Source organism: Zerene cesonia, chromosome 13 (assembly GCF_012273895.1).
Source record: "Zerene cesonia ecotype Mississippi chromosome 13, Zerene_cesonia_1.1, whole genome shotgun sequence".
Taxonomy (NCBI): Eukaryota; Metazoa; Arthropoda; class Insecta; order Lepidoptera; family Pieridae; genus Zerene; species Zerene cesonia.
In genome coordinates this window covers 6,544,769-6,609,998 of record NC_052114.1, presented here as the reverse complement: position 1 = coordinate 6,609,998, position 65,230 = coordinate 6,544,769, and the positions used below count along the sequence as shown (strand labels likewise).

General features: G+C 32.7%; 3 protein-coding genes across 10 annotated transcripts in view; all 3 read right to left on the bottom strand.

The window, feature by feature from the left end:
• The window catches only part of LOC119831057 (calcium/calmodulin-dependent protein kinase type II alpha chain), a 12,821-nt gene extending 9,096 nt beyond the window's left edge, over positions 1 to 3,725 (bottom strand). The window contains exon 1 of the mRNA XM_038354289.1: positions 3,574 to 3,725. The gene's annotated coding sequence lies outside the window, so the exon portion shown is untranslated. The remainder of the gene's footprint in view (positions 1 to 3,573) is intronic.
• A 28,033-nt stretch (positions 3,726 to 31,758) lies between these two features.
• LOC119831060 lies at positions 31,759 to 58,677 on the bottom strand. Of its 2 annotated transcripts, XM_038354296.1 has the most exons (6): positions 58,282 to 58,677; positions 54,254 to 54,355; positions 35,966 to 36,104; positions 35,058 to 35,200; positions 34,236 to 34,352; positions 31,759 to 33,217 (listed from the first exon to the last, which is right to left on the bottom strand). In XM_038354296.1, the coding sequence occupies exons 2-6, from the start codon at positions 54,348 to 54,350 to the stop codon at positions 32,772 to 32,774; spliced, it is 942 nt and encodes a 313-aa protein (XP_038210224.1). In that variant the 5' UTR covers positions 54,351 to 54,355; positions 58,282 to 58,677; the 3' UTR covers positions 31,759 to 32,771. The 2 variants fall into 2 exon arrangements, with proteins under 2 accessions (XP_038210224.1, XP_038210223.1); XM_038354295.1 differs by lacking the exons at positions 54,254 to 54,355; positions 58,282 to 58,677 and adding an exon at positions 37,009 to 37,214.
• A 3,095-nt stretch (positions 58,678 to 61,772) lies between these two features.
• LOC119831091 overlaps positions 61,773 to 65,230 on the bottom strand; it is an 86,928-nt gene continuing 83,470 nt past the window's right edge. For 3 of the 7 annotated variants that reach the window (XM_038354344.1, XM_038354342.1, XM_038354345.1), the window contains 2 exons: positions 64,331 to 64,507; positions 61,773 to 63,716 (listed from right to left, as the gene is read on the bottom strand). In XM_038354344.1, coding sequence (XP_038210272.1) covers positions 64,364 to 64,507 — 144 coding nt within the window. In that variant the 3' untranslated portion in view covers positions 61,773 to 63,716; positions 64,331 to 64,363. The remainder of the gene's footprint in view (positions 63,717 to 64,330; positions 64,508 to 65,230) is intronic. The other 4 variants (XM_038354339.1, XM_038354341.1, XM_038354343.1 and 1 more) reach the window with 3 other exon arrangements.

Genomic DNA, 65,230 nt, shown 5'->3' with positions numbered 1-65,230 from the left:
CTTCACAGAAATTCAGCTTGTTGGGACTTTATGTAACTTCACCCTCATTTTTTGGTCTAAATTGACCGGACTATATGATAACCAGGAATCTTAATGGAAGCCTCTGTTGTATTAATTTTTTACCTACCCGTAATTTACATTTATACTTATATCTATTACTTAAATTTAATTTCTTTTGCTCGTGTAACATTTTTGTTACTAAACTTATTTGTAACATAATTAAAAATACAGAAATTGTTGTTAAAAATAAATAAACTAAGGCGTTTTGTATTTTTTATGTATTTGTTAACTGTCAAAAATCCATTATTTTATAACGGTAAGGAGGATGAAAGGGGCTTTGTAAACGGTTAAATCCACGGTTATATTCACGAAAATCAAAACTGGTTGGCATCTTGCGCAAGTGTAGGGGGGACCAAACAAGGGCTCGAAGAGCGGGCCCTTCCGAAATTTGCCGGTGCACAATGCACCCTCCGTACTATCCCCACGCGAGCTCTTTTATTATTACGCGACTCCTGTTCCTGTCCCCACATTGTTCATATTTATTTTTATATAGGTACTAGGTTGACGCGTTCAAAAGTAATTCCTTTATCTTGGACGATTCTTAACGAGTTTCTCTTCAGTTTCAAGTCTATTCAGTATAAAAATATATCATCTAGTGATCGCAGTGGTGTGATTTGAGGCAGCGGCAAAGTAATGCGAAATAACGCGAAGGTATTCGATCGGGTCCATCGACGTTTCTGTCACCTTATATTTGCAGCGAAGGGAAGTATTAAGGTTTCGAACGTTGCGGTCGTCTCAAGTTGCTTTTCTCATGAGTGGACGTGCTTGTAAATTAATAACTTGAGAGTAATATGTGTGGTAGAGCGTCGGATCCACTGTGTTCTGTTTGCTGCGTCCGCTCGGCTGCGTAGTGAACGAGTATATCGATCGCGGACTGCTTCGTTATCCGTGTAATGCGTTCTGTGTTCGGTGATTATTTCAAATTGGCGGGAGATGAAACGCGGCGCCGGCCGCGATGTTATGTGAAGATCAACTTGGTAAGTTTACTTCTATAATAATGCAAAGCAACGGGCTGCAAGAATATCTTGAGTATATAATATTAACTAGTGCGTAAAATATTCAGCAATAAATTCTGAATTTTTATCTTACATTTAATTTCCGTTAGGGCTTATCCTGATCAATCTTTTTAAATACTGTATTAATGCGTTTAATGTTTCGAAAATTTCTATTGCATTCAAAATAATTGTATCCGTGAACAATGTAATGAATAAAAGAAATATAGGTTAATCAATGGTTAATTATCTTTAGAACATGTCTGAGATATGTATTCAGTGTAAAAGCCTAAATGAAACAGACAGAAATGTCTATGGTAGCCTATCTAATCTATTATATATATAAAATTCTCGTGTCACAGTTTTCGTTGCCATACTCCTCCGAAGCGGCTTGACCGATTCCTCTGAAATTTGGTAAGCATATTGGGTAGGTCTGAGAATCGGCCAACATCTATTTTTTATCCCGATATTCCTACGGGATACGGACTTACGCGGGTGAAACCGCGGGGCGCAGCTAGTTCTCTATCTAATTTCCTTGTTTGAACATAACCGTCACATATCTCGCGAAAGTTATGATACCCTCAATTTTTGCTTATAAAAGAATAACTTACATTAGAGTACTATTAGCGTTTAATCTACGTTCTTTGTTGTAATCGTTTACCAACAAGTAAAATATTTTTTTTAATTCATTGTAAAAATACCAACGTTATTGTTGCGGTTTCATTAAGAAAGCCAACACATTTTTTTGCGACTCGACCTTTGTGATGTAGTCTGTCGGCCGTTGTGTTCCTCTGTTTGCTCAAAAAGAAATTCCACTTTTTAGACGAACAAACATTTTGTGTGGGCGTTGAAAATTTTGTAACGATTGAATCAGAGCTGTTCAAAGTATGAATCGGTGAAAAGTCCAATTGTATTGTGTTTAATTTCTCTGAAAATGGGTCATTCAAAGTCGTCTCTGACGCCATTTGGATAACGGATGCTGTAGCGATGCCGGCCTGTGGCAGTGTGCGTAAATACACTTGAAGCTCAAAGCGTGCGGAAGCCACGTGATATTGGTGAGAGTTTATATTGACGTCATCACCACAAGTGACATGTTTCGAGCACCCGTAAGGGATGGGATATGTATATTGTATACCTATCCAGTATACACCCTTCTCAATTTAATTTATGTGACATACTTTTGGGCTTCATCTTTTTACATATATACTTTGAACGTACGTCTAGGCTCCATAAGAAAGCTAAAATCACACTTAAACTTAAGATTTTTTTGTTTGCTTCTTTCAAAGCCCTAATTTCAGGAACCACTGGACCGATTTTACAAATTCTTTAATCGATCCCAGAATGCTATAGGCTGTATATTCTACATATTAAGCCGGGGCGGACCGCTAGTAATATTATAAAACTAAAGAGCTTGATTCTTTTTATTTGAACATGCGTACCCAACACCTTGCCTGAACTATAATCTCTCGTGAACTCGTGAACACGGTAGATCAGATAATAGTTAAGGAAAATAGTTAGTTCGAAGTTGAAGATGATAGAAGCGGATGGTTGGCATGACTAGGCCAATATAAATGCAAATCTTGAACAACATAGTAACTGAGATTATCCCTCCCACTGAATCGAGATTGCTGTTGTGAATTTTATTTTCCTCTTAAATTGTGAATAAAAAAGTTAATAACCCTGTTTATGTTACATAACATTATATAATTACCTATTTATTAATAGGTATTCAAACGCAATATTGTGCTTCTTCCTAATAGTCTATTGTATTATGTCCATCATATTATTATTATTGTATTACACAAGTTATATGAATTCTTATCATAATTTGATTTTTACTAGTTAATAAATACCCCACTGAAGAAGCATATTCTGCAGTAATATAGTAGCAAAACAAGATAGAGCGAACATTAACATTTGAGTATGTAAGTATTGTAAGACTTATTCCGAATATTCATTCGATTACTGAGAATGTTATATTCTATTCTAACCTGTTGCAGATTTTTTGTTCATATTACCAAGAAAAAATTAAATTAACATCACTCTGTCAAAGCACCTATATGATGTCTAGTAAAATTGTAGTTTGCAAAAGTATTCGAAGCTCGTTGCACAGTCAGCAGTCGCCAACAAAATACTTTTGGATTTCTTTCGTTTAGTCAGAGTGCCAGTCGCTTAATTTCCATCCCCTTCGTCGAGCTTTCACTAAATCTCATCTATAAAATACCTTAACAGTAGGCAATGAACAACCTTAATGTATCTTATTATTCTTACTGGCGGTTTTATCTAATTTAAGGGTCAATTCTTTTTATCCGCTTTCTTATTTGCATACTTAGATTAAGCAATCAGTAGACAGCAATTTGTTAAATTATCATTCTTCCGTCTTTATGCGATTTAACTGCCGATGCTTTTCGTCTGTTTCTCTTATTTAAAGTTCTGTATAGGGCCGTCATTACGCAGGTACACATTAAAATAATTGCAAGTGCAACGTTACTTTATACACATTTTATAATTTGATACATACCAGTTGCATTTATGTAGATAGTTTATTCTAGATTTGTATGAGAATGGAGGCTGGTTGTCACCGGACACCGGCGTGTCTGGTTACACGCAATCCTTGCGCACTGCAGTTACAGCTGATTTTCATTGAAACACGTGTGTGAATGCAATATACTTGTCCTAGATTAAGTACATTCATATTATTAAAAGAAACTACCTCTGAAGGTGAACCATCCGTTAAATAATGTATCGAATCACGTAAACACAGATATTATATCGTGCTAAACTGTTAACGAGCGCCTGTATTTACTTTAATTCGTGATTAATGTCCCAACAAGGCAATTTAATGGCGCCATTCAGACATTTGCCTAATTGATGTCAATTGCAGATGAAATTGTTATCTTAATAGTATGCAGGTAATTAGATATTCATAAATCAAACTAAAACGTTGCAGTTAAGTTAACCTATATATACCAAACAGCCCGTTCATATATATATTATTAATGCACATTTCTTTACCTCGATAAATCGGCATGTGAATCTTTCCCAATTTTAATTATTCACTTACCACTTACCAGTTCAAAACACGAGCAAAACAAAAACATATAAGAATCTACAAGATTATTCAAATATATAAGATTTTAGCTCATCTTTAAAAGTATTGAGATGTAAGATGAGATTTAGGCCTCCAGTACTCTTTTATACGTATAAACTTAACATACCGCGTCATTCTTGGATCTTGAATAAGAAACACATTATTTTATTTTGTCACTTCGGAAAATATACGAAAGTAGGTTTCGTTGACATGGATTTCAAGAAGCTTATCGGAACGCCCTAACAGATTTAAGTCTGAATTATTCATCAGAAAATCCTCTGCTTATGTTAACTAGTAATGTTTTTGTTTTATGCGAAATTTAGAGAAAATTGGTATCTGTCCGTTTTCATACAATGCAGAGGGTTTTACTTTAATTAAATACTTGCTTAGGGACATTGTCTTTCATAATTTTCATTAATTTCATACTATTTTAATTTTCTGTCATATAAGTTGATAAATTCAACAAGTAAATTTCCAAAATTCTTGTTTAATTTTCACTTACTTCCGTATACTACTATATATTTAAATATATACACATGTGTGTGTATATATACATATATTATGGCATATAGGTTCTCCGACAAGGAAATTCTCTTCCATCTTTTATTGTTACTTGAGTAGATTCCAATAGATTTCTTCAGAGCGTTATTGGCGCATGGAAACGTGAGCCTATTATTACAAAATGGATGTCAGTGGCATTTATTCGATTCGTATCAGATTCTCATTCGCCTTTGCTTTCACACTTATTAAAAATGGAGTAAATAAATAGAACGAAATGTTTTCCGATCGATTTCAATCGCTAACATGTTTTTATCTCAAGGACAAAATGTGTGGAATGTATAAGTATTCGACGATATTTTCTCTAAGATCACACTTCTAAGATTTAGGAATGATGCATGATATTTTTGTTGATCGATAATTTCAACACCTATATCGATTTTAGCTATTTTTCACAGGCATGGATATTAAATTACTCATTGATGGTTCTCTTTGATGTTTCCTTCTTCTATTTTTCGCCGTTACGACAGTCTGGTGCGATCAATGTTGAACAGCCCAAAATATATCATTCATTATTATTAAACACCAATTTTCTAATTACGTCACAGTAAGCCCACATTTTGAAATATTGTGCTTCTTGATCTGCTTACAACGCAACCATGGATTTAATACTGATATATCAATAAAACGACTGTTAATTTAAATACTTATGTATGTATTTTCATAATTTTGATTATATTTAATACACAGGTGTGGAGTGACTAATAGATTAAGTAAACAATAAGCCATAATTGCACATTTATATAAGTATCGGGAGGCACGTGACTTCTGACTCTAACTCGATTTCCTGATGAGCACATGTTACGAGATTTTCCTTATAATGGTAAGAGAGCTAGTGGCCACTATGTGCATCGTGCGAGTTATGCATCCGGAAATAACACTGTGTGTGGATTTCTTAGTACTAATCTAAATATATAAAAAGGAAAATTGACTAATGACTAATAGATTGGCGTATAGTACAGACAAAACTACCAGTAGATATTTTAAATTTTTTGCTATGCTTCCTTTTAGAATGTGGTTGGAATTTGAAGTTATGTTTGCAATTTCGTGCCATGTTTATGAGTAAATAAACGAATTATGAGGGTAACTAAAACAACGTTTACATGATAAATCCGTCAATCAAAATCGTTAAAAAGTTAGTGTAGTTCACACGACCGAAGGCGAGTCAGAAAGAAAAAAAAATCTAAGATAAATGGCTCGTTTTCAAAAATATGTTTCACGCACTGATATACGTACCTATTTGGATAAATGTTGATGAAGTAACTGATTTATTATAGATATATGCGCACGGTAATGGCTATTTTATGGCGCGTTTTATAATAAAAATATTAAAAACGTAGATCCTCCTTCTCTCAGTATAAGTTGTTACATGGAATGTTTGTTGAGGTTATATATTTTCTGAGTAAACCTTTTAAATTATATTGTGTTTAATACCGCACACCATGCATTAGGGGTCATTAGCTCTTAGACCATAATTTCCAAAGTAGTGCAGGATTAATCTTGGCTCAGAAGGATTAGATGCTGCGTCATTAAATGAGGAAACCCGTATAAGTCGTACAAACCTAAATAGAAACGAATCAGGAGCCTCTGTAGATAAGTTTGATTACTTTCAACCGCGATCTGCGCTGAATGTAAAATGTACATAGAAAAAGAAGGGAGAAAATTCTATGTTACCTATATTAATTTTTATGCATATGAATAGATGTCTATACAAAAAAAAAAAACAAAACGTTATTTGTAAAAAAATAATTTCATAACTATAAACAATTAGTGTCCGTTTTAATTTTGTATTCAATCCGTGTAACCTATTTAATCACGTAGAACATTACTTTAACATAATTTTAAATTCAGACAGAGCTGTGTGTTTTTATTTCAAAGAAATTAGGGATAAAACGGTGGGTGGCTGGGTGTGATGAAATTCGCAGTAGAGGTCGTGCGTGCCTTATCTTTGTAGCGCGTTGGCTATACTTTCCACATACTTTCAGTTTGCGTGTATTTAAAATTCTCAACAATGTCGCTAAATTGCCGCAATCACAGCATGAAATTAACATAATTACATTACTTAAGTGATAATATATTCAGAGAGGTGCCTATGTGTATGTGTATGGTGTATACGGGCGGTCAAAAGGGGAAATACCGAATTTGTGGGTTTGTTAATACGTATATATTCACCAGCCGTGGTTCAGACGCCATTTTCAATTCGGATAACCAGATCTACGGGTAAAGTGATTACAATTTCTACGGGAAATATGAAACGTCAGATTGCGAGGGACGATCGAGGACTACCGAAATTGCTTCTTAACCGGTTTTGGTATTCCATCTCAATTTCGACTTTATGATGTTTCTCTTTAGAGAATACGAGTACCTGTATTATAAGAATCTTATAGGGTATTGTTTAAGTCTGTCGATATAGTCAAGTGTGTTTAACAATTATTGTTAATCTTATAATGTCATATAACAACTCACAAATAACACGAGAAATCAAAGTATTTAATTTTATATTGTAAATTCAGCTATATTTCACTTTTACGATTTATTCCCAAAATTTCAAAAGGTTAACCGTCAATAAATATGAAAATTCAATTAATAATCAATCATTTCAGCCAAGGTCTTTTTATGGATTATAAAAACGAAAAGAAATAAATTTCCTGATAGGGATGAGCGATGGAGCAGACAGTATGACGCCGTGGATGTCCCTACGGCGTGTTATTGATTAATACTAAACTAAAGTAACGGCCAAATGTAGGGCTATCATGAATTTAATTTCGCATGTGACACAGTTCTTTGAAGTTGAAGTAATAATAAAAAGGTTCCATAGCTCCCGCTCTGACTTTATTGTATTATGTTGTGAAATGAAATGGAAGAATATATAGGTATCTTTTGACGCTGCCTTTCAACAGTTACTGGAGAAAACATCCAGTAATTGTGTAGAAAGTACATGTCTGTAAGGTTTTTACAAAGGAATAGGTATATTGTTCAAGTACGACTAAAATAACCATATAGAAATTTGCTATTTCATATATTTTCATTCTTTAACTGTTTCATTTTATACTACGTATGTCAATGAATGTTTTAAAGAAAATGCGCCTCGATAAAAATATTTTGCAAAAACGATTTTGGGGACGTAGCAAAGCTACGACGTTATTGAGTGTTAATGGTCCAATAAGTAGGCAATTACAGAAAACTCTGCTATTAAAAGCGACTGTAAAAATATAATTCATTAACCATACTAGGTGTACGGTTATTTAATTATATGGACTTCCTTTTTCTCGTTAATAGAAAATACTTATTTATCGACACGCTTAATAAATTACAATTCAATGATCACCTAGTAGGTCTGGACCAATATTGACTCAAAGAATAGCAATATTTTAAATGATTTGGTGTTAAACGATTGTTTTAATAGTTGGATACAAAAATTTTAAAAATGTTTGATATAAGGAGATAATCGTGGGATGTAGGAATGTTAGTAATAACGTTTGTTAAGGAAAAGGTTATGAAACGAATTTTAACATAATAGAATAGTTTTCTTACAGTGGTTTCTTTGATCGTTACCCTTAGCACGAAAGATGTTATCTCAGTTAAAGTTTGCGACTGAAAATTATAGAACCGTTGTCGGGCGGAGGCCGAAGCGTTGTCGGCTCGGTCGATAAAAGTTATTTAATAATATGAAACACTCAGCCTCTGGCAACGGGAATCTCCATTGCGTGTTCAGACTTTCTATTAAATCTCGTGGATAATATCGCTATTACGTATCTGAATTCTGTTTGCGAATGAGATTGAGAAATAAGAGATTTTTGTTGGTGTTTATTTAGGAGGAAAAAATAATACAAAAGCCGGGAGTATTCATCAGCAATTCATATTGAATTCATGTATTAATTTACAGGCGGATCTATCACGTTTGAAATTACATTCCTTCTATTTTTAGCACATTGTACTTTGGTTTATCAAAGGAAAAGTTTTAAAACTTGCACAAGCTTCATCAAAGAATACATAATAATCTGAAACTAATCCTGAAGTTCGCCGGGAACCTGATAGATATTGAACACGATCCAATACTACTTTCCTTGGAAAGTATCTTCTACCGATAGATGTAACGGAGGACAAGCAAGATTTTTTTTTTTGTATAAAACTAAATAGTGTAATAAACTAATATTTACTACGACTTAGAAGTTTGCTTATTTTACATATTAGATTTATATGATACTAGACGATCGTTCCGGCTCCTCCCGGATATCAAGATTCCGGTTTTATCCCAGGGGTAAGCATTTAATTGCGATAAAAAGTATCCTATCACCCAAGTCAGCTCATACACTGTCTGTATACCAAATTTTATGGAAATCCGTTCAGTAGTTTCAGCATGATTGACGGACAAACATCCAAACTAACAAACTTTCACATTTATAATATTAGTGTGATGTAATATTTTGATTTTGAAATGACGAAGATTGAATGAACAGGTTTTATTTAATATTCTACTATTATTTTACATGACTTCAAATAATACCAAACTTACACACATAATTTATATGGAGGTTGGTAAATGCAGTGTTATTTATCTTCCTTGTCTAATGCTCGCAACTCAATTCAGACTGTGGTATATATACATGTCCTATTGAGTTTGGTTAGTTACGCTATTCGGTATTAAAAAAATGTTTGGTCGATGGCTGGTCGAAAATAAATAAGACGCCATTTTACGTCCTTGGGTTTTGCATCAATAATTGAAACAGACAAAGTCTCTACTAACTTACTTAACATAAAGTTTGTTTGTCTCTTTTACCTTAAATGCTAATGACAAGAAAATAAAGTCAAATTATCATCTAAAATGAGCGAGAGAAAACAAGTCTCAAATACTTACATCTCATAACTCATTTAAACGGTTAAGTTGATGTCAGAAGCTCGGAGGAACGTTGAGGTGTAAGTAAACAATGGTATAACGTTGGATATGACATAAAACATATCCCAAGTAAGTTTTCCAAAGAAATATTACGGTAATTTTAATTAAAAACGTTTGTTGGGCGCAATACTTGTATAACTACTTTTTTTTTTTTTATGTCATAGCGGGCAACTGAGCGGGTGGTTCGCCTGATGGTAAGCGATCACCACCGCCCATGAACATTTGCAAAGGTAGGGGCTCTGCGAATGCGCTGCCCGCTTTTTTGGGGTAAGGGAAAAGGAAAGGATTAACGACTGGAAAGAAGGAATGGACTGGGACAGTTGGGAAAAAGGAAACGGGCCTCCGGCTCCCCCACTCACCATACGAAACACAGTGGCATGCCACTATTTCACGCCGGTTTTCTGTGGGGTTGTGGTACTTCCCCGGTGCGAGCTGGCCCAATTCGTGCCGAAGCGTGCTCGACTCCCACAATAAACGTACCCAATTATCTTAAATTTATTATTTTTTGAACGGTTACCTGTGTCAAATGTTTAATAAATAATCTAGTTGGTTCAATTAAAATTTAGTAAAACCTCTGGATAAGTCTTTCTCAAACTTTGTCTATAGAAAAAATATTAACGACTACCGTTAGTTTTTAATATTTTTTTCTTATTCTTAAAAAGTTATAGCACATTCATTGTATAAAACGAATGTCAAAAATCTTTATTCATAAAAGCATTTTAGAACAAAACTGTTCTATAAACATATTGTAAAGATATGGGGGCCTAAGGCGCGAGCACAAAAACTATAATCAATATATTTGTATCGTCATCGAGAAAATTTGTATGGTAATTTGAAAAGCGCTCCGCCCAGCTTAAAAGGAACTGATTTTTGGCAGCAAGGACTAGTTCATAGATTATACACTTATATACTATATATACTGGGACTAGCCTGTATCTCATGACCTGTATAGTTAGATAGTTGAAATTTTCATAAATGATGTATCTTTATTGCTACTATTACAACAACTAATAAAATTCGTAAATATGTTTGTCAGATCCGGTTTTAAATCAATATTATTACTTATAAATTAATATTTTTTACTTATTATTATGTTGGTTGTATTGTGGTACGCAATAAAATAGTTTTTAAGTCGTAAAAAGGTCTATGAAAACATTCATTACATGTAGGTATGACTGAAATTTTGCTTTATAATGAATGGACAATTTGGTACATAAAACATACTATAACTAAAGTACATATATAAAGTTTAAACATTCGGCTATTACCATAGGTTATTTTTATTAATAAGACCGAAAGTAGATTACGTGTTACGCCTTTTTTCTCTCTAGCACAGATTAATAAATGATTACTCCTTCTTGGTACATATATCTACTTGTGGTACTGAGTCAGTTGATCAATATTACCTATAACAACAGTTGGATACTCATGTAAATTGCTGTTAGTTTAGCAACCGATCGTAAAACAGAAAGAAAATATTAAATTATATATTCCGCTCATAATATTGTCTCCGTCAATGGAAGCGGACAGTATTGTGTTCATTGTAAACAATTCGATGCTCCAACTTCGATGTCTTGAGAAAACTCCGTACTCCGATGTAACGAGATTCTGGGAAAATGTTTGCTCTGGAATGTTAAGTTCTTCAGTGATTTCCTGTGAGAAAACATATTTATTGTTTTTATTGTAGGCTAAAATCTTTGAAAAATTCGAGGTAAAGTCTCTCAGTACTAAATTACTATTTTGTTCTTAACATAACCTAGCTTTTGTAAGAAAAATATGAGTATATGCTTATATCACAGAGTTTGTAAATTAATTACAATCAGCAAGCAATAATGCTTGCTCATTTTAATTAATCGAAATTAATCTACCATTATGTAACAACTTCACGGACGCTTACAGAACACCTACCCTTTATCGACTTTGTTAACCGTTACGGTCTACAGTGCGCAATAGGATTAAACTATTCTTGTGCAATCAATTTTAATATGTATTCTACTACAATAAGTTCCATTTTAGTATGTATGTAGTTTCTTTATTGCTTATTCGTTGCGGCACACTGCACACAGGCTATGTGTGACCCAGTAAAATAAGTCGCTGAATATATTAAAAGAACAAAGACCAACGACGCGGAATCTAGACACAATTAATCCGTATGAATCCTCACTTTTCGTCGAATAAAGAATTCTAATTAACCTTCTTAAATTTTTAATGAAACTGTTGTCTGTTTTTTTCGGCACATAAGGGCATAATCCGAATTGAATAATCCTGAATACCTACCTGTAAATTTATTTTGTTATTAATGACAAATTCTTCTTCGTATTATTACATTTAATTTTCACCAACTTAACAAAAGAAAACTTAGAAGTGATTTAGCTTATTGACATTAACGACAGCATCCTAATTTTTTCTAAGATTTCTATGCGTGGTACATAGAATACATGTGTGTTTACTACTCTAAAAATGGGAGTTTATGACTTCAGTCTTAGTGTTGCAATGTCTTTTTATTTTATATAAATGTAATACTGTCTAAAGTCATCTCTTAATCTCTCAAACTGTCAAAAGCATTGTCCAAAAGTAAATTGAAAATAATTTAAAAAAATCTATTGTATGTTAGTAAATTAAATTGGTCGAATATTCTTGCTTGTGATACTGTTCTAACTCTTAGTAAGGTAAGATTAATCTTAAACTAGGGGTCACTAGTGTCAAATAGAATAATCTATCAATAATAATCAAAAGGGACTATAATATTAAAATAAAGCGTAGCAGAGAAGTAAGTAATAAAACCGCTTCAAATAATTAACAAGATAAACTATATTCGCTCATAAATTATTATTTTCCGTCATGAAACTGAACGTATCTTTTCACTGTGAAAATGTATTATTTTATTCGTTTGCTATTGCTCTACTAAACACTACTATAGGCAGCCTTAGCCATTGCTATAATAAATATAACGTTATTCTTTAAAATATTACAATTCTTCCTTTAAATGGAACTTTTCACTTAACGCTTCGCTGGTTTAGTGTATTTTAAACTTATATAGGAACGGTTGAGAGTTCTCTTAGAAGTTAACATTACACTCTGGAGAGCATTAAAATTATTTTAAACGGGGATTCCGCATACACGTAATGGCCTTAATATTTCTCGCTTATATTCGCTACGCGTTTGCTACGGTCTTAGCGAAACATATCTGAAGGATACAAACATTCAATGGAAATACACTTGGCTGTTTTAAATTACAATTATTGTATATTCAGATACGTGATACATAGTTACAGAAAAGTGTAATAGGTGTTTGTTTCATGCTGATTAATAATGAAAATTAAAATGAATAACAGAAATCATTAGAATTTGTTAAGTGATACTTATGTTCTTACCGTTTTATTCTGTCAATGGATATTATATGAGATATCTATAAATAATTTAACTAGTATAAGACGATGTCCCCAGCAATGATTATAGAGCGGTTAAAAGACTAAGGCATTTACACACTAAGTTCATTTTTATATGACGTTCATCCGGCACCGAGGGAAATCCGGAAATCCCAGGCACAGGAAATGCCAGGGCATGTGGCTATAATATTAAAAAGATTAAGCTGCAAAAGGATTGATGTCAAAACTAATTTTTCTTCAACATCCGAACCTTTTGTAAGGATTATTTTCCCCGGAGTATCTTCATCTTCATTTATATTGCCCACAGTGAACATTATATTCCCAAACAATATCTGAAACTATCCAAACTGGGCGTTGTCTGAATACTCGAACGTATATCATTATTATTCAGACGAAGGTTCCCTCCATATTTCATCATAGATTATTGTTTTTGCGCGCAGTCTAAAATCCATACAAATGATATTACGATTTGGCCAGATATCCACACAAACAGTTTTTTGTTTTTCCTTTGCACAAGTTACCGATTTTTCTCTTTCATATAAATCAGTCGCTAATTCCTATTTCATTTCCATGTATCAATATTCAGATATTATTCAATTTATATAATACTTTAATTAATCGTATTGTTTAGCAAAAATAACGAAACCGACCCAAAGGAAAATCTATTTAAACTGTTATAAATAATTTTTTAATGTCAGGTATAATATTCAACAACTTAAATTAAAAATCGGATGGTTTAGATAGGTAGGTATGCAATCATAACGAAAATTACTACGTCAACGTTGGCAGTAAATAATAATACATGTTGATTTCCTTCGCCTCTTGATGAAATTGGAATGTCACAGATTTCACATTCAAGGGAAAAGTTCGACGACATTTGATTACACATGAAATACTTTGCTGGAAATGGAACGAGACTTACATAAAACATCGTTTTCCGTCACTATACCAGACAGCAGACATAGTTATTGCTTTCTTAAACTAATGCTTTTTTATCGTTTTAATTCAGAATCCATTTGGTGTTATTATTGTGTTTAAACTGAAAAACTTTTGTAAGAAACAGTATAATAATATACATTCAAAACTTTACAACTAATAGTTTGTTCAATCATGTTATCAAAAATAATTGTCAATCAATATGAAATTCTCAATTTTTATCTTAAGTCCTTGGTCGTCTGTAATAATGTTGGGAAGCTTATAATTCCTTTACCCACTAGGTTGAGACGTGGTGTGCAAACGCTTACGTTACTATAATACGTAAGGATAGTGTTATGAAAGTTTGCCTTTGACAGACCGCAAACGTAGGGCTTACCCTTTCACGTATCAGTGCTCCGTAACAGCGTTGTTCAATAAACGTGTTGATGTTTATATAATCACTAGCTGCGCCCCGCGGTTTCACCCGCGTAAGTACGTATTCCGTAGGAATATCGGGATAAAAAGTTGCCTATATGTTATTCCAGTTGTCCAGCTGTCTACGTATCAAATTTCGTTGAAATCGGTTCAGTAGTTTTTGCGTGAAAGAGCAACAAACACTCACACACATCCTTACAAACTTAGGCATTTATAATATTAGTAGGATCATTGTACATACATTTAAAATTATATTACGCTTTACACTTAAACCTTTTGCCGAGTTCTTGGTACTTTATTAAGTACTTACCTAAGAAGTTATTAACAACAATAAAATGATAATTGAAATATCTAATAAATATTTATTTTTAAGGTATAATTTGTTGTAGTATGTAGTATTTTATCACGTAGATGGAACCAAATTCCAACCAAGTTTCGGGAGTGTGAAAAGAACTTTATATTTTTATTCATACAGCGAAGTTATCTTGATTGGTAGTAGCCTAGCCCTAAATATATCAAAGCTGGCGACATAAAGCGACACTGATTGAAAGCCTTTTTTATGTAGGGACTTGCAAATTTTGCGAGGTTCACACCCATACTCGGTAGTTGGAATAATTCCTAGCAATTGCGTCATTCACAGTGATATAGAAGCACTTTGAGGTTTGTTGAGGTCATAATTTACCCTAAAATATTAAGAATTATATCTGTACTTTTTTTTCGTAGATCTTATTAATACAGTTTAAGATAAAATGTATCTGTCATTGATCTAATATGTTAAGCGAGTTATATAAAAAGCGTTTTTAAAAAACATTCTTATACAAATCATGAAATATAGATATATATTATATATAGTTATTCTCTGAAACACAATTTTCAAATATGATGTTAAGATTCTCAGAATATCTAATAGAGACACGTTCTCGGAGAGCGTAATAAATATTCCCGCGTCTAGAGGTAACACAATGACTAGTTGAAATTTAAAGCTATCTTTTGATATCAGATGCTCCTCGTCGGTTTACAAGAACTGTGAGATAAATAGAAGGATTTTATTTTGCGAATTTTTGTGATATTCATGTTGTTGTTAAATAAGTGCAGTTGAACACATTTTCCTATATATTTAATTAAATTGTGGAATCAACACGGTGGTTTTTTTTAATCATTATCAGCTCATGTAATTTGTCCACTGGTCCCCTAAGTCTTCAGATTTTCAATTAATGTTATATTCTTGGGTATTGATCATAAGAATAGCTAATATAATTTAACAATTTTGGCCTTATTTCAAAGTCAAGCAACGTTCCTATCTTGTGAATAAATCTCACATAAACAAAACTGCTGAATTTATTCCATACTGAACTAAGATTGACGCTAGCCTGCTTTATGAGATAAGTTGTTAATCCTTGATAAAAGCATCAGACGTAGTAACAGTCAATATTATAAGAATTATTGAGGCTTCTGTGTCACTGTTGAGATTAAAGCGGTTATTGGTTACTATCGGTTACTGATAAAGTAAAACAGTTGTCAAGGGAAAAGATAGATGACCTTCGGGTTTTACCCGCATACTGTCCGTTCCCGTAGGACTTCCGGAATTAAAGCTATTCTATAACATTTCTCATATATTATACTATCTTTGCACCAAATTTTCCCCAAATCGGAACACAGATTGGTCGTAAAAAGAGAGAAAGAGAAGGATTACATCTGTAAATAATATCTTCTACCTTATGTGTGTGTACTTAAAGAAAATTGTCATTTTTCTTACGTAATTCATACAGAGTAAGTTTTTTAGACGAGGGACTAAAAGGGTCCCTAAACAGTTTTAACGACAGGAAAACGTCTTTAAGTTTTGGAAGTATTTTGATTTGCATTCACAGAAAGGAGAGGAAAGGACAGATCAATTTGTGAAACTGAAAACATCCGTTTGATGTCCATCGATCCCTTTTTTAAAAGTACCGACATTTCAACAGACCAATTAGAAGTTTGGTAAAAGTAAAGGTACTTTATGAAAGCTCTGTCTAGTTTCTACTTTTAACAATTACTATAGACTGGTTTTTTACCAAATAGACTGTCGTTAGATTTCTTTAAGTTTGACAAGTGAAATTGAAGGAATTATTAAATAGGATATATATTTAGGGAAAAATTTTGCTCCAATAGTTTAAGTTTGCTTATTTACTGTGAAATATCATGTATTGGATTACTGTTGGGTAACATTCGTGTCGATATCAGATATAATTGTTTGTGTTGTTGCTATCGAAGGTCCTTATAATTTGTATGTCCAATGGAGTTAGAGCTAACGATTTAATAGAATAAAGTGCTCGTAGATTATGTTCTTCGATTGTTTATCTCCTGATCTACTCAATCAATACTGTTCACGAGCCTGTTTTGTATAATATAGTTAAATTTTTAAAACTTTTTTAATAAATTTCGAAATGAAATATCGAAAATTGGTCGAAATTGGGTAATTACAGTCTGTATCTAAGTCGGAACAGTTTTAAGACATGACTTTAATAAATCGTTCAGATTAAGCATATTCATATTAATTATTTTATTGTATCAATTAATGAATTGTAAGTGTTGAGAAGGAAACGTAAAATACCAAATATACAATGGTTTGAGTAAAGAAATCGAGTAGTAAAGGAAATTATAAGGTACATAAGTAGGTACTAATTATATTTATGTGTGTCAAAAATAACAATTACAACAAAGATTTTCATGATAGAAGTTATTAATTGTTATGAAAACAGCTAAAAAAATCCGTAGTTAAGCCAATTGGTAAAAATAAACGCTTTCTTACGGAAGACTGACAAAAATATATTCACACCAATTTTCCAGAATTTTATTTGTTACTTAAAGAATTCGCCTACGCCGTAGCACCGAGTTACGGCCAATTTGAATTTCCTCGGTAATTTTATCACGGAATATTTCGGATAAAATTTATGCTTTATTTATTTGTTGAAAAGCGAAAAGTGATTGCTTGGCTTGCAAAGTAAATTTTAGGATAAAATTACTGTTTTTTACTGTTTACTTTAGAATATTATTATGATAAGGTAGGATAGAATATTATTATAAAACAAATTTTTGAGACCATGTGAACTTGTTATGTTTGTGAGTTAACCTATGATCATATTTGTATTTACTAATTAGAAACATACTGAGATCACTACCACTAACGCCTCATTATATCTGAGGAAAATAAGGTAAAATGAGTCAGTTAGCTCTACAACAAATTGAAGTGACATAAAGTTTAGTGGATGCTTCAGCGGTTATCAGCGCACAATGCTTCCTATTTACTGCAATGCTTTCATTTTTCCGCACAACATCTTGGTATCAAGTGATACCATTCACGCTCATCACCAATCCAGTTAACAATAGAACTCTTCCACCCCTAAGCGTCATTTCTATTCTCGTCGGGTCTGTCATTGACCTAGTTCTGTGGCAAGAACAACTCGGCCGGTTTTCAACAAATTAGTTTGAATAAAAATAATTAACACTCACTCCTTGTGACAGTGGCAGAGAAAGCGTTAAAAGCAAATTATATGTAACTGCCTTTTGGGTTCGATTTTCAGGGGTGGCTAAAGAAAAATGCCTTGGTCTAGCAGGCCACAGAATGCAGCTCCGTTTCTCTATAGCTTGGAACGGAATTGAGTGGCTTTAAATTTTCACAATATCGTTTTCATCCCAACATGATTTCATTTAGTTCAGACTTGAAATCTTATTTCCATGACGTTAACAACAAAGTTGGTTAGCACTCATCTTGCAAGTTTCTGAGTTTCGTATGTTTGCGTTGGTAAGCCTCGAAAGCTTGATAGCTTGAGGTGTGCAAAGTTAGCGATTTGAACTTTCAATGTGCAAGCTATAAAGCGAAGATTGTTCATGTAGTAAAGTTGATATTATAGTTTTTACTTGGATAATATTGCAGACAATACCTACTTTTTGCTACAACCAGTAAAAACATGACAATTTATTCCCATAGCTGGCCGGCGATAACCTACTTTAGTTTATAGTAGTCGTCTAGAGGCGTTTCAACTTGCGGAAATGTCTAGCTTTATTTATACCCTCATATTATTCGTTATTTATTCTGCAATATTTGGCTGGTTTATATTTCCCGTTCATTAAATACATTTCCATGTTGTATACAATTCAGACGAAATAACGTAACCCATTTGTTTTACCCATGATATTATTTTTGTAATGTGCGTGGAGTAAGGAATAATTCGTATTGGGAATGTAAATGATAGGGATAATTTTGCTGGGTTACTTTTACGGTCCTCAACCAAATAGATCAAAGCGGAACCCTCTTGAGACTCATGTGTTTGTGTATCATCATTATCTCAGTAAATATATCATGTACCCTTCATTTAAATTGTGAAATATCTTTTGACTATAATTGTTTGGAACCTTTTTTTTCAATATTTGAAATAATTTCAGGTTTACGTTGTAATTTATAGTAAAAAACAAAGAAATAATGGTAGTTTTTAAAGGTGAAAAATGATCATACGTGTATTCGCACTGATTAACACATAGTATTAATCAATTGTAAATAAAATCAATTAATCAAATACGTCATCAACAATGAATTAGTAATAATTTATCCAACAAAATGGTTCTTAATACATAATTGTCACACTAAATTGTAGTCTCCTCTACTATATGAATGTGTAAAGAGAGAGGATAATATTAATTACATAATATTATTGGCTTGTTTGTTTAATTTAATAGCGAACCTCATTAAAGAGCACAGTACCTATTATATTGTAATTTTGTACGTTTATTTTACGATATTTCATCGTTTTAGAGCAATGAATATATCACGTACCTAATTACGTTTTATTTGACATTGTTTTCTTTTCATTAATTTAAGTAATTTTGTCTCCAATTAATAATATTTAATTTCCTAATTAAATTACTCATTACGTCGTAAATGATTAAATACTACTCACATATAATGTTTTGATCATATAATACATTAGCTCATATAAATAATAAAGAAATCAATACAAGATTTTACTGAACTTGACATCATAATTAAGGATTTTTCTGGTAAGGTATGTAATCAAGGGTTCTACTGTAAAGCAAAAAAAGCTGATAGAGAAACCAATTTTCATTTCATTTTATACAATCCAAGATCAACAAATTCAAGGCACCGAACAATAAGAATTATGGTTTATATGGAATGTGGACGAAATAAAATGAAGAAAATCTATCACGAGCATTATAATTATAAGCTATTTTTGGAATATAATCGAAAATAACGACTCCATTGGCATTTGAAGTAAATTAGTAAGTGTACCATTCAGTAAATGTCGAAGGGTACGGATGTAACAATCGTTAAGGATATTTACTGAGCGAGCCATTGTTACCACTTTTGTCCCGATCTGTTTGCCCATTGATGCTCAGAGTACGTCATGAGATATTCGAGTGGAAATTTAGGACATTTTTGCTTTACGGAGCACATCTAAGTACCTTATTATGGTATGTCGTCTTGTCTCAATGTCAACTTATAATAGCATTTTTGACGGTAGAAATTTAGATTAATCATTTATTTTTAAAGATATATAAGACTCAACAATATACATATATGTCATGCGTGTTCAGCTTTGATGCGTAAAGAAATAATCACTTTGTATGAAACTTTCCTTTGGAAAGTCTTAAGGGTGTCGCTACCGTGGCAAAAAGGGTAAATTTTGAAAGAAAACTTCGAAAGTTTTTATGGATTACCACTTCCGCTTTTCACGACATGGATTTTACTCGTTATCTTTATAAAACAGTTTATATGTATCGAATAATGTTTACTAAGCATATTTGAGAAAGTTATGTTGTTTCATTTTTCGAGTGTAACTATGTATCTACACCTTCTGCAATTGTACGAGTACATGTTATAATTTTTCAACGCTTTTCTATATTCTTATAATTTTTCAACGTCTAGAGCTGACCAAGTATCAGTCAAGTGAGTGGGCTTTTACTAATTACTTTTTAAAAACAAATCTTAATTATAGGTACACCACACATGATATTTTCGACGCTTATGGGTCACCTAAAGAATAGGTACATAACATATCTAATATGTTATATGTTCCGGAACCCCCCATTTAATAAAACAACAACGTAAATAGAACAATGACTTCTCCAGCATCAACGTGCTCCTTATTAAATAGCTATTCCTGTCCTTGGAGAGGTTTTGTCGACCTATTTACGGAGGGATTCTAAGAGAGGAATGTCACTTTTATTAGTTTTCCTCCTATAGACCATTTGCGAATAAGCTTCTTATCGTTTTGTTGAATCAGTTTCTCTTAATAGTTTGTGGTACTTGGTCAAAGTCTGCGAATTAGAAACTGTAATGTGTATGTACATCGAAATGAAAAGTATTTGTAAATTATATTCAGATATAAGTTCACTATTACAGAAGTCTATTTCAAGAATAGAAGTTGTGAAACATTTTTGTAGAAAAATGGCACGTGTATTTACATAAGCCGTTGGGAAGTGAATTTTTAAGTCTTTCTCAATGGGAGGGTTCTTGAGTCAAATAGCTTTCTATTTTCAAGACGTATTCAAATAGAATGATAAATTTATGACTAAATTTAATCGTGACCTGATTTAATTGTTGTTTACATTATTCCCATTTTCCATTCCACTCAATGAAAATTGCCAAATCTTGCTTTTATTACTTAAATATTTAATTATAGCATACAATATATCGAGACCAATTCTGTAACATTATTGTCTTTTAATATTAAATTGATGCCTATTGAAAATATTGGAAAGCGACTTACTTATTTATAGATTTTGTGACAAAAAGAATCGCAAATTGAATGAGATCGACATGAAAGAGGTAAATGATATTCCATTTTCGTAGATCATGCATTTAAATTGTACAACTTAATTGGCCAATGAAATATTTAAATAACGTGTTCAATGAGAATCAACGTTTTTAATTATATATGAAAAGAAGATAAATATATAGGACCTAAACAAGGAAAGCGCTTGTTGCTCGCTAATCTCCTTTGACGGAGCGATATTAGCTGTATCAACAAGTGATATTAACTGCTATCCGTCTACACGGTATCGCGTTTTAAATGAATTGTAAAGTGAATAGAAACTCATCACTGTGCAATTTCTATTCGGATGAAGCTTTGTAACGAGATACATGAGGCGGGTGTCAGGTGACGTTAGACGTTACAATACAAATTCGCATTGATATGATTTTTATATTTATAGTTAAATAAACGGTGCGCCCTCGCTTCACCCGTAGAACGCGACGCTAAAATAATTTTCGAATTACAAACACACAAACAAACAAATTCGTCAGCTTTATATAATTAGTAGTAATAGTATAGAAATAAAATATAATAGTTTAAAAAAACTATAAAACACGCTTTAACAAAAATCATATTTTGCAAATTGAAAACTGGAATAATTTTATCAAATTAGTGTATTGTCATCGGTCCTCAATAAATCTACAAAGTTTGAACGAAATCTGGCCGTTTAAAGTGGGTCAAAATCGCGCCCAAAGAAGTCAGTTACAAACAAACAAACATACAAACAAACAAACATACAGGTGAAGCTAATAAAAAGCGTGTAAAAAACATCAATCTCTATGTAACCTTTTTTATGTTATAGTCGACAAAGAAGTTGATGGGTCGCTTGATGGTTAGCGCTACCACCGCCCATGACCATTTGAAGAGGTGCAAGGCTATTTGCAGCGGGCCTACTTCTCTAAAAATAAATGTCGACTTTGAAAGGTGTAGGATAAAAAAGGATTGACGAGGAAAATAGACGAAAGGACTGGAAAGGGTAACGAAAAGGATGCAGGCCTCCGGCTCCCCCACTCACCGAATGAAACAGTAGCTATTACTTCACACCGATCGCCTGTGGGGTGTGGTACCTTCCCCGGTGCGAGCTGGCCCAATTTATACCGAAGCGTACTCGACTCACACCCTCAAAACCCATTTAATATACTGAAGCAAACCATGAATATGTTTATATTATACATTATATATTGATGTGGAAAGATGAAGATATATCAAGGTACATATATATTCATGTAGAAATGCATTTACATTAAGAAGTACAGCGTGCAAAATTTAACCATTCTACAGCATTTAGGATTCTCAAGATCTTGCATAAATGGTATGTTTGAAGTACCCTGGGTGTACGTGAGCAGTTACTGTAAGCATTTTCTGGGTTTCCAAACTAGAATTTATACAGGTAGCCCTTGAAAAAACATGTTCATTGAAAGTTCTATCTAAATGCTCATTTCTATAGTTATAGTATATAAAATCAAACATTCAATAGTTATTGCGAATTGCACACATTAATTTTGTTTTTTATTCTTGAAAATATATTTGAATATTGCAGACAATATTGAGGGAAGTAATATAAAAAAATCAAAGGGCAATGCTCGTAGCGGTTTTTACATTAACTGAAAGTCACCTTATAATTTTTTATTTATAATTACCATAAGAGTCAATATCGCCTGTCAACTGAGACACCTACAGCCATTTTCTTTTCATCATAGCAGTATAGCAGCATTAATTATAATATCATATTACTGTGTTGTTTACGAGTGCTTGTTCTGTCCGGGCTCAAGCAGTTAAAAAATAGTTTTTGACCGCAAAGTATATGAAATAAGGAGTTGAGATCCAAGTCTTACGTAATGTACCGGGAACGGAATATCGCTCTGTATGCGTCTTGAATAAAATGTTGCTACAGGAAGTATCCCCTTACGGGCTTTGTCTCTGGTGTGGTAGCTAGTGACAGGATGCATCCAGCTAATTGTTTCAATGCTCTAGCGCGGAACATTTGTATCCTTTAAATAACAAACCCTAGAGGTCCAGCATCAGTCTCCATTTAACTACAAACTGTGAGTTGTCGTGTTCTGTTATTTGTTGTGTTGTGCTTCTACCATTAGCATATTTTATCTCGTCAAAGTGCTAAAAAATCGCGTGCTCGGAATAAATTACTGTACATTTTCCGTCCGAGAATATAAAAAGCTTTTCGTGACTAGCCGTTGCTGAAGGCAATTATGACAGTTGAGCTGATTTAAAAACTATACTCCCAAATGAAGTTGGTTAACTTTTCATAGCCAGTTAAACGTTTTAGATCTTTTTAATTTCATTTATGTTTCATAATCAAATCAAGCACACGTTTTCTATGGATTTCATTGCATGATTTAATTCAATATCATATTCACATTTATATAGCGTAGCTAATTTAACCAACTGTTAGTTTGAGTTGGAATTTCGGTGAACAACTATAAAATTAGTAGCGGTTTAATAGCAATCATTATTTGATGCATAAGTTATTATATATACATACATGTTTGAGGTTTTCAATTAGAATGTTGTCAAATACCGTCGGTTCATGTTAGTTAGGAATTGCGTTTCTCTAGGTACTAGTAAATAGTTGCATAACGAACCAATAGTCTTTTATACCAGTCAAAGGGTCTCTTGCCTAAAAGAATTACTTAAATGGATTGAGAAATATTTCGTCTGCCTTCTTTCCAACTACGAATTCCACTCCCTTTGTTAACACAATTATCGTAGATTTTATTTGTTGAAGAAAAATTCTACTGGTCTAAAGAACGATCATGGTATTTTTTATCGACTATCAGTGAATTGTGTAGTCAATTTTAAATATTAAAGAAATAATCAAATTTTAATATATTTTTTTCTTACTTGGTATTTGAGCATAGTTACATTTACCTATAGTTTTAGTTGGTTCATGCAACGCGATGCATTAAATTTGATATTATCTTGTTGTGATACATGGGAACGTTCAAAACAAGACGAGGTAATCTAATTATCTGTTATTCTCTCTAGTTATATTGATTACAAGCGGTACGGCCCGGCTTCGCCCGTGGTACATATATAGCATTCCTCAATAAATGGGCTATCTAACACTTCAAAAAATTTTCAAACCAGACCAGTTTCCTGAGATTATTGCGTTCAAACAAACAAACGAACTCTTCAATTTTATAATATTTGTATAGATTAAAATAAAAAGAATATTATGATCGTTATAGGAATAAAAAACCTCCTTCAACATGAACATAAAATTAAGTCTTAAACTTCATTCGGTTTATTGTAATTTAATACAAATAAAGACGAGAGGAAAAGCTTGTCCGCTTTTGATGTCGGATGGTTGTTAGTTGTTATCAGATATGAAAAGTTTTTTAGAAGCGCCGAGTCAGTAATTTTTAAAGGAATTTTTTGAAGCCCCTGAGAATCGTTTAAGTGGATTTAGGGAGTTGGTGAAGCAAGTCTTCATTATCTTAACTATTAAGTATATCTTTTTGGTTGTCTTGACTCTTAAACTCGGCCCAGTTTCGTTATTATCACTTTCTACAATCTTGTACGATCTTCCATTTAGAATTCCGTCCGCCAATAGAAGAACCCTTTATAGCACGATCACTTTCTTCGTTCATCCATCCGTATATCCGTCAAGATCCTTTTTACTTTCTCATCTCAACCTCATTGTCATCAAAATATTAAATTACTCTAATTTAAAAATTAGTTAGAACGGATCAACTTAACAATAATCAACCTTATTACGTTTCACCAAAAGCCCTATTTCGATTAACTAAAACACGATATAAGTTTTCAATCCGAAGCGTTTTTTGCATTTGCAATATTCCCGCTTGGTTGAATGAAATAAATTAATTGCTTGTTTTTGCTACAAATTAGAAACCTTTTCATCATATACCCAGCAATATTGTACTTTGATTGTATTTGTTACGTCACTGGAAAGCAGTTACGTATTCGTACTAATTTATTGCCGACATATTTAATTTATTTGACCCGTTTAGCGCTCTTCTATATTGACATTGCATTGGCAGTTGACACAATTCGAAATACAACAATACAATATTAGCTCCTGGAAGTACGATCACTTTGTAAGCAAATACCTATTCGCAAATTAGTAGGTGGAACGATATCCTTATATATTGATTTGATTAATCATATATTGAATACTATATAATGGGTTGCGAGGCATTATAGTTACCCAATAAGCCCTAAATTATTTTTCTGCTATAGTAGGTATAATATGTCCGTTATAATTATTAGGTTGTCGAGAGATATAAAATTCTAGCGATGATAGATTTTGAATTTCTACAACCGATCATAAGTTAATGTTGTACGTTACATAACATGAATAATATTCATAACTATAATTTATACTAACGTATTTTCTAAATAAATCTCATATACACTAAATCCCACTGATAAGTAACATTGGTCTTCAATTTAATAAGTACCTAATAGAAGGCACCTTTTCGGTCCGACAGTTATAAATATAAATGAAACTTCACGCCGAAGGGAAAAATATTTCACGTTTTTCGTTGAATACGTTTTTACCGGAAATTGTCTCCTGTTATACATTTATTTATTTTACAGATATCTTTTTAGTATTTTTTTTATTCTGTTTAACGCACGCACAGGCAACTTTATCAACCAACTAGTGTAAGATCTCATGAATTTTTAAAGTAAATGCTATAAAATATATATTTATCCAATTGTTTTCTAATCTTTTTCTTAACAAAAGTTTAACAGAAAAAGCAACTCATTTATTTAAACGCTTCGTAATCCACGTGTTAGGTGAGGAGTTTATAATACGTGCGTAGTATGTTCTGTTCTGCTATTTATTACCTCGTCCAACTTGTTGACAGAAAATCAATCCCAGACTACTTGCAACTACGTAGGTACATGCAAAAAGGTTTTATAATTATGAAGAACTTAACACTATATTTTCTCAGTAATTACTCACTTCACCCACCTTTAAACTAAAACAGGGAGACCACCTGCTCTTTTAATGACGTTGTTGGTTTTTGCATGCTATATTTTAATGAAGTTATTTGCTACATATTTTTTTAGTTGCGGCGCATTTATGTAGAATTTAGTAGCGTAAAGATTAAGCGGCACGTTCGATGTCGTGTGTCGTCAATAGGTATACGATAAATTTTTGATTACTCTCGTCGAGTTCTTAACGCCGAAGGAATTGGAGCCGAAGTAATAGGTTCCATAATAATTTGGTGTGTATTATTTAGCGAGCGGTGTGGAGGTAGAGGCGTGGGGACGAGCGAGCGATCAATAGCTGGCCAGGTAAGACTGTACGTAAATAATGAAAGCGTTCGTGCTCCGGGATGGAAGCCCGTGACGCAAATCAATTGGAGTCACGTGTCCTCGCGAGCTTTGTGCCGATCATTTTCAGTCCTCAATAGGTCACTATTACATGACATGTGTGTTTCCCTACTCCAATGTGTGTGGGATGGTATTCGTTTCATTTACTGCATCGATTTGTAGGGTGGCATTCGAAATGGAATGCAATATGAGATTCACATAATCTACCGGAGTCCCTTCTGTTGTATCGTGTACAGATGTTCTATCAACAATTTATAATTAGGCAACGTTAATAAAAATTTCGTTCAATTTAATTAAAACACAGAGAGACGATAGCTAATATTAGATATACTATACTAAAGTTCGTGACGTTATTGCTCTGTTTGTGAACCCATATTTGGGTACTAGGTGTATTGTTAAAAATAGCTATTATAATGATCATAGCTAATCAGATTTGCTTATGTCGGCTGTCCGCCTACGAATAAAAATTAGCATTACCAATATCTATATTACGTACAAATTATATTTTTTGTCAATGGCATTATCGAAGTAACCTATAGCTACTCAACATTAAATTTATTATATTATAAATTTATATTTATATTGACGGCTTACAATTTCAAGGTGAGGTAAGGTGTACATTTAATTATCAACTTACAATTATATCGACCGAAATACTTTAATAATGTTATTCTGAGCGGATCGTTAATAACAACATTGTACTTTCATGTGTTCAATTAATTATTGCCGATCAGTATTATGGCTTTGAAAAGGTTAGTCCGTCGTATTGAAAACGACTACGTAATATCAATGGATAGATATAATATATTGTAGAATCGATACGAAACACAGCAAACCGATACAAACGAAGTTATAATTATAAATAAAATTTTATCACGCTAGGCCATGCAACAGGAGGGAGACAGGAAAGTATTATGTTAGTATTAGTTACCAATAAATTGTTTTGACATTCAATCGGTATATAAAAGCTTTTAGCAGATAGCCAGAGTATTCAGGATAATACTTATTTAAATTTGTTATCTTATCCGAGTTTTTACATCTATGACACGATTGTTCAATTGAGATTAGACCGTAATACTTCATGATATTAGATACATATTCAAGAACCTGGAAAATTGTTTACTCGTAGTATTGTTATTGTATTTTCCTTTTCTATAATAATGTATGCAATTGAATTTCAGGTTGATCTAATATGCATGAGATACATTCTGGCCTATATTTTACTGATCAAATTATTTGCCGCAAAAACCCAAGTACCGAAATGCTATTGAGGGTAAAAGTTCTTTAGTATTATATAATCTTACATACATGTTAATTTTGTATTAAATATAAATGATTTGGTATCACAAACCTACTAAATTTGATATGTTCACATTAAACATAGTATACTACAAGGTACTTAATTAACGTGACTTCAAACAGTTCTGTATAATAACGCTCCAGGCTATACGACTTAAGATTAGGTTTACATTAGCATATATGTCTTATTAATATCTAGTTATATTTAATAAAACACCACCTATAGTCACATATTGTGCCTCTCCTGTAAAGGTAAAATACAGGTAATACTTAGAGTGGAGTATAAAGCAATGATTTAGAGATTGGTATTTGGCGCGCCTACTATGTAGGAAACTATTGTTTAGAATACTTGTCTATCATAAGGGTTGGTTATACTTCTAATAGCATTAAGAATTTCGCATAGTTCTTAGGTTAAGGTTAGAGAAACGTTAGCTGTAATAGAAACTTGGGGTCGGACGCAAAGGTTAACGAATGTTGCTTGTTTTTATGTGACCCATTTGTTCGTTTGACCCCTTCATGTACCTTATATAGAATTACAAACTGTTATACGTAACATAAGTTTGTATTTAGTTTACAATTTACCTTGTTAAATTTACGTCCATTTGCGGTGTAATCATACGAAATAGACAGTAGTTAAGTCTGTGTAAAATGTTTATTTCCCAGCCCTTTCTCTACAAGGTAATACATAGAGACTGTTTTTTCAAAATTCTCATATCTCATTATTGATTTTACATGTTTGTAATTAAATATCATCGAAAGGTTTTATTTTTCTCTTCATTTCCAGAAACAGCCAAGGTTTTCAATTCGTATATTGTTACATAATTGGATGATTGCATTAAAACAATATACCTATCTGATAGGTAAACCTACTTCATAAGTTTATTTAAGGTTCTACGTAATATATATACAAAGTTCTACGTAAATGAGGAAGAAGATTTAAAATTTTGATTCAGCCGAAGTGGAGTGAAGAGCTATGAAGATAGATCCATAATTTGACAACTGTATTCGAGTGTGTGGATAGAGTGCTCCATTCTCTAGCACCATTCGAATTCAGTGCTCGAATGTGGTTGTTCGGCCATCGAGGAACAAGAACGCGAATCTATCGATGTCTATCGCCGATGCCTTAATTTGTAGAATAAACGATTCTATTTATAGACGTCAATCAATGATGCAGATGTTATGTGATCCTATCGTATGAATAAAACATAAAAATAATTGATTTTGATTGTGTAAATTGTTATGTTCGTGTGCTATTATATACCGCATTTATACATTCGAATGAGAGCCGAATATTGAACACGTATTTATTTGTGTAAGTAAATACATACATGCAAGTTCGTTACGAATCTGTAAATGTGATAATATATATGATTCAACTTTTTGTGTAATTGTTATTTTTATGTATAAATTATTGCTTCGGAAATTTCTATTTGGTGAATCCATTTTGTTGAATATTTTTCTTTCTGAAAGGTGGCACCTTCAATTGTGGTGTTTAGTGATTTTAGTGGTTTGGCGTCGCTTTGAAATTTTGTCTATTTCTGACAATTTGAAGGCAATTTATTTTGTTAAATACGCAATATACGATGATACAGATGTAACTGAGAATATTGTAAAACCAATCGCATCGATCAAACATACGTATAATAAATATTTGATTTAGATTTATTGTAATTGTTTTGCAGAATCAAGATGTGCATTTAAACTGATAAAAACAATCGGCAATTCTATTTATGTATTTACACGAACTCTTGGTAAAAGTGTTGTCGTAATAATTTATTCTTTGCAAAACCGGAGAGATGGGATGAAATAATACGGTACACATCCCCCTGCATCTTCCAAACGCCCTTATGCTGCAAAATCCAATTAAGCCCCCCTTTGAACGAGGCGTAATTGCCAAATAAGCACACTTTTGGGTTATTTCGCCTTGCTTTTATGTATGTCTATATATATGGAATCAGTTCTTCAGAAACTTTTAAAATTTGTTTAAGTACTTTTTATATCCTTTAATGTTGATAAGTATATACTTTAGCCACCACACACTTTATTATAGTAAGATATAAAGCTTTCACCGGCCCCCATCTTGAACCGACATAAAATCACTAATAAGTCTATAAGTTGACATCAATATGTATATATATAGCCTATATCACTCAAAATTCATGGAGATTTAATCAATAAAATGTTTTTCCAAATAGACATTGGATTGTTTTTCTAATATTTCTTCTTTATAGCATAGCGTATATACTTCCTGTATATGGAACTTTAGAAAAGTATGTTTATTGTATAAAATCTCATTCAATTTAATATTAGCTAGGTATATCGGGTTGCAATTAGAAAGAGCATGTTAGACATAACATAGTTACGTACAAGGTTAGGGAAACCCCAAATATTAATATCGAATACAGAAGACGGCCAAAGTGAGTTCAAGTTGAAATAATATTAGCTATGAGATCATTTCATGCAAAACATGAATCACGATAAAGTATTTGAGTTGATATGTTAGGGTAGTAGGCAAGCTTATTCAGACTCGCTGAATCATTATCATACCAACAACGATATGACTTTATAATCTACATTATACAGTAAACTGGAATGATTTGATTTATGGAATGGATGAACTCAACTAATTTTGATGGTTCTTCATCTTAGAAGACTAAAGATACTTTATCATAATAGAGATCTTTATAAAGATCTTAATAAAAGAGTATCTTTATAATAATAGAGATTTTTATAAATAATAGTTATAGAGGCCATGTTTTCTTTCTGTGTTTAACCCGTGTTAACGCGGGCGGCATTATATCTTAGACAACACCCGAGTGGTAGAAATTAAAATAAATTACTCATATTCGTGTGAGTGCGTGTCTAATGCTATAGTTTGTGTAATAAGGTTTTTAATACTTGTACTGGTCTTGGGTTGATCTGCAGAAATAGAAACAAAATAAAAAATAGCCTGTCACTCAGGTATAATGTCTATACATTTATTAGTAACGTTGTTTATCTTCAAGAATGAATTGATAACAAATGAATGAATGTTGGCCGAAAAACCGTAGCCTCACGTTGTGAAACGTTTTACTTAGCTATTATAGCATAAAGACGGTTGTTTTCGGATAAACAATGTTATGTATGAAGAAGTGAGAATGGTTTTAGTATCGTAAGTGGATTATCGAGAAGAAAGTGTAATAATATAGCTCACACTTGTATGTTTAAATGTGCGTAAGTAGTTTAGCTCATTATATAAATAAACGCCGTTGTTCCATTCCTTTTCATCGTCGTATTAAGTGCTTTGAACAATAATGTATCATGAATGTATATGCCCGAGTTTTCTATGCGTAATGTTAATGTTGGCTGCGAGTGTTTTCTGTAAACAAGTCCACAAACTCGTTTTACAACAAAGCCAAAAATGGGTAAACCACAAGGGTGGTGTTATTTTAGCTGGTCGGCTTGAATGAATGAATACCTAGTGTGTAAATTTGTTCAGTCATGTTAAGCATTTGTATGAATAGATGTAATATTACAGAGGAACATTTTGTAGTGTGTTTTTTATGAGATCTAAAGCAATATTTTTTTAATGTTCTTTTTTAAGGAGTTGGTGGGATGCCTGATGGCAATTACTTCAATGGGGTTGTGGTATTTTCCCTGGTGCGAGATGACACAAAGCACTCTTAATTACCTAAAATCTATACCACAGATAACATAATACACCTACTATAATTTTAAAGTTTTCTATATGATATAGAGAAATTATGCAAAATTATAATAAATGTGAATTAATTTATATTCCAATTGTTTTATGAAAATAAATTTGCAAAACATTTTAACTGACAAATTTTATATCAGATTATATATAATAGAATTTGAAATTATAATTTCAAGGCTAAGGCAAAATAGGATGACATAAAATTGATCAATTTTTATGTTTAATCTGAAATTCTACCCTTGTCTATGATATAGTGTATATGTTATAAAATTACATGTAAAATAAAACTACTAGTTAAGTTGCGTGTTTTATTCTTTGACATCTTAACCATTAAATAAAGTGCATAAATAGGAAAACATTATTTACAAATAAACCTTATTACAAATATCATACATACAATCAAAAAATCTTATAAAGAAAACGAAATGGTTGCCAGCTTTCTTCTAAGCTACTCTGTGTAGACCCAGCCTGAATGAATCATAGACAATTTTAATATCAAAAACGTAGCATTTAGAATCTGAAATCTTACCGCATTAAATACATTTTCAAAGGAACATTTTACATACAATAAAATTATACAACATTAGAATCGTCCTACTTACTTATATAACATTTAATTTTTATTATTATATTATTTACAACACTTAAAATACAGTTAACCTACGTGAATTGTGCAAAGCGCATATATTGAGGTAATATTTTACAACGTGTAAATGGTGACTAAAAATTGACTACAACATAGCGACCCCTAACCGACGAGTTTTTAGAATTATCAAATCGTTTTAAGCGATTTAAATCGTATTTTATAACTTGACGTATAAATAACGTGAAAAAAATTGTGAAAAACAAGTACAGAAAATAGAGAAAATGGATGAAAATTTTATATTACAAAATGAATTGAAAGATATCGTTTGTGAAGATAATATTTACCATTTCATTTATATATCGAAACGTAAAAGGTTAATTATTTTCAAATACATTCATGTTTGAAGACAATGAGTACAATTTAGTACTAATTCTTTAAGACTTAATCGAATCAAATAATAATTATTTATATTCTTGATCCAATAATGTGGAAACATCAAGTCCATTTAAATTGTAATTTAAATCAGTCAAAACAATTTAATCACAAATTACAACAAACTTACAAGAAATAGGTAACAGAACTGTCATGGATAGATTAACGCCACTTAAACCAGATGGCGCCACAAGCGAGCGCCACTTTACCGACGCTCCGGTCGGACTCTTGAAAACGCCTCGTAAATTTTACAAGGCAATAAAACGAACCACCCAATGCTCAATTACATTTATATGACTACACCGCTCCTTGTGATAATTTTCGCCGTTTGATCTTTGGGCTTCTCCTGTTCCAAGTTGTGTTTCGTCGAGATTTTCTTCCAAGTGTCGCCGAGCGCTTTCGTGAAGTGATCGTCGACGCCCTTCGTCGATGTTTGCGCTTTGTCATTGTCTTTTAATCTGGAGGTTTGTATTTTCTTCCACGTGTCACCGAGGGCTTTGGCGAAATGGTCGTCTACTGAGAGGCTCGGGTCGTCCACTTCCATGGCGATGATTTTCGTTGGTTTGGGCGGCTCCTCGGTTTTGAATAGTATCGGGCTGCTGGCCCTGTCCTTAGTGTTCGGCTTGGGGCCCGGCTGGACCGCTTCCGTGTTCTTCTTGAAGAGATTCATGTAATTGTCGCCGAGGGAACGCCTGAAGTGCTCCTCGATGACTGTGTCGCACATTGAGAGGGAATCTGTCAATGAAAGTGGTAGTTATACATATTTGTTTCAATAGAGTTACATTAATTCGAGGCTGTTTAATTATAATCTTGCCATAAATATATTATAATTCATAAATAACAGTGTTAGCTATTCAAAATTTCAAATAAAGAGACTTTCATTCTTTTTATAAGACACAATCTCAGACTACATTAATAATAAGCAATCCAATATGTAAAAATTATTAATTTTAATATGGAATATTCAAATTAAGTATTTTAAATAGTTAGTAGTGAAATGGAATCTTGAACAGTGCAATAATTTTATGTTGTGTGACTGGTTTTGATGATATTATTATATGGAATAGAATGATGGTGATTTTACATTTATGAAACGTTTTTATTTATTTGAACCAATTACTATGAGGATGAAAATCGGGAGGACTAGAGTAAATAAGATAATAAGGACAGAGGGCACAAGCCAATTAAATAGTTTCATCTTGCATTACTTTTGCTTATTTCATTGTTATGTACTATATGGATAAGGTTATGTGAAATAAACAAGTAAACTATTTTTTGCTTTTTTTACTTTCCTTAAGAAGAAAATTGTACAATTGCTAGGAGAAGCAATATTCTTTATATTTTATATATATATATATATAAAATATAAAGAATATTGCTATATATATATATTGCTATATATATATATATATATATATATATATATATATATATATATATATATATATATATATATATATATATATATACGTTTTAATATCTTATTAATTAAATATTTATCAATTCGCCGTTTGCCTCCCGTGTTGTCCCATATAAATTCGGTCTATTTCAGGCGGTTTAGTGTAAAAATAATTATTCGCATTAGAGAATATTTCGCTGAGAAAGATATTGACTTGATTGAATACATCAGTCAATATCCGTCTCTCGTAATTTATTTATTTTCATGTAAAAATTCCCAACGTATACCTTTGTTTTTCATTTCTTTATAAATAATTTAAAAATATGATTGCAATAAAATAAGTTCGATATTTACCAGGCGGCGGGTCGCTAGTCTTTATGACGCTGGGGCGCGAGTAGGGCGGCGGCGCGGGCCGCGTGCGGAGCCGCATGTCGATGGGCGCTTCGCCCCGTCCCGGGTACTCCGGCGGCGCTGGGGATGACAACAAACTTATACATAACTAGCTTTACAAGCGTACGTACACATGACATGTTTCAAAAAAGTTGCCTACAATGCTCTTATCAGCCTCGAGACCCGTAACTATCTCGGATACAAACATTAAAAATCATATAATCGCTCCGTGAAAGCGAGACAAACACATAAATACGTATCGCTTTTTTTAATATTAGTAAGAATACAGGATATATGCATAGTAAGGATACGTTTTGATCGGTCAATATCGGAAAATATATATCTTGTGGTACTTTTAAGGGTAATTTTTTCTCAGTATTAGTAAATAATAAATAAGGAGATTAATGAGAATAATTTAAGAGAAATAGGAGATAATAGATATCATATTACTTAATTTCAGATATCGTAATAGCCACAAAGATGCACAAATTATAACATACTAGCTGCGCCCCGCAGTTTCACCTCGTAAGTCCGTATCCCGTAGGAATAACGGGATAAAAAGTAGCCTATATGTTATTCCAGTTGTCCAGCTGTCTACGTACCAAATTTCATTGCAATCGGTTCAGTAGTCTTGGCGTGAAAGAGCAACAAACACACACACATCCTTACAAACTTTCGAATTTATAATATTAGTAGGATTATAGTAGGAAGTAGGATAGTAGGATTATTATAGCACATAACGACATAACAAACGCATTAACTATAACATAGTCAAAGAACCCTTACCTTTCCCATTGAGTGCTAGATTTGCCGTCTCGTCCGCTTCGTCAGAGAACTCGCCATCGCTGTGCGTGTGCGCGCGCGCGACGGCCGGCGCGCTACGCTTTTCGTTGAACGACTGGGACCGCAGCGCCATCTTGCAATTTTCGCTGGAAATTATCGATTTTATGTTATGATTTTATATTATTTCATTGCGTTAATCCATAAGAATGTGCGTTGAGAATTTAACAGGGAGTGTTTTACATGAATATCGATTATATTAGAATAGCTGTACAGATTACAGAGTCAATTTGTTGTTAACAAGTTATTGAATTATTGTAAAATGCACACGTGTACTGCTGTATTTAAATTGGATGCAAACGAGAACTGTATATTAGACTCCAGTATAAGGAACAAGAGCACTAAGTTAGTATTAAACTGCATGTAGATTCAAATAATTAAATTATAAATTATTTTTAGTATATTAGTGTAAATAATATTAGCATACATTGTTTCTTGTTGTTACAATTTAACAAAAAATTCTGAGGCGATTTCCCAAATTATTTTACCATACCAACTTAAGTTGTTGAAAAGACCGAGCGGAGTCAGAAAAATTTGTTAGTGAATAACGATACGATAGTATGAGTTTAAAATTTATATTTGAAGAAGAAAAAAGGTTTTACAAGACGCTCCTGATGCATGACAGCGCATTATTTCAACCGTCTACAAGGGTGAAAATTTTGAATAAATATCTATTCGTATTATAGATATATTTCTTAGATTCACAATAAGGTACATAAAATATTTTTAAGACACCAGTATAGCTTTATATTTGAATATTCGTTATACATTAAATAGACCATTGTATATAAAATAGACACAAAAAAAGATTTACATAGATTACGTTATCATATATCCTATATGCTGATAAATACCTAGGTCTATACTCAGGTAAGCGCGTGCGCCGTTCCCTGCGCCACTTGCCGGTGAGCTCCTTAGCTTGACTCCTCGGTGTCTCCGGCGAGAGGGTCCTGTCCCCTTCAGACTCACCGCTCGACGCTGTGCTTGGTGTCTCTGAAAAGACCGATATTTTTAGTATTTAAATTCAAATGTTGTAAAATTATTGAGAGGAAATACTTTATTTTACACGTAAACTAATTTGTTTTATTTACTTCACAAAAAATATTTTTAAATAAATTATTTAATGAAATGTAAGACGACATAAAGTGCATTATTTTGTAAATCAATTTAAATTTCGAAATTAAAGCTACTGTCGTATTATATATTATATATAATATATATATGTATTTTAATCTGTCTTGATAATTCTTTTTGAATTAAATGGCTTGAACCAGTTATTTGCAGAAAAAAAAACTTTCAAATTAACTTTTTAAATGCAAACCTACACTTGATTTTAAATAACATTATACATTATGTTAGATATGTATTATTAACAAAGGATTAAATGGTAAAAAATATATCTTTACTTTATGTAATTTTTAAATATAACTATATAAATATCCACATAGCTTCTTTTAATTGCTTTATTCATATAAATTCTATTCGCATATTATATGGCTGATAACCTCGATATCATAAACATATTTAGCACGAATGTAAAATATTAAGCAAACATGCATGTCGATTAATCATTACACATTTGACAATAAAGTATGAGAGAATGCGTGAAAATAAATTAATTTGACATGTTTTATCAAACATTTCTAGCTAAGCTAGTGAACTAGTTGAAAAAACATGTGATTACAAAAATACCGTAATAGGCCAATCTGACAAATCCACCGAATAATAATAAAGTGTGAACTAAGAAACTAAATAGAGAACATGTAGAAACACACGATAGTAATTAAACGAACATTAAAAGTCGATAAATTAAAGTTAACATTTTTTGCTACCCTCAACATAATCGTGATCATAGACATGTATTTATGCCGGAACGTACAAACATTATGAAGTGTACCTTTTTGTGATGGTGCAATCCAAGGCTGCCATAGAGGCATATTAAACTTCGGGGAGTGAGGAGGCTCCATTGATAGATATGAACGATCACTTAACGCAGTCCGGGAAAGAAGCAACAAATATTGCTGAATTTCCATCATCAACGCACTGAACCACAAGCACTCACATCAAGGCGAGATAAAGACACCAGAACAATATTTAAAAGTTGTAACCGCGCCAATAATCCTATAGAAAACGGAACGTTCCCGCTCTGGCGTCTCCGCACAGGTAACACTGAAGGTCGACTGAATAAAAAACGAGCTGGAAGAGATTACATTGGAATAAATAAATGAGATAAACAAAAAATGAACCGAAAAGGAAAAAGAGCATCACGCTACATCCACGCGGCCGGACGTTGAGGCGCTTCCTTCGAAACATAACTACAGGGCGTTTCCAATTCAAATCTGCCATCCCGAATCATCGGCTCGCAGTTCTGACTGACACTCCGATAACCGAGCCAAAGGAAAGTCATGTACAAATTGAATATGCATTGTTAGTTACTCGGAAACAAGCCGATAAGTGACAACGAGGGCACGATCTTCCTCACCTCATCGTGTATGCACAAAAGAATTGATGAACCGAGATAATATGAATTTCTATGTCAGCGCAAATATTTTCTTACCGACAACCTCGTTTCAAATGTATGAAATATTTATGTGCACGTCAGTAGTTATGCAGTCGCCCGTTATGTGACTGCAAAAAGAATATTATTATCATAAACAGTACGATCGAACTGTATTGTTTCAATTTAATAATATTTTGTCGTATTAGGATCACCCCTTATATGGGATACATCAACCTGTTCGCTCCATTCATGAAAGTGCGTGAGCGCAGGGCGCGGGGATTAATGAACCCTCTCTTCACTTCGCCCTTCCTTTGCTAATACAGCCTTAGAACTTTGTTAAGCGTGATTTGAGATTCTATTACCGAGGCGAACGCACGACAATCGCTTGGTAAGAATCGGCAAGGAGTACAAACTCGGCAATTAAATACCAACTCTATGACTAGCGAGTTAAAGATGAGAATCGTGTGTACTCTTATTACTAATGATAGAGTTTGAAATTACGGTGGTTGTATCCTTACAAGGTTATGTTTTATTTTGATGCGGTTGTAGAGCGGGCTGCGGGGAGAGGTGCTGTGAGAAGTTGCCGCGTTCTGTAGCATCTTATAAGCATTAGCTTTTTATTATTGTCTAATAGAGCTAGCCCCGAATCGGCTCAAACAGGTAAGCCGACTGTTGGCGCCGCATCGAGCTAGTTTAATTAATTCTCGGATGGGATACACCTATTGTTCATAAAAAAGGTTAATCGTTCTGGGAATTTTGTTGTATTGATTGCTACAGATAATATTAATATTCGGTACGAACGGATCGTCTATTATAGTAAGATATTGGAAACTAAGAAATGTGGAACCATTCCACGTTTATTGAGCTCGAAGCCATAAGTAATAGTTTCCATCGATCTATGTTAGACGAACTATCCTTTTATGTCGGTGAAAATACACCGGAGAGTAATTTAAAGCAGATCGCAAGTAAGTACCGCCCGTCGAGTGCAATTAACTGGCGAGGTGTTTTATTCCTTTTGATCCTTCCCTTTTATTTGTTCCACGGCTCATTCAAGCGTAGCGCCACGGGCGTCGCTACCTGCTGTCGTAATCGACTATCAAGTGTCAAATAAAATTACAGTGGACAATTGAGCTGATAAAAAATGTACCTAGCGGCTATCTATAGTATTAAAAAAGTTTAATCTATACTAATATTATAAAGAGGAGAGATTTGTATATGTACGTTTGGAATGTTTTCACACTAAAACCACTGGATTGATTTCAAAAATTATTTTATCATTGCTCAGCTGAAACTTCACTGAGTGACATTGGCTATAAATGTAGCATAGGCGAAACCGGGGCGAACAGCTAGTTAGTAATAAGCACGTGTTGTAAGCATTATAGTCGAACTACAGATTGTTTTGATTTAAACTTTTTTTCCTATAAATGAAATCAGAGTTAAAAAAACACTGCTTTTAAACTGTTATATCTGCGATTACTAATCTTTATATGAAAGGTTCAAATGATAACATGAATGAGCATTCCATTAGTTGTCTATCAACCACCATTGATGAATAACCATTCGTTATTTAGCTTGAAATGTAATACAACTATACAATAACATTAAATTTAAATTGTTCATTGTAATAATATGAACTTCTTAAGTATCCATTGTAAGATAGTACCTATTGGACCTAACTAGTAACAATTGCAACTATGACGGAATAAATATTTTCAGTTTACAGTTTATTTGCAGAATTACATACAGTATTTATAGATTTATACACGACTAGCTGCGCCCCGCGGTTTCGGAATATTGGGATAAAAAGTTGCCTATGTTATTCCAGTTGTCCAGCTGTCTACGTACCAAATTTCATTGCAATTGGTCCAGTAGTTTTTGCGTGAAAGAGCAACAAACACACACACACACATCCTTACAAACTTTCGCATTTATAATATTAGTAGGACGGATATGCGATTTATATGATTGATAATAACATAAATAAATAAATCGAATATTAAAGTTTAAAATTCTCTATCATTATATTACAACACTGTACTGTTATTTCTTCCTATTACTACATATTAATAATATTTACTAAATAATCACAGGTCTTTGATTTTAATTTATTAAAAGTTACAAACAATATTTTCGTATAATTTCGTATCAAACTATTCAAATAATAAGATGAGCATCACTTCCTTTTATTGGTGAGAAATTAAATAAGGATATGTGTAATTCAGTAGGACTGAGCATGCGCAGTATCGCCAGGAGCACGGCATCCGCTCCCTTCTGATAACTTAGCTTTGGGGGCCCTTTACTTGCACGCATATCGATTTCTTGATAATTCCAACGGATACTAATTTTATGGAAGCCCGCTTTGTGTTTGTATAGAAATAAGCCTTATTGCTTTAACGTACTAAATTAAAAAATAAACATTTAAATAAATAGATAATTTAACAGACCTTTTCATCTTTAAAAAATATATAATTAAATAAAAAGATAATTTAACAGACCTTCACATCTTTTTGTCACGATATCGCGATTATCAATGACAATTCAATTTAAAATAACAAAACTGAACGTTTAAGGTCGATTTAATGTGAATGAACCAGCCTGGTTTAAATTAACACTTATTTAATGTACACTTTAGCGTTTTAATTAACACAGCGGTAAGAATTGTTTTCTTATCCTTAAAAGGGTAGGTACAATAATAAGGTAGGCCGCAGCAAATACCCAATAAGGATTCTACCATTTCACTGTTTTTCGGTCTCCTTAACGAAGCTATACAAAACATATGCATACATAGTACACGCAGTTAATGGCAGTTAAATAACATTGAACGATGAAAATGAGTATATTTTTTGTACATCAGGTAGTTTGAATACAAATGTATTCAAACTTCACTTCAGGTTGCGTGAAGCCAGTAGCGGCGTCCGCAGCCGCGGGCGCACGCGCACTCTAAATTATTTCAACCTTCAACATCTTAGGTTTTGTTTAGTTGATGAGAAATACTACCTATATATTTATGAATGTAGGACAAGAGCTACATTATACCTGTAGGCTATAAGTCAACTGGAAATATGTTTCACGTTTTTTGAAATAAGTTTAAATATACAAGGTACGAAAATTCGTTACAACGACTATTCAACCTATCAACGATTTTCAAGTAAACTTTATTATTTCATTCTTTTAACAACGCAGAACCTTATCGATAGAGATCTCTACCAGGTATTTAATTAATGATATGTTAAGCGAAAGATTCAGCCAATTAAAGGTTAAAATAGTTTGCTTCTTCTGGTCCCATAATATGCTTTCATTTTGTGTATTCATATCAATTTAATATAGATGTTGTAGATACTATTCTTTCGGTCATAAAATTGCGAACTATATTCCTGAAATCGACGTCAAGACGATCTATAATTAAAAATATTATTCACGCGCGTTAAAAATATTTTGATCGCACGATTATAAATAATTTAAACTTAATTTACAGCAAAATCACCGCTTCACATCAAATAAGACACGAAACGAATAAGATACCCTTCATTCTAATAATTCATAGCGTGGTTATGACTCATTTCAAATTTAACGATGCCTTGATTCTTACTGTAGGTACCTGCATCAAGACATTTCAAAGGTGAAATGAATTATCAGCACGAGTAGAGTTCTTACACATCAAACGCCTTTGTAACGGATTGAATGTCGTTTGAATCATGTATTTCTTTTGTTTGTTAAATTGAAATCTATTAAAGTCTAGGAGAAATTTTCACTAAGAATATAAAAATAGACATGTCGTTGAGCAAAATTGCGATGGCATGTGGTGTGGGGGCAGATGAAATTGCATTTAAACAGAAGGTATAAAGTACAAAAGTATATAGGTACAGTACAAAATTTGATATACGATCACATTCATTATTCATTGTTTATCAATGAAAATGTACATTCTAACCTGTGTGCTTACGTGATAGTAATTAGCCTATTATCATTCACAATACAAAAAGTTTTTATCAAACAAATTATGTTAGTGCGTTCGGAAAGCAGGAATGATTTTTTTGTTATTTTGTATCCATAATAATTAAATACACACCCATAAGAAATTTTAAAGTTTTTATTAAGGTGATATTCTTAATCGATTTAAGTACCTACAGCTGTTAAATAATCTCCGCTTTGTTAGGTTATACGAACTTTCATAAATAGACAATTACATTAGTCATTTGTTTGTTTACAACTTTCAATATTTTAAATCAGCTTTACATGGCACGGAATAGCCAAATGTCGTAAGCGTTGTTATAGTATTTTTATTTGAAATATCATCCGATTCGATCTTATCAGTACGTTTTCCAGTTATCAAACACAAGATGTTGAACCGGGGTGTTTACATAACACACGCATTGGCGGTGGCGGAAGGCGGATGTATCTAGCGAAAGTACGGGAAGCGACTTCATTCACAGCACACATTCCGCATTCTTTTCTTCGATTGATGTATATATTTTATAATTACCTTCTATTTTCTTGTCACTTTAATGATTAAAAATAAAAAGTCCTTTAACGAGCGATCGTGCCATCATTAGCCAAGTTAACACTGATTTCTTATAAATTTCTTTATACATACATATATACACTGACCGAATCGTTTCATTGTCCAATTCAATATTCACTTTTTTCACATTTTTAATCATAAAAATATTAAATAACGCGAGTATTAACAATGCATTGGGAATGAAGGAATGACATCTTTTGTATGTATTCCTTAGATAAATTTCGACCATCTACATGAATTCATTTTTATTTAAATTGTGTACTAATATTCTATAACCTTAACCATACTTTTCAGAATATCGACTCCTCATATTTAGTTCAAATTTTTACGACATAAATTTATTTTTCGCCGTTAATCAGGTAAATTTTATTGACGTCAATGAAATTTACATTAATTTAAAAAATGTTTAAATCTATATTAATATTGCGTTATTTAAAGCTAATATTAAATCAATTAATTTTTTTCAATTAATTAATTAGTTGTAACACCACTTAGATTTCTACCGAAAAAATACATACCTATAATAAGTTTATAATATAATACTAAACTTTAGATTTTAATAACACTAAGTCAGATTCAGCAAAACAGTATATATGATTATTCATTACCCCGATTTAAAATATTAGTTTATGTTATGTAACAAATTACGTTACGAACGAAAAAGTTTTTATGAGACAAAATACTTATCATACATACTACGCTATTAAATTGTTAAGATCGAAACAGATAGTAAAGAGTCATCTTTTGGAAGTTTGATGGAATTAGGGACCTACAACCATTGCGTTAGATGAAAAACTGGCAATGCGTTTCCGCGTCCACAGATGTCGCTTTAAGAAATTATTTTTCAACTAAATGAAAATAAACAGATAAGCTTTATTAACATTATTTATTCTTTAAATGATAAGTGAGGTAAAAAAAGCAGTTAAGTTATAAAAATGGAGGGTATCAAATATCTTGTATACAAAATTGTAGAAACTATGGGAAGTATTACCATTTGCATTGGAAATGCGGGGATGTCATATTTTGTGTATTTAAATGATAATGGAGGTAAATGTACGGTAGAGATATAAATATGGACGGTATCAAGTACAAACAAGCTGAATAAGATGTTATTTGTGTAAATAAAGCTATCTATGTAGGTGTAGATACAGATAAAATGCAAGTGTGTAATCCCATCTAATATTAGAAATGCAAAAGTAACTCTGTCTGTCTGTCTGACTGTCTCTTTAATCTCTCTCTGCCTAAGAGATTGAACTGATATGGACGAAATTCGATACATACAACATACATACATACATACATACACATACATTCGATACATACATATAATTTAGTGACCCGACAATAGACATGGGATAGTTCTTATCCCGGAAATCCCACCGGATATCCCATCCCCTACTCATCAATTATCATTGCCTATATATACTACGCGGGCAAAGATGCGGATGGAAAGCAAATCGCATTATAATAAAGTTCATAGAAAATCTCGGAAGGTTTAATATATCTACACTAAGCAACTTTTTATTAATATATATCTTACTACGTAAGGTATAGAATCTACCTTAAAGATTTCCATGGAAAAATGGACATAAATTGGATACAGAAGAACTGAACATATTCATACTTTCAAGTGTTATATACTCGTTTTAGTTGTGACTCCAAGAGTGAACAGCGACGTTACTCTTTTAATTCAATCTCTGATATAATATTCCCCCTTCTTCCTACGAAGACCAGAATTAAATTTCCTCAAAAGATATGTGTAATTATTCTTGTCTCCAAACCGTGACGGATGCATACCGTTGCACTCTGTTGCGCATGGTTTCCACCCGTGACCTTCATGTTGCTAGCCTAAAACATCAAGTCAAAGAGAAATACGTATATTAACCTTTGTATACCTATTTCGCTACAGTCTATGTCAAAACGAAAAGGTAAGATTCTTTGACTTGATAATATTATTGTTCAAGTCATTTGAAATAAATACATTAATAAAAAAACAACAAAAAATGTTTCTCTTATGTGTGTAGTAAGGAAATTATTCAATCCTGGCGATCCAAATCAGGATAATAAGAAAATTCATTATATTATTGAACTGTCACCGAACCTTAATAAGTGCGATAACGTCGAATTAAATCTGTTCGTTCGAGACTCGATTCTCGGTTACAATCATACAGGCTTATAAAAGTGAGATAAAACAAATTATTAATTAAATTTATGAAATTCGCATATATCGCTAAAAATTCAATGCAAATATAACACTTTCCTGTGAAACTAGTCGAGAATATAAATTCTTTTGGATAACATTAATGTCAACTAAATTATTTACTAGAACGATAAATTTTAATTAATGACGTGAAATAAACTCGCATTGTTTATAAGATTAATTTATACGGTGGCATTGTTATATTTATTGTTATCTGATATGAATGTTATATCATTAATTAGGATGGATGCAAGAACACAAGAATTTTTTACTACTTTTATCTGTTGACATTTAGAAGCTTATCTTTTTGTTAGAGTATATATACTTATCTAGAATATATTATTATTATAAAATCACAAAATTAAAATGTGCTTGAATAATTTAATTTAGTGATTTTATTCAATAATTTTACCGTTAATTGTTCGACCTAATCCTATGACTCCGAGATATAGTAAACGGGCTCAGGATACATTTACGGTATAATCAAGTATAATACAAGTAATATTATCAATTATGACTTGAATGCACGAAGACGAATATATACTATGAATTCATGAGTATTAACCTCAAAGTAATTTACTAATAATTGAAAAGACTCGGCATATAAAGTGGTCATACGTAATAAGCACTTCACAGAATCATAAAACATACATTTATTCATTACTGTTTCTTAAGTTATATATTTAAAATTCAAAAATAACAAGACAAACGTGTAGGTTTTGACAAAAAATTAATCATAATTCTGTATTCCAAGTTAATTCCTAAGCCGAGTTTCTTCGTAATACATATAATATTTTGAGCGGCTCCATTGACAAAAAAAACAGACGAGACGTAACAAAGTGAAGTGTTTTAGGTACATAAACTTAAAAACGTGTGTTAACAGCTGATGGTCGAACATCCAGCACGCCCCTCCCCGAATGCTATCATCACTTCGGTATGCCGAATGGACACTGCCTGAATTGGCATGTGTCAATCATTAATAGCATGCCAATCTTGTTAGCACATTGTATCTCGTGTACAATGCATAAATTCTTTATGTAAGCGTCCGCGTCGGAGGAATCTATTAGAAAACTATTTGTCTGCGTGTTTAAATATTTCCAACGTAGCTATTTTATGTACATATAAATGTATTGTATATAGTTATTTACACAAATGAAACGAAACAATTTACCGCACGCGTCTTTTAAGGTGTACTCGTATACCGCATAATGCATTATAAATTTTGATTAAAAAAATTGAATTCTTTAATCTATTAAATGGAATGGTAATCGTCTATATCACGTTTATATTTTATCATAGCGCTACTGTAAACTGTTTAATATCAATAGTAAAATGGTGCATAACTATCCAATACATGCGTCCAATCTTACAAAACGCCTTTCTCGGCTCTCAAGTAATGGAGCTAGGGAAAACATTTTCTCAATAACGATACATACACCCAGTTATGCTCCGACCTTGTTGCATAACATACTGAGCCATGTACGTTTGTACGTGGTAGCCGTGACATGCTTTGATGTATCGCGATTTAGGTGACGAACAACCCTGTTTCGAAGTAGACTGAAATACTTTGTCCAATAACCTATTTAATCATGCAGATGATATGGTTTCATATGGTATAAGGATTCAGTTTCTCTGCCGCTGGACAAGCAATCATTTCTTTCTTAAATACCTAGTATTAGTGAACCGAATATGTACATAGCATTTTTAGCTAAGTTAAGTTATGAAAATAAAAATACGATAAGCGGAATATCAACTGCTATTCAAACCTTGACATGTTTGCTATTTAAAATTACCTACTAGATGTAGTGCAAGTTTATTATTTATCTGCATACATTAGATATTTCTAGTCAAATATGAATTTGCAAATGAATAAAGAATTTATCAAGACATAATAAACTATTAATGAACAACCTACAGGTATTTTTATAGTAAATTGCGACAAGAAAAACCACAATTCTCAGCAACGGTTTTGAATGCTATTTTCATATTGTTATACGACTTCGCCACAGTTACAGAGACGATGCTCAAAATCATCTATAAAAAATATGTTACATCCCAAAATGTTTTATCTATGTTAACTCTTACAAGTGTTGATGAAAAGTCAACTAACTCTATCTTTTGCGTACATTGAAAATCCTCTGTGAAGATTTTGATTGCAACAAATGTATTATTATATTTAGTAATCCTATCCTTTAGTATATTATAAATGCGAAAGTTTGTAAGGATGTGTGTGTGTTTGTTGCTCTTTCACGCAAATACTACTGAACCGATAGCAATGGAATTTGGTATGTAGATAGCTGGACAACTGGAATAACGTATAGGCAACTTTTTATCCCGATATTCCTACGGGATACGGACTTACGCGGGTAAAACCGCGGGGCGCAGCTAGTATGTTTATATTTAATAATATACAATAGTTTAATCTATTGTAAAAATGTTTCGCAATGTAGCGTCGGGCACCATGTTGATAACGGAGGTATGTGTTGTCGTTAGAAAAAAAAATGTTTATCGATAAAATATTTCATTTAGCTGAAGTTCCCACTCGATTTGCGATCAATTTAACGATGTAAACATCCGTCAAGTATGGGCGTTGGTACTGAGCTTCAAACTGATAACATACCATAGAATATAGATTGTAAACGTCTCCATATTTATTTAGGCATGGATGTTTGTTGTAACATTTGAAATGTAGTATTTCATATAATACTAGCTGCGCCCCGCGGTTTCACCCGCGTAAGTCCGTATCCCGTAGGAATATCGGGATAAAAAATAGATGTTGGCCGATTCTCAGACCTACCCAATATGCTTACCAAATTTTAGAGGAATCGGTCAAGCCGTTTCGGAGGAGTATAGAGACTAACATTGTGACACGAGAATTTTATATATATAGACTAGCTGCGCCCCGCGGTTTCACCCGCGTAAGTCCGTATCCCGTAGGAATATCGGGATAAAAAATAGATGTTAGCCGATTCTCAGACCTACCCAATATGCTTACCAAATTTCAGAGGAATCGGTCAAGCCGTTTCGGAGGAGTATAGAGACTAACATTGTGACACGAGAATTTTATATATAAGATAATCTATAATATAATCTATAATAAAATCTTACAGTAGGTACCTACTGACTTTTCAGTTTTCCTGTTTAAAGTTTAGTCTATGAGAGAGCAAAGTTGTACCAAAAAAAAAACCTTGATGGTATTAAAATTTAAGTATGTTAAACCATAAACACTATTGTTAAATATGTATACACTATTTGTGTGAAGAATAACCATTCTGCTACTTAACCTTGAGTCTCGGTCAATACAATTTAACTACACTCCATTAAAAATCCGGAAGTTCAATTAAATGGAGTATTTGAGAATTGTTTTCAATCACAACATATCAATGCGATGCACAAAAAAATTGCATACATTTCGTTAGCGCAATTCGCATAACGATATGTTAGATCATTGAGACAATACGCGACGGCCCGAATAACTGGCATAGCTGCTCTCGCTTGGTTGCCAACGAAATAGAATCCGTTGCCATTACAATTTCTACTCTACAAGATGACTTCATTGGATGGTATTCGCGCGTGCGTGCTGCATGTGATTGCTGCACGCACTGCTGTCATTCTGGTCGATCAGCCGATATCGGAATTCATTAATGTACTTTCGATTCGATTAGGTTTTTAAACACCAGTCACCTCTATAAGGTACTTGATGAAAGTGCGTTTTTGCAGGATCACTCGTGCGTAATGGCGATTTTAGATCTGTTTGTCAGTTTTCAAATTATATTTAAGCATTTGTATGATTACTGTTTATCAATAACAAGCCAAAAACACTTTTATTTCGTCATTCATCACTGCATTATTAGTGCAAACATTTTGATACTAATATTATTATGTGAATGTATAGATGTATATTTATTTTACCTTCACGTAAAAATTTGTTTACCTATAGGTAGGTTATATTCTGGATCTGGGTTACTTTTTATCCTACTACCAAGCGAAAGAAGCCGCGGGATCGAGATAGCCTTATAATACCGGTATAGTACATAGGGAAGTTAGGTATTCGTATCATAATAATATCAGTCACTTAATATTTCGTTAATAGGAAATAGGTTTTTAACAATTTTAAAATGTTGATTTAAATTCAAACAATGGCTACTTCAATTAACCATTGAAGTATTGCGGAAGAGTTTTTGTTTTAAAAAAACGAAATCAATAAAAAACTCAATCGTAAATTACGTAACCTGTATCTAAACACTTCATTGAAATATAAAAGCGAATCTTATAAATATGTAGCTTGTATTTAACACGAATTAAATATTTTTAATGTGACATAAGTATTACCTACTACATATGTGTATTTCAAATTCAATATACTAAGTTAAAATCTTATCTAGAATCGAATGCAAATAAACAGATTAGAAAATATCAGTTTTTTATTATGGTAATGTACAATTTTGTGCAACTATAACGCAGCGCAAAACAGTACATATTTCATAAGCGCTTAGAACGAGGATTCTATTTTCAATATACAAACTTTTTTTTTGCATGTTCGACAAATTTGAAATGATCTTTAGATACGTATTCAAACCGGCATATTTTCTTAAAATATTAGCCTTAAAGATTTCAAACAGGTCGTCTTTATCTTTAAATTAAAAAACAAAAAAATACCAATAACAAACACTACATTTTCACGGCACATTGAAAAAGACATATCATTCAGCCATACAAACTGTATTTAAGATATTAATAAATAGTTAAGCAGCGAACGATCTGGAAATTACGGTACCAATTAAATATGCCGGATCCTTATGGGCCACGTACAAGTGTGCAAAAAAGCCAAGTCCCGAATGTTGTACTGAAACGAACGCTTGTTATTATAACAATAGTGATCAGTTGCATTCCACAGTATGTTCGTAACTGTAGTCGGCAACCTACATTCTTTTCGAAACCGTAACAAGCCGCCTCAGCGTTCCGGATACCAGCACACACGCAACAATCGCCACTGTAACGCTGTCAATAAAACCTTTTTCATCGTAACGGACTTGCAGTGTTAGATTCTGCATTTGTAGAGAGCTGTAAAATGCTTACATACATAGTCGATGATTGGATGAGATTTCGAATGCCAACCTGATTATCTGCAACCACTGAAAGCGCTGTTGTTAGTATACTGACAGTACATAAATGTTGCAGCGTACGCTCTTTCTATGCAGTCGATGAGGTTTTATAGCCAAACATTAGTTAAAGCTTAGTCATGAGATAGATACTAATCCTACTTATCCTACTATCCTACTAATATTTTAAATGCGAAAGTTTGTAAGCATGTGTGTATGTTTGTTGCTCTTTCACACAAAGACTATTGAACCGATTGCAATGAAATTTAGTACGTAGACGGCTGGACAACTGGAATAAAATATAGGCAACTTTAATTTAATCTTTAGCATTATAGCATTGAAATGCTTTATAAATGAGAAATTTTGAAAGAATAGAAAAAAATTGATCACGAGGCGTATAGGCAACTTTTTATCCCAATATTCTAACGGGATACAGACTTATGCGGGTGAAACCGTGGGGCGCAGCTTGTCAATTATATGGTTGGTTAATTATTAACTAATTCTTTGATATACAGTAAGTGTCACATTGAGTACAAAAGAAACAGTAAAGTGTTATTTGATAATCTACGTCGATTGAGCTAACAATTGGTGATGGAATTCACATGAAGCCCGCTATTTCGAGTTCAAACATCATTGACATCATGTACCAACAACTGAAGAATATTTGAGCACGAGTGTTTGTGTCAATTTCCTACTTAACAGGTAGCATAACAGCTAGAAAACCACACCTGTCACTTGAATGCCTATGTTAATGGAGAAATAAATAACAGATCACGAGCATACGTGTTAGAGAAGTGGCAAAATTGACGCAACTTTTTTTTGTGTAAGTTAAAGTATCACTGTTGGTTTTTGGGGTGATCGGGTTAGATACCTATAAAAAGTAACTCTATGGAGAAGAGTGAAGTGACAAGATATATCAATATACTTTATACTTGTTGCGTCCGCGGCTAGATAATCCAATAGCACATTGATTAGATACATTTTATACAGTTTTAACTTAGATATTTCGAGCTCCACCCTGCGAGATTTAATCAATGGAAATCAAAAAACACCTATTATAGTATATAGTGTTTGATTTTACGCGAGTATTATACATTTAGAAATTAAAAACTGGTTCAGTCTCCCCGTGACCACGCCCGCTGTAAAGTGTTCGAAACGTCGGGTTAATAACATAATGAATAAATCGCGTTTAAAATCCGTTAAAAAGCTTTTAATTTCTAAACACCTATTATATTTTTTTCTTTGTATCTATTTTGTTATCTTCGAGTTTATGAGAAATATAACGCAGAGGAGGTATAAGGAGAGGAGGGAGGTTGGCGGTGGGCTGAACGCTATGTACCTACATAGTGATGGCAGCCGCTGACGCTTCAACGGCCAAATTCCTCAGCGCTTTCCCTCATGGCTTGTGACAAGCGCACGCGCACGCTCGCACGCAAACCAATGAAAGTAAATGTGCATGCGCCGCCGTAGTTGTCATCACATTGCATAATTATGTACCTATATGTGATCAACGCGTTGTTTGTAAACAAGAAATGGAACATCTTTGTACTTATCCGCTGTGTGATGTTTAGTCAAACGGTAGGACGAAACTGTTGTGTTAAATTTTCAACGATTGATGTTCAATCTAACAATGATTATTGGTGTACGTACTAGGTGTTGTACTTAATGTAACGTAGGAAATAATATTTTTAATGATTCTACGATTCAGTAGTAACCTTTAGGGATGATTTGGACTGCAAAATATCCTAACAATTGAAGTACGTTTTTTACTAATTAATAATGTATATAGTTTTGTTATTTTGTACGAGTTGTAATAAGATTTAAATGTAAGTTATTTGAAAAGAAAGAATTCGGATGAAGTTTCTTTCGAAACAAATAAAATAACAGATTACGATGTCGAAAATTATAATTAGCACACACCAAATTATCGATTCCGTTTGCAAACACAATAATTCTATTTATATATAACGTTTCGAATAGTTGTTTCGTAAGTATGCGGAAAATGTCTGCCTATACATTACGAGGATGTGAGTAATCCACAAGGATTGCAGTACTGTAATTATAATTATTGATGTGTAGCTGCAGAGCATTGGTGAAAATATTCAATGTTTCCTTTGAACTATACTAAGGGTTTCATGCATTAATTTTATAGTATGTTTCTATGAATATGATTAATTATTTATGTAAAAATTGACAATTGTACGCCACATGGCAGATCACAGTAGAACTTTATATAATGTAATACCTTCCTTATAACCTGTGAATCACAATAAATAATTTTGAATTTGAATTTGAAATTCTCGTTATATAGTGTGTTCGTTCCTTATTCACCCACCAACATAATATGTTAACTATGAGATGGTCTAGGCACTTATAACTAAAGATCTACTATGATCAAGGATGGAATTTGAGCACTCCATTATTCGTGGAATCTGCAAATTGTTCAAAATTTTAAAACAAAATACTAAGAAATTCCATTCTCTAAATACTATATAAATACTTTTCTGTCGTTCACGCACTTTATCCCACTGGATATTACTGAAATACCCCAAGACGGGTTAAACAAGTTACCTTCATTTGAATTGTATAGGACGCCTCCTTTTAGGTCCTAATAGAATAAAATAAGAAGAAATAACATACTAAAATAAAGGTGAATTCTCTCTCACATTCAGGAACTTTCAAACTCCTTAAAGCATCTAACGTATTTTATTGTAGTATTTTCTTGTGTTTGGTTTCACGCGAGTATTATACATTTAGAAATTAAAAACTTTTCAACGGATTTTAAACGCGATTTATTCATTATATTATTAACCCGACGTTTCGAACACTTTACAGCGAGCGTGGTCACGGGGAGATTGTGACCGTGACCACGCTCGCTGTAAAGTGTTCGAAACGTCGGGTTAATAATATAATGAATAAATCGCGTTTAAAATCCGTTGAAAAGTATTTTATTGTCTTTAATCGGAAGCAATTGAAGGCAAGAATCTTACAAAATACGTGAATGTGAATTAGACCTGTAACAATGAGAAGGAAAATCCGTAATGGAGATACAATTACATTTGGGCTTATTAAGACACTTATTTCTCAAAATGAATACAATGCACTCACTTACATGAGAATCTTAAGTAACTTCCAAATACCATTTAACAGTTATATAAATACAATTATGCTCTTCGTTAACAATACTTATTATTAAAATATAATCGATAAACAATTTCACAATAGTTTTGTTTAAATCTTTATTTAATTCCCGTCATTCTTTAAGATTCGAATGCTTGTATGGATGTTAGTACGTTTGTGTAATACTCTCACGCACGAGCCAAAAAGAACACACAAGGTTTGTTTGAAAGGAAAGTTAAGGAATTAAGAAATTGCTATTTTTGGCTAAAATGTACTTTTTTATAGTGGGGAAATCTTGCATAGATACCCACGGCTCCCGGGGACTTTTAACAAAGTGTGGCTAAAATGTACCTACAAGTAATACAAGTTTCAATTCTAAAACTAAATATTGAATGTAATGTACGTTTAAAATGTTTGTAATTTTATTGATCTGAATAAAACAAAAATATCGACATTTAACAAAAGGTGTTTCAACAGCTAAGCGATTTATTCCACATCTGTCGATTCAATGTATTCACTCGTAATCGTGGAAAAAGTAAATAAAATTATGTTACAATTGGCTATAAGTACGTTTCCGTCGGCGAACGACTAAACAATGTCAGCGGGAATCAGGAATGTGACCCGCCTACAAGGCCAGATGCCGACGACCATATGGATACTGCGCTAGCTATACCGACTGAATTCCGAGACGTTTCTAAACATTGACTAATTGATGCAAATAAGTAACGAATAATGGATATAATAGGGTCACAAATCAAAGCGTTGTTGCCAAATTCCGTGTAGTGATCTGTAACTAGTTTAGTTCATCGCTAAATTATATTGAGGTTGCTTTTTTCATCACTCGACGCGAGTTTGTGCGTGAATACTATTATAAGCTAGTACACTATATTGTTATCTGTGAATTAGTGATACATCTTGCGATGAATCTCTGGTCACTAATGTCTTAGAAAATATAGATTATGCACTCGATTATAACTGTTCAATGGTTATAATATCAATCTAATAAAACACAGCGGACATATTCGAGTTTAAATTTTAATTACTTAAAAACAGTGACAAAGCAGATTTTTTAACCGGGCTACCTGACTTTTATGGCTAAATACTAAATTTATTGAATAAAAAATGTTATTATATTATTTCATAAATTTGCTTTATCGAAACAATTTATCAAGATAATTACTGAATAAGCATAAAATCACTCAAACCAAGATGCATTCCGCTGTATAATAATATAAATTAACCTTGAAAGATCCTTCATGAAAACTCCTAAATTGTTAGCATTTATTCCGGTTATTACGTTTCAATAAATAAGTACAGTACTATTTACAAATATAATGAATTTATTTTTAATTTTTAGTTTTATAGCATTGAAATTCAAAATTTCTAATAATGAATTTAATTTGTTTTAAGAAAAAAAAAAAGATTTATTTCTAGTCTTCAATTCTGTCAGACATTTATATGGAACAAACGGCGAGACATTTTTAAATAAATTAAAAAATAGCAATAGGATATTTCTTACACGTCACGTTACATGTATCAACCACTTTTTTATTTTAATATGAAAGAAATAAATCAACACAGTAGTCAGCTAAGGTTCACCAGATGAAAAGGTTTCGAGATTTTTCATATCGTGTCTCTAGGCATTTTACCGCATTTCATGGAAGTGAATTATTAAATAAAATATTATGGATTACTTACCGAAACCGTCTGAATCACTCGCAGGGTATGCGGGGCACGGTTGCACCATAGTTGCGGCACGTGATAACACGTCAAGAGCCGATTCCACCTTCTCCATTTTTACTGGAATGTAAAGAAGCCATCAGTTAGACTTATCTATAATTTTACACATTAAAGTGCTACCCTTTTCGTTCGGTTCTCGATTCTTTGATTCGGCAGTGTTTTATGTGAAGCTTTAAACACTTCGAAATTTATTTAAAGATGTATAGGTTTTATTTTCAGAAATTTTAAAAGAAATGAAGTCGATGCAGCGGGAAATAACAAGGTATGAAATACAGACATACAACATGATTAAAGTTATGAATTCTAGTTTTGTGCGAAACCTGTAGGGTGCAAATCATATGAAAAAAAATCAAAAGAGCACAATGAACAGTGAATGAACATTGTACGTAGTTCTACTTTACACCAATGCAATGGTCATTAAAATGTTTTAAAAGTAACTAGAAGTTTCCCTGTGACCTTGTAACCCTCGTCACGTTAAACACTTTAATGCGACGCAAGTTTTTTGCGCTAATTCCGCAAAGAGCATTCGCGGACAGAGCGAGGAATTCATGTCTGCGCAAGTAAAAATATTTGGCGCACAGAATGAATGTCGTGAAATCATAAGACGATATGCAAATACCGAAGCGGAAATTCTTCGAGCCATGTAAATGGCTAGACATTGGACAGACGCGGTTGTAAAAGCGCAAATGATTGTACAAAGAATTCAATACCAATCTATTGGCTCGGGAATCAAGCCAACGCTTGCGCAGTTCTACGCTTTGCTGAAATGTAACAATCTGCGTGACGATGACATAAAATGCTTTATGGAGGGACACATGTTCGATGGCTAAATCATGTTTTATAAATACTAGCTGTTCGACCGAGTTTCTCCTATAGGCTTAGCCCAGAATCCGACAAGATTACAGCAGATTCGTAAAGAAGGAAGGTTTTCGGAAATAGCTGGATGTAACATGTTTCTAAGACCTATAATCCTACTAGTCCTTCTAATATTATAAATGCGAAAGTTTGTGAGGATTTGTGTATGTTTGTTACTCTTTCACACAAAAACTACTAAACCGATTGCAATGAAATTTGGTATGTAGATAGCTGAACAGCTGGAATAACACATAGGCAATTTTTTATCCCGATATTTCTACGGGATGCAGACTAACGCGGGTGAAACCGCGGGGCGCAGCTAGTTAATCAATAAAATTGAATCTTAATGCGATGTATCATTCAAATAGACAGTAAATGTGTCTTGAAAAAGTGTGTTTGTAACAATGATCGGGTTTTTATGATAGGCAATCAGGGTAATTGTAAACAAGGGTGATAAATACAACTTTCAATAAACTTTTAATAATGCAATAATATACTCTCTATATTTTGATTGGACATTAAGTAGTTAACAGAGTGAATTTTATGGGCTATTTTAGTGTAGAAAAAAGAATTAGAGTTGTCAGCATATATTTGTAATATCTGATGAATAAGCGATGCGACGACGTTTTTAAAAGTAAGGAATATTACGGGATAAGAAAACACATTTAAAACAAAAACGCGAAATTTTAAACAAATAGTAAATACTGTATAATATAAAATTTGGTTAGTACGTAGGTAAAATCAAACGTAATGATATTCATTGCCGATTATATCATAAAAATCGTACGTAACTACACGAAATAGTCATGCGAGGCGTCGGTATTGTTAAAATCGCAATATTTCAAAACGCACCAACCGTTTCAGCATCGAAACGATCTCAATGCGAATAAGCAGGTCAAATATAAATTCCTTATAATGCTTTGTTAAATTCACATACCGACCAAAACATATAATATAGTAACGGTATACTATCGCGGTTAACCAACCACTTGATTCCTCTTTATGTCCATTGTATTTAAACAAAATGATATTCTGATAGCTCGTTATTTATTTGCACATTCTTATCGAACGTCGCATAATAAGTCTAATAACGCGATTAAGGACATTCCACACATAGCCGGCATATTTTTATAAATATATCCAACGTGAATGTTAATGAGCGTAATGGCTTGAATTCATGGAATGTGAGGATACTTTTATGTTAACGTCGAGATGTTTATCCAATAAGAGGTAAAGGGATTACAAAACGTTATGACGAGTAAAGTGCTACGGCCACGTTAATGTAAAGGAATTTGGTACAATAACCACAATAGAATTTTTCTCGCCTGACTGTATTCGAGCGTGAGTTATGTCGGACAATCTAACTTTTATATGTTATTGTGTCCGTTCAAATTTGTTGGTAGAGAACAGTAAAAGGTATGCGAGGAATGTTATATCGATAAGAGGTTTTATATCTGTTGAAACGTCATGTATAAAAAAAAAGATTTACAATAGGCATAACATATATATTTCTGAATTGCAATGGTGTTAAAAACTTAATTAATTGGATGTCTCTATCAAACAATAAATCAAGTGTCTGAAGTTTGATGCCTGTTCTGTGGCATGGATGATGCGGCAGATGCATTTTAATGTTCGCATCTGTTTCACTAATCGATTTTCTTTACGGTAAGTTATAAGTACCTACGTGATTAGCTTAAGGAGGCTGACAATAATTAGCAACAATCTAACATAATTTAACCTTCGCAAGACTGAACTTATGTTCGCGGTAAGTTCCAAAAAAGAAAGCCACATGGTGGTCGAACCTTGACATTCCGTATGAAAATAATATTCTATTTTAGTTATGTTTATATTATATCTACCGTGGTACTAAACACCGCGCGGTAAGGTTCAAAATCCTGAGTCTGTGGTAAAGTATGCCCGCATTTGGGGTTCGGTGTTTCTTTACGATGTAACGATGGCTACCCCTGCTGTGCGCACGTGGCTCAAGGGGACAGGGAGTAGGGAGTGGATGGCAGATGTTTCGATTTTATAGGGTTTGCTTACATCTCTTTCACTTACTGCAGCTGCTCTTATTTCAAGGAATCAATGTAATGTTTGGGATTTTCGTTTGTTTGGATATTTTAAGGCGCGATTTTATAAAGGGACATTTGAAGGATTTTTATAATGGACAGTTAGTTCATTAAATTTTAGCACGTGCATGCATCTGGAATAAACGTATCTTGCTGTATTAAGTATTTATTTATAATATTACCTATATGTGTATATGTTGTTTACCAGTTCTAAATACCTATATAATTAGGGATTTATTATTATGATCCTCAAATTTAATATAAAATTTATTTTCATATTTATTTTATATGATGTTAAGGTATGGTTGTTATGAGATAAGGATTTTCATTGATTAATTGTGTGTTGTAATGAACTCATATTATTTTGAAATAGGTATGTTTAACTTTAAAAAGAGTTCCTTAGTAGGCTGTATCAATAAGTGCTTATCTGTGGTAAAAGTTTTATTATAGAAACATGTTTGTTATACGCAAAATGCTATCCAGTATGAACTATGCAAAAAGTACAGGTAAATCAATAAACCTGACGGTGTTATGCAATTCTGAAATCTTACAGCTCGGTCAGAATATGAGACGTAATGGCGGGCAATACTTTTCTTACAACTACATATTTATCTATTGGTCTAGCGAAAGTCTACAAAGGAGTATCATAGCGGGGTCACATTGGGCAATCGGGCGGAGTATTATCGACTTCTTATCAACGGGGCCATGCGCATGTGGATGCCGAACGCTTGTACGGCCGTATCGTTCGCATTCCACGTATATTAACTTATTACGAGAGATTCTTCGCCACACCGAATGGATGCCCTCGCTACGTCCGCGTCGCGGCGAAATTTTTTGCCTGCCGTGGTCGTGCTACAAACCGGTAACAACGTACTTACTATGTACTTACTATAGTTATTTGATGCTCATGACTTATGCATGTACAGGAGTTTGGTGAAATTATATATTTATGTTTCCTGATGAAGTTATTTTTTATCATTTTCTCATATCACTCTTGCTGCTTAACGATATACTTATGATTATACAATAATTAGGAAAAACAAGTTACAAAGATGTACTTACGATAAAATTTTCTCACGATGTACACAGCACACGATCAAAGTTTTGTTTGTTTATCACTAGGTACGAAAGTATTTATAAACTCGCTATAATCACAAATTTGGAAAGGAATAGTCTTAAAATGTTTATTTTCATAATATGTTATCAAGTAAAACTTAATAATACTTAAATAAAAGACCGGTAAAGAACAAAAATCAATAAGAAACGATTTGCAAAATAATCCCGTAAGCTTAAGCAATTCAAATAAAATACGTCTCGTTCTTTGTTATTAATTAACGTGTTTCACTTTGGTCTGTAGTTTCAATCCATAATCTTTAAAACACACTGTTGTTATTTGTTTATTATTTTATAAAATCCAACTATCGCGCCACGATTCTGTTGACGAAATAGTCGCGTATGACATTTGAGCCGAGCCCACGACGGTTGGAATTCATGGAATGTCAAATATTTGAAGTGCTGCCATCTATATGGTGGAATGCGAAAGTAGCGAACGGCGGCACTGGAGACTTAGTTAAATTATGATTTTCGAAATGATTCTGATAATATCCTTTCGATTTAACATAAAAAAATTGGATACAAATTTGTCATTAATTACGAGAAGAGAAATAGATGACGAAATGTCTATTTATTAAATAAGAAAGTTTTGCGACACGTTTGCGGACTATTGGAATGCGGCCAGTGTAGTGCCGCCGCTGAGATACCACTTGCGCTGCAGCGCAGGCGTGATGGTAGGCCGAGCGCTTACTGTAGGGTTATCGACACTCGCCATGGAGGTGAAAAGTAGGGTCGGTATTCGCGCTGTGCCAAACACCGTCCATTGTATTTTCTTTATAATTTAATGTATGTTTATATAATATTACTGAGAAATCTTTCATAAAAGTTTACGTGAAATAAATCAATCAAACCAAAGTATCCGTAATAATACAGTCGGTATAATGCAAATAAACTATAATTTTATGTTAAGCACGTAGAAATGTCGTTTATAATAAATTATAAACAAAAGCATTTTTATTTATAGTTTTGTTCAAGTAGTGCTATCTAGTAGTTTACATATGTACTATTAAATATGACAGTGTTTAGTTACTTAGTTTATAAAAAAAATTACAGATGGCGCTCAACCAAAAAATTGTATTTGAAATTTATGGGGCACACTAAAAGTTTTGCACTACTTGCTAATCGAAACAATTCGAAATTAAATGTTATATTTTTTAAATCGTTTTCACCTTCTTGAAAAATAAAAATAAAAGATTGTCGGGAAATTTTTCTTGTAATCTAAGAAACAAGTTCATAATAAAAACTTAATAGGGTATATACTGACCTTGAATATGCCTGAAAATTACTCTGGCTAATTACTTTGAAATGAAATGAAATGAAATTCTTTATTGCTTATAAAAAAAGAAAAACTGAACATAACATTAAAAGTAAGCAAAAGGCGGCCTTATCGCTAGGTACCTATCTTTACCAGGCAACCATTAAGGTAACAGGAAAAAAAAGAATATACTATATATATCATTACTTTCAATACTTGATTAATTTTGTAGCATCGAAATTACCTACTATCTATTTTCAAACTTTTTATTTACGACACTTCAAGAATAAGTCATCATCAGCCCATACATGTACACTCGGGCCTCCTATGCGGTATTCTTCAACATGCCGTGGGCATCTGGATCATGAAAAAAAAAATTGAAAATCAATAAATTTCATGCATGCGCGTTCGGTCGAACCCTCGACTTTTGGGCCACCACTCAGCAACACACAAGTATTAGTAAATAGCTAATAAGATATCCATAGATTATACACTTATATAATGGGTGATAGCAATGGTATCCTTTATGAACTCCCTTGGAAATATAACACCTCCAATTTACAGGAAACTTGGAAAATGAGAAAACCATATTCGACACATTATTTATTTAGATAATTCTAATACATTAGTTGTTATCAATTAACATCGGGATTTAAATAAATACACGAAAATATAAGAAAACAGTATCATTAATTATGATGGCTCAGATAAAATATGAAATTTATATCGTTTTGTGTTAAAGGAATAGGTGTATGTTATCTCCGTAGTAAAAGAGCACGAAATTTGTACTAAACAAACCAATATATATAAATTTAATAATAGTGTATATAAATATTGACCCACTAGATTGATGAACTTTATAATTATTTTTTTTGTTATATAATAGGCAAATAGAAATGTAACCTCAATTTATATTATTGCATATATTCGGTTTAGAAATCGAAAATTGTTTTATAAGTGAAAAAATTCTTCATAGAAAGCTATATATGTTTATTATTGAATGCTCTTTTACTGCGGTAATCGGCAATTTTCGAAACTATTTGTATTTCCTATCTCGCCAGACAAGCTTGATTCTAGTATAGTACGTAAAACTCACGAAGCGGGTCCCTTCATCCTAAAATTACTCCTTGCGCGACAGAAATGTTGTTTACAAATATACCCACTACATCATTATTTTATAACATTAGCCTACCGTTTTCGTGAATTCGCAATGCTATACACAACATCACAAGTATAGTATATACCCATATCTATAACTTACCACTAAACATCTCACTTTCGGGATCGTTAATGGGGACACATCCCTACAATCTAATTCATAATTTATGTATATTTCTTATTTTGGTTCTTTTTAGGTCCTACAATATCTATTAACATCATTTAATGAGATCAATATATTTAAAAGTGGAACATATTATAATAAGCACAGATTACAATAAACAATAAATTATAATTAGACTAAGATATATAATAAAAAAATGACAACGTCTGCCATTAGAATGGCCTAGAATTTTCATTATTAATTAAACTGATTAACACCTAAAATTATGTGCGTGTAACGCAATACATACATACGAATTTTATCATAAAAAATAACGCCAACCAATAATAATTTTGTGATGTATATTGTAGGTATACGTATTATTTTTATACATTATCCTATCAATTAAACTATTACAAATCGTTAAGGAATTAAAGTTTAATGAATTCTAATATTATTTAGGTACCTACTTTATGTTAAACAAATCATTCTCACATCTAATTTTGTTGTCGGAGTCGACAATACATTATTTTCTATAAATCCAATAATATGGAGAAAGGAAGGAAATAAGTATGAATATATAATAAAAAAATCAATAGTAAGCTATAGTAATTAATAAACATCTGAATTTTTAATCGTATATTAAGCGAAAGTAGTGAATACGTTGTGAAAATTATTAAAATTTTTTTTTAATATTTAGCAAAATAAAGTTGCAAAAACCTAACACTGAGCACCTTTTTAAACCTTTTTTTTCTTTATTATTATTGAAGCGAATTAGATACCAGTATCTAAATATATAAATATCTAATATTTTATACGAGCAACATTGTTCCTGTTCCATAAATATCGCATCTTTTCTCATGGCTACATTACTTTACTCTATTTTTTCATGTAGGGAAATCAAAGAAAAATCTTTGCAATTTGCATATACATACATATATTTTTAGGACGCGTTTTTACCACAGAAAAGTGTAAAACAGTAATATAAAGCAAATTATAACAAATATACCTACCTAAATTAGAATTACACGATATACTATTTTGCATAATAAGGTTATTTATTAGGTAAACCTATGTATAATACCTATTCCTTACAACATACGTGGGCTCACGGATTTATAATAACAATTTTGATAATTTATATAACAATATTCGCATTATTTAAAACTTTAAGGGGACGGCTTAAACGTGTAAAAGTAATATTATGAAACGATAAAGAGGTAAAAGGTCAATTTCCCTGAGAGTTCCTTGAAAAGGGTTTAAATGCATTGCGTTTTGCAAACCAAGGATGGTAGATAACCATCAAAAAGCACCGCGGTTTTCAAGCATTTATATTTAAATATAATTTCATAATATATATAAAAAGTAATGGATATAAAACTTAGTATTATTAACCGATTATAATATGATTTGAAGTATTCAAATTCGTCTATATTTAAGGCATGGATATAATTATAATATTTTTATCACTATTAATATATTTCACATATAGATCTTTTTCTGATAAGGTATATTGTACAAATTTTAAAATACTTTAGGATAAACATAATGTTTTATAGTAATTTTCGTAAAAAAAAAACGTTTAATTTTTTTTGTCATCGACTAACTCGTGATTCGCGCCAAATTTTGCGCTTTTATTTCTACTTTTACAGTGAATAATATACGTATTTTTAAAGTTTTATATCCGAAAATGTCAAGTATCTATGTATCTATAACTATAAATTATTATTTTTTGTTTTCTCTAAAATTTAATAATATAATCTACTTTGATAATTTCACATTTAGTTATAATCTATACTGATTTTACCTACAATAGTAATGTGATGTTGCGGTGATAGTACTATGGGCAATGGGGTGTATTTACCTAAATATTATCTAACAATTATCATAGTCATCCTGAGATAATAGATTTCTTACTTTTACGTAAAATTTACTGAAATGAATGCATTGTGGTTGAATCATTTTTGATGGTTACTGAATTCTATACTATATTATGATTATGATAAAATCAATACTTTTTTACTGTTATAGGCCCATAAACGTATTAAAAACGTGGTAAGAAAACTCACGTCACATTTTTAGAGCCTACTGAAAGTGATGAATATAGCAAAACAATTTAGGTACATTTTTGTAAAACTAAAATTAATTCTTATCGTTATATAATACGACAGCTAAAATTACAAATCAATAAAACGTTAGAACAGTTTTTGTATATAAAATATACACGTACAAGACAAATTGATATGTTATATATTAATTAGCACGTTTCAATTTCATTAATACCTCTGTATAAAGACATCGTAGTAAGTAAATTTATAATTAGGTAATAAATTCTTTTAAAAGTAAATTCTAAGCTTGGAAGGACTGATTTTCAAAATCATAGGCCGTGCAACAGAAACATATAATCAAAATTTACACACAGGCAATAATAATTCATCAGGAGCACATGACACAGCCAAAATAAATGCGCTAATAAAATGAACAAAAAAAGAAAACAAAGTTTATGTATATTAAGACGAAAAAAAAACTGGAAGATTAAAGGTAAAATTGGCGGGCGATATGCAGCGGGCGTTCGTCCGAAGTGGGTCGTCTGTCATAGCCAATATCTTGTGGCACACAGGGGATCATTTGTAGCGGCCTGGATGATGAAGAGGCCCCACATCGCCTGCAAGTGGACCGGCGTACGCCGAGCGGTCGTTTCCACCACCAAACCCCTTCTAGGGAGGCCTCGTATCTCGCTTTGTTTGACCGCGATTCGTGTTCCGAGTATGGCCAGGGAGAGTCGCTGTCGCAAGGGGTGACTGGGGCGCTGTGGGATGGTTGCGGGCCTAAGTGGGTACGAGGTTCGTTTGAGAGGGAGCTGCGTCGCTGTGAATGTTATGTTATTTGGTTAAAACATTTCTGGAATTAACTACAATATAGGGTCAATCAGGGTAATTGGTCACCAGGTGTGATTGGAAAAATATCCTAATAATTTGTTTCTGAAATTACAAATCTTTAAAAAAATATATCTAATAAATTTCCATAGACATGTTGTATAAAAAAATCATTGGAAGAAGTAAAATGTTTTAACACAGTTATAAGTTTATTGAGAATTGTTTTCACATACCCTGTTACGTTACTTGATTGGCTATATACTAAAAATATATTTAATTTTCTTCAACTGAACAAGCTATATATGGCTTTGTTGTTTGAACGCGCGGTACTACTGATTCGAATTGGATTCTTTCTAGAATATGATTTAGGATTTGAGACTACCGTAGTCCAGTTATGGATTACGGTAGTCATGGAAATTTATGTATTTTATATTAGTGTTAATGTATTTGCAATTATTTTGTTTTCTTTTTTTAGAATGGCATAGAAATGAGAATACTTTATTTAAGGAGCAGTCCGCTTAAAACAAAACTGAACAAACGAGCATACTTTTTTAAAATAAAAAGATGATTCTAGAACATAGACTATTTGAAGAATTAGCGACTTACTCGGAAAGCATTGAAGTTCGGCAGTTTAAAGCGTCACACTTCCTGCAGAAACTTCACCGGGCACACGCCCTGGCGGTTATCACCGGAGCGGATCATCACCATTCCATCAACTTCATCACCGACTTGGATCACGATCTGATCACGCAGCAGCATCAACCCGTTGTCTCCATCAGATACCTGAAATGAATAGGAGTGTGGTTTCTTTTAAGATTATTAATTTGTTATGTCAATCTTACGCCACAAAGTTATCTTCTACTGCGAATAGATAAATTAAACTAGATATTGATTTGCCCACTTTCCAATAACCCAGTGTTTGAAATTCAACCATTTACTACTTTTTTATGTCATCGTCGGCAATCGAGCTGGTTGGTCGCCTGATGGAAAGTGCTACCACCGTTTGATACACCGCATGAACGTTTGAAGAGGCGTAAGATCGATTACTTACCCTTACGCCTCTTCAAATGAATTGCCGACTTTAAATTGGAAAGGGATCGTCATCATCATCATCATCATCATCAATCATCAATTCATCCTCATAAGTACAAATATAGGTACACTTGAAGCAAGTCAACCTTAGTTATATTAATTATATATACAAAGTACACATAATTATTCATTAATATTAAGAAAGGATTAAATAAAGGAAATAAAGGAAAGAACTGAGATGGGCCAGGAGAAATTGAAAATTCTGCTATAAGACAACGCCCAACTGCGTATTGCGCAAAGGAACTAAATAAATTCTATAATGTTAGGCTCAATGGATAATATCAAGGACAGCGTTATCGGAAACATTTTGGCACTTTTTGGCTCAGGAAATTACTAAACCTCGTCACAGACGTCCACGGTCCAGTTAATAATTTCATATTATTGTAAACATGTCATAAACTGATATGAATGTAA

Coding starts and splice junctions, on each gene's coding strand:
- LOC119831060 (XM_038354295.1), bottom strand. CDS start 37,147: ATGATGGAAATTCAGCAATATTTGTTGCTTCTTTCCCGGACTGCGTTA. Junction 34,353..35,057: donor TCTAGCACTCAATGGGAAAG/GTAAGGGTTCTT, acceptor TGTCATCCCCAG/CGCCGCCGGAGTACCCGGGA. Junction 33,218..34,235: donor GACTAGCGACCCGCCGCCTG/GTAAATATCGAA, acceptor TTTCATTGACAG/ATTCCCTCTCAATGTGCGAC.